This window comes from Cibotium barometz, chromosome 30 (assembly GCF_041138505.1).
Source record: "Cibotium barometz isolate CiBa-2024 chromosome 30, ASM4113850v1, whole genome shotgun sequence".
NCBI classification, from domain to species: Eukaryota; Viridiplantae; Streptophyta; class Polypodiopsida; order Cyatheales; family Cibotiaceae; genus Cibotium; species Cibotium barometz.
Window position 1 is genome coordinate 51,223,681 of NC_141075.1, and position 72,089 is coordinate 51,295,769.

The following is a 72,089-nucleotide window of genomic DNA, read 5'->3' on the forward strand; positions in this document are numbered from 1 at the left end:
ACATGAACTAACACTACAACTATGCCATAACTCTAGTACACCAAAGTGGCAGCTTGTAAGCCACTAACAACAGATCACCCAATAATCTATGCATATACTAATGATTAGTGAGAGACTCTTAGATAGAGATACTAATAGCTTTAGGAGGTTTGTAGTTTTGAGAAAGAAAAAAATATATATTTAAATCCCTTTCCATCAAAACCCCATAGAAACTATAAGACAATGCTAATGTAGCATGGGACGATTCATATAAAAGGGGTTCTAACCTTTACATGTTCTCTTGGCTTACACAAAATGTGGATTCACATGGAACCTTGTTAGCACAAAGTTCATGACTCGAACTATTCTTTGAAGATCTTACAAACCTCAGAGTCTGACCTAGTTAGAAACCATCCTATGACCGTGAACCATTTCTTATGACCAAGATTTCTATATTTAGGTCTTATTTCATCTAAACCTTTTTCGAGCAATACCTTCTGGTCTCAATCCATTTATTTATAGTATTTTAAATTTTGACAGTTCAAAGAATTTAAGTGAAATAGTTAAATTTATATCTTCATTTTACCATTTAATCAAAGCTACAAGATCAATAGTAGTGATCCATTATTGTCTGTTTATATGATGTTCAAATTTTGGTTATATTGAAAGTTATTTAGTCTATTTTCCTTTTACATTGTATAATCAAACATCAAACCAAAACAGATTCTTATTAAGCTCCGAATTGAGCCAAAAATAGATATAAGAGACCAGACCAAAAGTGAAAACCATTATCGATTCTTTATCCTAAAAATCTAAAAGTTCTAATTACCAAAAAACTTTGGTCTATAGCACTATAACTCGGACATCTGGTAATGACCCTTATCCACCCTCAAAACTCTTACTACTTATGTCAAAGTGTACCCGATTAGCTTATTTATCCGAGCGAAATGCTAATTTATTCCAATTACTGCGAATCTTCAACAATAAAGAACACGACGAAGGGTCAAAATTTTAGACACGTGATCACAAGGAATGCTTTGTCATGATACATATCAGCAACACTAGAGTTTTTGCTCCTAACATCCGCTTTTGTCAAATCATGGAGCATCTAAATGTCATTTGGGAGTATAGTGTAGAAGACAATCCAAAAGTATCTTATGAAGAATTTCTTACTCGTTTTTCCTTTACCACGTAAAAAAGTATTTGTATCTAAGCACATTCGTATCCACATGAAAAAGTATTTGTATCTAATCATATTGGTATTGTTAGAGGATTGTAAAATTTACTATTGAATTTTTTATTCTTAGCATTTTTATCAATTTCAAATTAGTTTTTGTAGCAAGCAACTCATCAATTTAAAGTAAGACTCTTCTACCTTGATATCAATAATCAGTTTACATTTTATTTTATGATGTCAAGATTTATTTGAATAGTAACTTTTTAGAAACATTGCAATTACAACTTTAAAATCAAATCTAGATATTTTTCTCTTTTTCATTAAGCATACATCGTACTCATAGAAAGTATATAGACTCATGCTTAACAAATATGTTTTTGGAGTATCAAGGTTTTTTTGCCAGAATTTTTTGACAACACAACACAAATGAGATGTATTTTTTGACACTCCTCATCAAAAATATTTATTCTTTCTCAAGTTTCAACCATGAAAGATTTATCACAATGTCCCACAATCCAATAACAAATCAATTCTCTTCACAAATTTTTATATAAAGAATGGGAACTTCGAGAGGATTTTCAAAAAAAACTTTTAAAACGGTTGAGCATGAGCAATACAAACCAAATAAGAAAAGTTGGCAAATTCAAGAAAACAAACACCTATGATCCGACTAATAACAAAATGTCCAAGAAATGTGTTATTACATGCTACAAATGTCATCAAGAAGGACATTATGCTAAAGGCTGTTCAACGAAAAAGAAAAACAAGTTCTTTCCTACATGCACAGCTGATGGCAAACATCTCAAGCAAGAGGGTATCAACACCAATACACTATCAAATGGTGGAGGTACGTATTCACTTCTTTTTACCAAAAAAATCATAATTGTTTTTGCATTTGTTTTATCATTTCTAGATCGTAAAGACCTAGATAGTAAACTCTAGCAAACCATAGTTCCAAGATCAAAACTTAGAAAAATTCAATGAGTCAAGAAATATTTAGTGTCTTCAAACACTAATTGTTCAAAAAATGCTTGCACACCTGTTGACACTGATAAAGCATCATGGGTGAATCCATTTTAATACTTTCCATCATGGATGGCCTTGTGTTCATGTGTTTGTGCTTATATTGAGTGAGTCCAATTGATTCTAAGATTGATCGTTCAGTGAGCCCAATTAATCCTGTAACAAATGCAATTGTGAGCGAGTCCAATTAATTCTGGCACATGTAATTGTGAGTGAGTCCAATTGTTAGTACATGTTAGAATTAATTGTTAAGTGAATCCAATTGATTGATATCTAACATTTTGGATTTTATGAGTATAGACTATGAAATGGAAGATGATGGCGACAAGTATTGAGCGACCACCAACTTACGTGTTTACCATATTATTACTTCTAGCTACGTGTATGCGAAGTACATTTTGGTTTTACATGGCTAGACCCATTCATATATAAGTTTGGAAAAAGCATTTACTTACACTTTTAAACATTGGTCTATGGATAACTTTTGTAGAAGCCCAATTTTAGAAGCAACAACTACTTATGACTCCAAGGACTAATTTTGATGAATACAATTTTAAATACCCACATGAGAAGGCACATCCACTCGTGTGGGGAAGGGAAGGGAGACTGCACCCAATGCTTTCTCATGTGTGGCGAAGTATTTCCATTCATTCATATATTTTCCGTTCAAGTGCTTACATTCAACTCTTCTATGCTTTGTCATATTTCTCTATTCAATTCAATCAAGTAATTCAAAGTCTATTGTTTAAGTTTGTACTTGGAGAAAGGTCCTCTTTCATTTTGCCTTTGTATGCACCTAAGCTTAACCAAGCCTTCTTGCATAGTTGAATGCAAGAATATGCCTTGCATCATATCTAATAGCTTCCAAACATGTTCCCATCATCAAGAGAAAAAAACATGATCTAAACAACTACTCATCCCTAGTTTTGAGAGAAACAACACATGCTAACCTTGGGCAAGCATAAACAATATACTTTCTTTTTTATATTACAGGATTTGAAGTTTACTTTCAATATACAACTAATTTTTATTTAAAGAACAATCACGTGCTCATACACAAATCTTTGCACCCAAATAAAACTACATGCTTAACACAAAAGCACATCAACATCGTCCCTCACAAACATGGGCCATACGCAAGTGCTCAAATCTCAATCGATTACCAATATGCAAACCTCAAAACAAAATATACATCGACCAAGTTCTCTTGCTGCATCACAAAGAATAGACCGTCCTTGACTATAATTTTCTTGTTGTATACCATTAACTTCTTACAAACATATCAAATTGTTGCCACTATTTGCCACCTAATATATATGCATCACTATAAACCAATGATGTATACCACCTATAAATATAAGCAATTTCATGTGCAATTTTTGGTGGTGGTGTAGCTCTTCTTTATCTCCTTTGAAATGTAGTAACTCCTCTTTGTCATTGTAGTAGCACGATTACATCACACAGAAGTGTAACCCTCATGTATATAAATTAGCATATGCTTCTCGTGCCAAGACTTTGTTTATAAGACTTAAAACAAGAATGTGCCAAACTTCAAAGGAGCTTTGATTAACCAACCAAACGACACTTGACAAACAAACGTGTGCTTCGAGCCTCATATCCCACCCAAAGTTGACAGTGGGAGAATATATAACAATAATGGTGTGGACAACCATACTCTAGCACTGTTTTGTGTCTCTTTGCTTTCTATATGCATTTTTTTGGCGGTGGTCATGAAGGCGAACAAAAACCTTTCAGACCAAATATTAAGATGACTCTCAATTCAAGTCAGATCACCAGTTCACAAACTGTAATAACTGCATGTAACACTCACGGGTGGGTGCATATACCTTCAGGCACAGCTCTTGCCACTCCCGCCATTTGCCTCAAGAATTCTCTGATAACCGATCTCAACTCGTTCACTTGTCTTGATTAGCTTTTAACCTCTTTATATGACAGGAGACCAGGTTCAAACTCACCTCAACAAGTCATAATTTACAAGCCAAGCAACATACAGCTTTACCCAATGCATCGAGAGCCTCACTCCAACTCAATTTTACTAGAATCAGCCGGAGAACTACTCAATGCTTGAAAGGCCTAGGTAACATTCTACTCAACAAAACAAAAAGCTAAATCAATCACCACAGCATCAGCACACTTGTTTGAACACCTTTTTAACTCTAAAGATAAATGTAATCACCACCTCTATGAAGCCACATATCACCCAGAGAGCATTGATAGAATCGATGAGTTATAAACTCTCCATAAGTTTCCTCAAGTGACAAAGACGTTACAAATATGCATGCAAAACTGAGGTATTAATCTGGGCCATACAATAACGAAGGGCTGTCTCTAACATTGCCAAAACCCTCTACATTCCAGCCAAAGCCTGCTCCTACGATCATAGGGGCAGGCAGCATGTATAACATATTCCTAATGGTCTGACAAAAAGGCACCGTTCAGTCAAACAAACAGACAGGAAGCAAGATCTTGAAGGAGGCGAGCCCTTTCCAAAAGGGCTCAAAACTTTACTTCTTGCCTCCTGAGGAGACATTAAACTTGAAAAGGATGATGTCCCCATCCTGGACAACATAGGTTTTTCCTTCTTGTTTGTACTTTCCAGCAGCCTGTCCATAAAAACCTGAACCGTTACAAACAGCATTCAACAATAAATGTTACTAAGACGACTGCTGCAAGTCTGATGTTGTTATACCTTCACAGCAGCCTCGGTCCCCAATTCTTTGAGGTCCTCGAACTTCATGACCTGAGGGAAAACACCATATGTTATTTGATAACCATCCCATGTACTTCATGAAATGCATTTGCTTAAGTTTGTTCTGATCAGGTTCTTCAAAATGCAATCCCATACCTCAGCACAAATAAATCCTTTTTCAAAATCAGTATGAATGGTCCCAGCAGCCTGAGGAGCCTTTGTTTGCTTCCTTATCTGCCAACATTTGACCTGCAAATTTTGATTCGAGTGTTGAGAATACACAAGATGTTGATTAAGACTCTTATTTCGGACAATTAGTCTCTTTGTTTACTAATCGTTGTGAAGTAACTGCAGAGCATAAAAGATAGGTAGGCTAATCACAGTTAATGCAGTGCTTGTTGACAAACGCATGTACCACTGTTTTGAAGGTAGGGGCTATATGCAAGTGTCAATTAAAGAGGGAGATAGTATCATAAAACAAGGGCACGAGGTCAGCCTCCCCACATATTTCTCACGACAACTTGGAATCATAGTTCATAACATACGTTTAGCAAAGGCATACGCATTCGGGTATGTAAGAATGTTTCGAGTATGTTTCAGTCCCAGGCTGAGTAACATACGTGACCAATATAATACCTCATAGAAAGGACGAGATTTAGACAAATAGATACAAATATACATTGTAAACTCAAGCTCTCCAAGTTCCATTATAAAAACTTACAAAGTTATCACCTACAAGTTACATAAATGCTCATTGCGTGGACCGATTTTTTATTAAAAAAACGTAGCAACTTTCAAAAAGCGTAAAACCTTAGAAAAGCTTTTTTTTTTTTTAAAGCAAGTATGAAAGACGAGTTTCAAATGCGTATGTTGCAAACGTTTGCTTCATGAAGCAAATGCAAATGTTATGAACTATGCTTGGAATGATGTTGCTAGTATTGACCGTGAGGCAGAGCACATGTCCATTGAGAGTGGGGGTGATGATGATGATATCCAAGCTTGCCTGAGCAAGAGGTGGTCACCATGATTAGCCAACTAGAGCAGCTTCGACAGTGGTCAGTCACACATGAGACTGTCATACACAAAAATGACACGTATATACTGGTCACAAATTTACGAGTCTGTCATAACACAAATTTTACAGGTATTACTGGCACACCGAAAGAATAAGAAAACATACAAGCAATTGAGTGAACCTAGCAAGCTTGCCCAAAAGTGCTGACAGACCTAACTCCTGGCCATTTACGTTTCATTTCAGGCCATTTCCATTGCCTAGACATTAGCTGTTTCCATTCCGTTCCCGTGTCATGCGACTATGATACCAAGATATGACTAGAGGAGGTTATCAGGCAGCGTTCCATCTGCTCATAATGTTCTATCTAGTATAAAGCACCTCAATCAGTTTCACAGCGAGTCACCCTTGTAAAGCAATCCCGCCACACAAGTAACAAGTTCAAAAAGCTGGGGGAAGGGGGGGGGGGGGGGGGGGGGGGGGCGCAAAATCTATGAGCATGAAATAGTAAGAAAGCTCTCAGCCAAAATTTAAATATTTAAGAGCCATGGGGCAACAAAAATCACAAACATGCAATTTCACAATTACAGGATATTTACCTCGTCTGGACCTGCAGTAAAGAAATAAATCAGGTTGATAGCAGAAAACCCTGTCTTGATGATCTTCGGAAGTGCACTGCCATCCAGTCAGTAGGAGATCAAAAGTTCACATCAACAAGTAAACGTTGATTTCCTCAAACTCATTAGTGAAGAGAAAGGTCAACCATGCATAATTAACATCCTTTGTAAATCCTCATTAAAACTTTTGATGCTTTGCATCTCTAGCAGGTTGTTTGATTCTGGGGCGACGTTCCGTAAAGCCTTATATGTGATGCTAAAAATTACAAAGATGCCTCGACACAAGGCACCTGTCAGTTTTCATTAGTAATAAGATTAATGCCCCATTACTCTCGTGTGTGAAAACGTCCTGTCCTCACTCCTGTAATAGACAACGGCATGCAGCCTCTCATGTCAGTCAAGGGTCATTCCTGTGTGAGACAATGGAGAGTGGTCTCCTGACCCCATCATTCTCTCAAATGTTGTCACCGCCCTTTTAATCTCACTATCTTTAATATCTTATACAGGTTGGTATGCTTGTGTTTTAAATTAATAAAGTGATCGAGCTTGTCTTCCTTGTAATCATGCAATTCTGTTATTTTGCCATCAGAGGTATCAGAGAACCTGTTGCTTCAGCTCATTAGTATAGTCAACCTTGACAGCAGATCATCAAAGGTTGATGCCTTCCATGTGATCTCCAGGAGCGACCTGAGAGCCTATGCAGTGATGCCGTCGAATGTTCCGCTAACCCTACGGTTGCTGCCAGGAACAACCTACTGAGACCCAGCAAACTTTCGTTTCATTTTTAAAAAAATAGAAGGGTAGCGAGACACCACTTCAACTGGCACCATGTAATCTGCACCGCTTGTTCACCCCCCGTCAGAGTGCATAGAAACCAGAAAAAAAAAAAGTTTACGACTCAGAAACCTGCGAACCGTTTTCCAAACCTCTGAAAAAAAATTGCCCTAGTTTTTTAAGATCAAATTTTTTGGTTTTTTTAAGCTGTCAAACTTGAGTGCTTTATGCAGCTCACACAAAGTGAGAAGTTTGCTGAATTTATGAGATCCCGTTGTGAGCCCAAAAAGAAGAAGAAGGTGCGTTCTAAGAACCTTCCTCAGGGTCATAGTGGTGCCTTCCCACAGGATCCATCTTTTGGACAGTTTCCGAACATGCAACATGCTTTTGGTGCTAACCCACAGAGTTCCTTCTTTGGACAGCCACCTATTCCTCAGCAGTCTATGCATCCAGGTTACTTTGGTGGTGGCTCAGTGTTCCAATCCATGACTGGGGGTTATCCTCAGGGAGGCATGGGTATGCCAGGGACTTTTGGAGCAAATTTTCAGCCTGGTATGCAGGGGAATATGTATGGTGGTATGCAGTCCGGTATGCAAGGAAACATGTTTGGGGGCATGCAACCTGGAATGCAAGCAAATATGTATGGGGGCATGCAGCCTGGTATGTTTGGAAACATGGCTGGAATGTATGGTATGCCAGGTGTGGGAATGGGTAATGTTGACCCTATGATGGGCATGAATGCTGGGGGTAGCGATCTTGTGAAGCCACTTCCTTACGATAATCTAACGCCTATGGGTAAGGCGAAGGATTTTAAGGAAGGGGGAGCTGCTGTGAAATTTGACACATTCAGTGGAACCAAAGATAAATTAAAGGCACTTACCTTTTTACAGCAGTTTGATGCTGCTTTTTCTGGTGGTAATTACATGGAGTCCTCTAAGGTGAGAAAAGCTGCGACTTTTCTCAAAGGCAATGCTTTGCAGTGGTGGTCTACTCTTCTTTTGCAGGGCATAGCACCATCTACTTGGGTACAATTTAAACAGGTGTTCTCTTCCGTATGGCTCACATCTACTTTTGAGGTGGATGTAATGACAGCATGGCACAAGTTGGATGCATCAAAGTGTGATAATCTGGAAGATTATAACAAGAAGTTTTGGGAAGCTTTACTCCCAGTTACTTCTTATCGTGCAGTGCCTTTGTCTGAGCAGGTAGAGAAGTATTGTTGTGGGCTGCCCAAGGAAGTGCGTGACTATTGCATCAAGACTCGAGTAACAAATATGTCACAGATGATAGAGAATGCTATGACAGCTAATGCGTTACTCACTGGAGGTTCATCTAGATTTAAAGGTAGTAAGAACTCAAGCAAGAAATCTGAAAAGTCAGGGCATGATTCGCGTGATGCTAAAGGGTCTACAGAGAAGCGGTATAAGAAGATGCCAATGCCCAAGAGAACTCCTGAGGAGAGACGGGCTTTGATGGATGCTGGGAAATGTTTTTACTGTACAGAAGAGGAACATATGTCTTTTAATTGTCCCAAGAGAAAGTCCCAAAAGGACTCTGACACCAAAGGAGAGCCCAAGTCAAAGAAACCAAAACCTTCTGCAGGGTTAGTTCCTAATCTTGTTGGGGAACAGCCAGGTGGTGAAGAGACTGAGTTGTGCAGGGCATGGGACAAAGTGAGAGATCAAAATGCCTTGATATTCTTTGACACAGGTGCTAGAGCCAACTTTATTTCACCGGATTTGGCTAGCCGATTGGGGATTCGTGCAGAGGAGATGGGGCCGTTATATGAGGCTAACATGGCTTGTCCAGGGTATGCAGAACCCGTCACTCCTATCATTGGGAAGCTGAGGCTTCATTTGCAGGACAGCGAAGAGTTTTTCATCATGCCACTTGATGGATGTGATGTTTTGTTGGGAATGCCATGGTGCCACAGAGCACATGCGGTGGTGGATACATACAATAGGAAGATCACTTTGACTCATAGAGGGAAAGAACATGTTTTGGATGTAAAGCTAAAAGGGGAATCTATTCCTATTGTATCAGCTTCGGCAATTTCATCAGTAATGAAAAAGCATCTTTCCGCGTACTTGATTTATATAAAGGATGCAAAAGATGATGAGTCTAAGTCTAATTTGTCTATGTTAGATAAGGACAGGACTGATTTCTTATGCGGGTTCCAAGATTGTTTTTCCGAGTCATTGCCAGGAGAGCTTCCTCCGGAAAGGCCAGAAGATCATGCCATTGATCTAATTCCGGGTAGTACTCCACCAAATAGACCGCCGTACCGTGTTAGTGCAGCCCAACAAGAAGAAATTATGAGTCAGGTACAGGAGCTTTTGAATAAAGGGTTGATACAGCCTAGCTCATCACCCTTTTGCTCACCTGTACTCTTAGTGCAAAAGAAGGATGGTTCTTGGCGCATGTGTATTGATTACAAGGCGCTGAACACGAATACCATCAAGAATCGATTCCCCATTCCGAGGATCGATGACATTTTAGACCGCTTACAGGGCTCTACAGTCTTTAGTCGCATTGACTTGAAAAGCGGGTATCATCAGATACGTATTAGACCCGAGGATGTGCATAAGACAGCATTCCGAACCATGTTTGGGTTGTATGAGTTCTTGGTTATGCCCTTTGGTTTGACAAATGCACCTGCCACATTTAACAGAATGATGGACAGGATTTTCCTGCCTCATAGAGCGTTTGTGGACACATTCTTTGATGATATGATTGTGCATTCACAAACTGAGGAGGAGCATAGAAGGCATTTGGCCATTGTGTTTGCAGAACTCCGGAATCATAGGCTGGTTATTAATGCCAAGAAGAGTGAGTTCTTCTTGCAAGAGATACACTTCTTGGGACATATTGTGTCTAAGCATGGAGTCCGTATGGATCCATCGAAGGTGGAAGCAATTCTTAATTGGCCAGATTTGAGAACCGTGCATGATGTACGCAGCTTTTTGGGATTGTGTTCCTATTACAAGCGGTACATACGGTATTTTGCTGAAATTGCTTCGCCTCTTCATGCCTTAACAAAGAAGGCAACTCCGTTTAGATGGGCTGATCGGGAAATTACAGCCTTTAATAAGCTTAAAGAAAAGCTTACTTCGGATCCAGTATTGGTATTACCGGACCTCCGAAAGGCTTTTGTTGTCCAATGTGATGCATGTGGAAACAGCATTGGAATTCGGGGCAGTTCTCATGCAGGAAGGACATGTGATAGCCTATGAGAGTCGAATATTGCAGCATGCCGAGAAGCATTTACAGGTTTATGAGAAAGAGATGTTGATTGTAATTCATGCTCTTTCTACCTGGAAACACTATTTGCTTGGGGCTGATTTCACTGTGCAGACAGATCATCAGACTTTGCGTTATTTCCTCACGCAAACTAAGCTTTCAAAAAGCATATGCGATGGGCAAACTTTTTGTCTATGTTCCACTTTCAGATTGTGCATGTGGAAGGCAAAAAGAATGTTGTGGCAGATGCTTTGTCCCGCAAGCCACAGGTCTCAGCAGTTTCACTTGCTTATCATCATGAGCTTGATGAAATGAAAGAGCAGTATGCCCATGATGAGGACTTTGAAAGGTTGTATGATCAGATGTCTGAAGGTCAGCGGCATGAGCACTATACTCTCAGAGATGGGTTTTTGATGATGCATGGTAGATTGTGTGTTATCAGGCAATTGCGCCTCAAGGTTATGATTGAAAGTCATGCTCCACCGTATGCAGGTCATAGAGGTATTGACGCCACAGTAAAAGCAGTGGAGACTTTCTTTTATTGGCCAACCTTGAGAAGAGATGTTGATGCTTTTGTTAGGCAATGCATCATATGTCAGAAGGTAAAGTTTGACCGTCAAAAGACACCAGGGTTACTACACCCTTTACCTATTCCAGATAGACCATGGGAGAGCATTGCCATGGATTTTATATTTGATCTGCCACGGACACAAACGGGTAATGATGGCATTTGGACTATCATATGCAGGTTCAGCAAGCAAGCTCATTTCATTCCCGTGCGTAAGGCGATCAAAGTTGATCATATGATGAAGTTGTTCATGGCGAACATCTTCAAGTATCATGGCTTGCCTACGTCTATCATTAGTGACCGTGATCCACGGATGACGAGTTTGTTCTGGAGAGGGTTGTTTGACAACATGGGTACAACTCTCAAGTTTTCATCGTCATTTCATCCACAAACAGATGGTCAATCGGAAGAAGCTAACTCTATAGTGTTAGATCTTCTTAAATGTTATGTGTCAGAGCACAAGCAACAATGGGAAAAGTATCTTACTTTGGTGGAGTTTGCATATAATAACACCGTTCATACCTCGACAGGCAAGGCGTCTTTTGAGATTGTGGAAGGAGGGAAGAAGGTACCACCCAGTTTGCACACAAAGGATAAGATTTTTGAGGCTTATCAGTATGTGGAGAGTATGGATGAAGCTTATCGGAGAGTTAAGTTGGCCCTCCAGAAAACTCAGCAGAAGCAAAAGAAAGCAGCAGACCGTCACAGACGTGCATTAGAGTTTGCATTGGGTGATTGGGTTCTTTTGCGCTTTGAAAAGGCTAGACTCAAGAAGATGAAAGGTAAAGAGCGCTTATTCCCTAAGTTGAGCATGCGTTATTATGGGCCTTTTCAGGTATTGGAAAAGATTGGTGAGGTGGCCTATCGTTTGAAGCTACCAAATCACTGGAGGATTCACAATGCATTTCACGTGAGTCTCCTTAGACCTTTCCGTGGGAATGTGCCTGAGGATGTATCAGATGAGGCTCAGCCGGAAGTTGAGGAACTTGATGAGGTTCTTATTCCATGTAGATACTGGCACATAAGGAAAGAAAGGTACGAGGTAAAGTTTCCCGTCGCTATCTTGTGAAGTTCAAGAACTATTCACCGATGGATGCGAAGTGGATGGAGGAAGGTGACTTAACAAATTCACCTCAGGTTTTGCAGCTTTATCTCGATGCCTTTGAGTTGGAGCCGACTCTTGTTACGGCTCATTCTGGTTCAGCAGAGCATGGGTCTGGAGCATTGCCTGATGCTCAAGAGGGGGGTAGCACCTCCACTCCCTTGATACAGACAGGCTCAGATGACATCTAGAGGTCGCTTGGTGCAGTTTTTGTCTCACCCGAAGGTACTGATGGCTGACACTACATCTGTTTATGGGACTTCTATGATATATGTGTACTAGTCACATTGGATGTTGTGGTTGTGTATCGTTCACAGTGGTATACAACTTGGACTATTACTACGCCATTGGTTTGCAGTGAATGTTCATACATGTGAATGGCTTAGAGAGATTGGGACGCTGATCTTGCCTTATTGTATATTTCCCTTTGGATATTTTGCTGTATCACCAGAATGCAATCGAGGACGCTTGCCATTTTTCAAGAGGGGGGTATGTCATGACCCTGTGATAATGGAACAGCACAAGTGTGGGCATGGTGGTTGCTGAGCAAAAATATTAAATGATTCACATTTGGGGTGCCCGAACAAAGATAATGATGTGTGGACATCTCCACGTGTGAAGGGGGACCAAAACATTAATGTTTTTAATGTTTTATTCATGGGTGGCCCCTACTGGATTTTCTGTACAGAACAGAAGTGCCCGTACAGCTGTAGGTACAGTCCACGTGGCTGCCCGTACAGGGTACAGTTGCTGAAGGTACAGGCGACGCTGGTTCAAGAGACTGTTGCTCTGTTGCTGGCTGGTGCAGGTGAAGCAATCAAAAAACCATACAGCAGGTACAGGCGGCTGTACGACTGCTAACACGGGCGGCTAGTTGCAGGTACAAAACTGTACCAGCTGGTACAGTCGGATTCAGCAAGCGAACAGGCAAACTCAAGCGACGGCAACACAGTCCGTACAGTTCTGTACGGACAGGTGCTGCAAAAACTGTACGGACAGGTGCAGTAGGGTTCTACTGACCTGTACGGACAGGTACAGCTGTTCTCAGTTCTGTTCAGACTTGGACAGTTGCAGGCAGAGCTTTTCCAGAGCTTGGTTGGTGAAACAGTCAAGTGGTTGCAGGGAGGAAAAGTACAGTCAGTCTCTGGCATGTACGGACTGGTACAATTGGCCTCACGAGTGCAGAACCACGTGCTGATTTGGTAAGCTCTGAACTTGTCCATCTATCTTTCTTTCCATTGGCTTATGTCTGCTGCAGAGTTGTGCTATCTGGCCCCTTGTGAGAGGAGGGGTATGGCAGATTGAAAGGGTGGAAACAGAGATTGGACAGTGGATGTATGTGTGAACTGAGTTGTGGAACCATGTACATGAGATATGCCAGATGTGTGCTCAAGGCTGCCCTGCTGAATGGTCTTGGCTGATCAGAGGGAAACACAGTGTTGCTTTTGTGGGACACAGATCTGTGTGTGAATCCTCTGTGCTAAGAGGTATTGAGGGCTCCCAGATTGGACATACAGGTGTATTCGCCTGGCTGGTTTTGTTGTACTCAGGTTTACATCCTTTTGAATTTGAATAAAGAAATACCGGAAGGGGCGCCAAGCTTTGGGGCCAACAGGTGTCGTTCTCATTTCATATTTGGGGCACTCTAGCTCCAATTTAATTTGTTTTTATATTTGGACTACAAGTGGAAGGGTGACTGCTAGTCTACCGCACTTTGGTTTCTACCACAAGCCGGTTTCAACTGCACATGGATTGGCCATCCTGAATGGCCTACAGAGATTCCCGACATCGGGCGGTTTCACTAGCTTTCCACATCGGCATGGTGCTAGTACAGTGGACTATGTTATGGCTCAGCCCACTCTCATTCCCTCTTTTCAGGATTTTATGGTAGGCACTAGGCCCGTTGGAATAGCAATGGATCATGCTATCTTGTCCTTCACTCTCACATTTCAGTTCAGCACCGCTCCATTGGGACACGTCTCCACACACACTCGTTATACCTTTATGAGGGAGACTGACACCGTGTACACGGATGAGATATACAAACGCTTATGTGCCGAGAAGCCGGGACGACCATTAGATGAGCTCACTCAGATATTGATTGAGACGCTCCATGCTGCAGCATCAGAGGCATATCCCCATAGTCAGCCTACACGGAGACGATCTGGGAACATGCCCCAGAACAGTTGATATGATGAGGAGTGCAAAGAGATGAGGATCAGATTACAGAGAGAGGTGCTCATGGGTGTTACCACTCACCGACAGTCATGGATTACCTTCCGACACCTAGTGCGACGGAAGAAGAGGGCTTATCTTGCTCAGTTAGAAAGGGATCTGTATCAGTTATTTATGAGTCAGGACTCAGGCGAGGCATGGAGACTATTCCATGAGCATTCATCATCACCAGCCATTACCTCCACAGAGATTTGGGGTGAGTATGCAGCATCCCTGTACACAGCACCAGGACAGCCGCCCCTGCCAGACCCATCGGAGCCATGCCCAGAGACATGTGCTTTCTTTACTACTGAGATGGTAAGGAAAGCTATTGACAGGATGAGGACTGGGAGAGCATATGATCGTGATGGTTTGGTAGTAGAGCACTTTATTCATGCTAGAGATATGCTTGCAGAGCTTATTGCTATGATGTTTAACCGAGCCATGTGTGAGGGTTTTCCTGAGACTTGGAATATGTCCACGATTGTGCCTATCTTCAAGTCAGGGGATCCCATGCTTCCTGGGAATTATCGTACCATCATGATTGGTCACGCATTGGCTAGATTATATGCATCTATTCTTGAGCAGGAGTTGAGTAGATGGGCAGAGAGAGAGGGCATACGTGCATCAGGGCAGGCAGGGTTCAGGAGAGGTTTCTCCACTCTTGACCATATCTTGACACTCAGAGCTATTATTGAGGGGGGCAGATTATATGGCAGGAGGATTTATTGTTGCTTTGTGGATTTCCACAAAGCTTTTGACACAGTACCGAGAGCCAGACTAATGCGCAGACTACAGGAGATGGGAGTGCCCACAGAGCTGATTTGGGGAATCATGGCTTTATACAGGACAGTTGTGGGGCAGGTATGTACTACTCAGGGTATATTTGAGATGGTTCACTCCACTATTGGGGTGAAACAGGGCTGCCCCCTTTCTCCCACCTTATTTGGGATGTATGTGGATGAGGTTGCGGACTATGTAGAGCGGAGGGTGACAGAGGAGCACAGCTAGCAGGGACATGGATTCCGCTGTTATTGTATGCTGATGATATTGTGCTGATCTCATATTCTCCAGAGGGGATGCAGCGTCATTTGGATGCATTGCACACGTTTGCACAGGACAGTGGATTGTGTGTTAACCTTGGTAAAACCAAGGTGATGGTGTTTAACACCACAGCATAGTGGGTTAGGAGGTCAGTACCCACCTTTACATATGGTCAGGAGACGGTGGAGTATACAGATGCATATACTTACCTTGGTGTGGTTTTTAGTGGCCCACTATTTTCCTTGAGGAGAGCAGCGGAGACCTGATTGACCAGAGCTTATGCAGCATTGGGGAGACTAGAGAGGATGTGTTTCGCAGGTTCAGTTTCAGGAACCTCGAACAAAGCTCTGGCTCTTTGACACTTTGGTCACTTCAGCCATGCTGTATGGAGTGGAGATATGGGGACCCTCAGTGGATCACCACAGCCGAGCTGGTAGCACTGATGGATGGAGACATATGGAGAGGCCCTTCGTTTCTATGATTTCCGGGATGATTAGGGCCAAGGCCTCCGTACCACATGATATTATCCGTGCCGAGATGGCTGCCCCCCCATTGGTAGTAGAGGCACTCACTCGATCAGTCTCCTTTATACATAGCACCTGGGCTCTCCCTAGAGACAGATATGCTCGCTTAGCCCTAGAGTCTTCACAACAATTGGCATCACAGGGAGACGGATCATGTTGGTATGCACAGATGACAGCCAGGTTCCAACTGCATGGCTTTAGTATGGATAGGCTACCTCCATTTCAGTACTCCGTGGATGCACCCTCCCTCTCTCTCACACGGGCAGAGATTACCAGACTTATCAGGCAGGACTTGACTCAGCTGGACACTAGGAGGACATGGATACAGCCGACACACGAGCTTGGTACGAAGATGGCTTTCTATAGAGATCATCTTCTCCAGCTCACGGAGGATGGGTTTGTGATTAGACCCAGCTACATGGATACTCATCTTTCTCATGGGGTACGGTGTGCTATTGGTCAGATGCGCACATCCTCACACCAGCTAGAGATTGAGACTGGAAGATTCATAGGAGTACCAGCTGAGGCCAGGATTTGTTAGCTGTGCCAGATGGAGCCAGAGACAAAGTTACATTGCATATGTCACTGTCCAGTATATTATGAGATACGAGACCGTTTTCACTGCCTGTTTAGAGAGGGTTTCGGACCACTTTCTAGAGTCATGAGATACCAAGATCAGAGATGCCTCGGATTATACTTGCTGGAGCTACGTAGACATAGAGAGGGTCTCTTGAGAGGGAGGGGATCAGAGAGGGAGAGACACCTACAGAGGCAGATTACAGACTTCTTTCGACCAGAGATTGAAGCAGTCAGGCCAGCAGGCATTGCAGCTAGCCCCAGAGTATAGCCGCACCAGAGATACACTGATTGATCGGGCTATAGAGCTGGGGCGGTCCACGCGCCCCAAGATGAGAGGCCCATCTCAACACCGGCGGAGACTACAACAGAGGATCAGGACCATACGAGCACGGCATGGGAGACGTCCAATCAGAGTACTCACCATGGAGGACATTGAGGATATCCGCCATAGACCGATGAGAGACATCTTTGGATAGTGATGTGTATGATGCTTACCTTTGTTGCTGGAGTTTTCCTTCCAGATGTTATCCATTAGGAGCTCCTAGTACTGTACTTTTCCTCATAGTTGTTTCAATTTCAGTTAGTTGTTTAGTTGTTTTTAGCTTTTCTTACACAAACATTGTATCAGATCCACCAATTGTTGTAACCTTTTTGGTCTCATAGGTCATTTTGGCCTTCTGAAGACGTTAATATATCATTTCATTTCATTTCATTTTCTCTCTCTCTCTCTCTCTCTCTCTCTCTCTCTCATGGCCTAGAGCTGTTAAATACGAGAGATCTACCATGGGAAAGGCCTCTAACTCACGGAGGTGATGCTCCCATGTGATGCTTATCACTTCTTGCAGAGGCTCTGGATCATGGATCTCCTTAGTCTCTTGGGGTGTAAGTGGCTCATATTCAGTCACTTGTTCAAGTAAGGGTTCAATTTCTTCAAACAATCGTTAGAACAACTTCACTCAAGTAAGGTTTCCATAAATTACAGTTCGGGTTTCCATATTCCACAAAACCAAAGAAAAAGGGAACAACTAGATTACAGACAATTCTGAAAAAATGACCTCACCTCTGCAACTGGTTGTCCTTGCAATAAACAGCAGCCTCATCGGCAGGCATGTCTACCAACTTCTGCTCAAATACTCCACTAAATGGAATAATGGGCTCACCACCATGTTCCTGCACCCTAAAATTTGAACAGAAGTTCAGAGAGTGCACACAAGCCAAGATCATAAGAGGAGTTTTTATCCCCACTGACATCAAAGCTAAATCTTCAAACCTAAATTGCCTCAAATGTATTTGGCACAACATTAAAGCTCGCATTACTTCAAAAATTCAAAATTCTTCAGAGTACAAGTGATTACCAGCTATGGATCTTCGGTAGCCATTTGTTCTTCTTTCTTTGATAGTCTTTTTCTGTCATATTCACCTGTTCAAAAAGAAGCTTATACCGAGCAGATGAAATGATAGTCCATCCGCAATAACTTTTCACCAAACCCCCTACAATGAATTCAAGAAGAGACGCTGCAGGCTTAAAGCCAACCCCCTTCTGCTAAACCATGTGGCGCGCACACATTGGTCTGCCGTTGGAAGGGTGCAATCACATATTTGCAGTGTCAAGGTGGTTAAAAACTCACCAGGTACACAACCGGTTTGGATGATAGCAACTGAAAGGTATTAAGGAACTCTATATCAGCTGATTTCCAGTCTCCGAGTCTCACATCATGTCCATCTTTCAAGGTTTCTTCGACCTGAAAGTTGCAATACAGAAAAACAACCCCCCCCCCCCCCCCCCCCCCCCCCCCCCCCCCGAAAAAATAAAAACAGCTCTAAATGAATTGTAAGGTCCACAATGTGGGGGAACAAGAATCTTATTCATAATCGAATAGAAAGCAAATAGAGGAAAGACATCCATTCAAAAGAAACACCTTTTTGCAACACTCAAGTTCAAGCTTTAGGTGTTTGTCGTTGCTCCGTTTCAAAGCCTTTTCTATGTCCTCCACTTTTCTTGCAATGAACTCTATGTCCTGATAAAGGTTCAAGACTTAGCAAAAGCCATACATCTCTACAAACTTATTGCACAACACACAACAGTCATAGCTTTCTGGCAGATAGATAAAAGAATTAACGTAGGAGCTCCGAGCACCCAACAATGACTTAAGAAATAGTGTTTTCGGATGCACAGGGGTAGAATGAAATCAAAGAGATGCATTATGAATACAAAACCAATGCTGAAAACATTTCTTTCAGGATTTCCACATCATTATATAAAAGCACGGCATAAGAGAGAATAAATGTCAAGCGTAGCATTCACAATGCTAGTAAGATTATATCATTTGAAAAAGTGTGAAGCAGGATATGACCAAAAACTAGTGAAACACAAGATCAAAGTGAAGTCCCTAAGAAATCCTAGAAAACATGAATTCCCCCTTCAATGATCCTAGCCTCCTAAACATGTATAAACCATACCATGACCCCATGACTTTTGGCTTAACCTTTTTTAACAATAAACAGACACCATATCATAATTACACTTGCATGATGCAGCCAAGCTACCCAATTATTCACTATGCTAAACATTCAGTGATTGTGCAACCATGCAATTGAAAAAGGTTACCTTCAAACGCAATTCCTCTGTAATAACCTCCAAGTCTCTAACTGGATCGATAGAATCCTCCACATGAATAACCTCGGGATCATCAAAAGCTCCTACACATGAAACATGGCACACAACTTAGATGCTAAAGAAGCCCACATGTTCTCACTATTTCTCTCAAAAAGAAGAAAAAAAATGTTGAGCATAACTTTGAAAACTTACGTCAGGTCCTGCACGCCTCTAGAACTCTCTTGTCCGCCACGTGGATACCTCTAATAACTCATAAGTGCCCCAAGGTCACTTATATAGCAATAACCCAACTATTATCGGCCCTTGCTTTATTTATACGCTTTCTTGCTTTATTCAAAAGATTTTAGCTATAGCTAGCCCCTTGCTATTATTTATTGACCCATGGCCAATCCAAACCTCATCCTACTAGCACCCTTACCCTACGTGTGAACCCTCCAAGTCCCCACGCCTTGCTAAAACTTAACCCTAATCTTGGGTTAACCCTAACTCAATCTTGGTTTAGCACACATCCCTAACCTCAGGTTACCCTAACGCTAGGCTGGTTGGGACATAAGATTATCTTCCCCTTCTATTGGATTTAGATCCTCGTGAATTCATAAGGAGACATGTCAGCATTCACGATGCCAGGATGGAGCATGTGCTTGCAGAGGGATTATAAGGTTTGTTGAATGGCTATGATGGATGGAAGATAGCCATAGAGAGTGTAGCTCATTGCTCTAGTATTTGTTTTCTTTTGTACCATGATGAGATTACATGGACACTATTGTACCACTTAGGTCTCATAGGCCCATTGGGTCTTTAGTAGACGCTTAATATATCTTTCTTTCTTTCTTTCTCCCCCTCCCCCTCCCTCTGACTTGAGAAGATCTTGGAGAGGCAGAGAGCCACCTTCCCACGCACAGTGGATCTACAAAGCCTTCCACAGGCTACCCCCCTTCTTGATATCCTTGATGGCCCCCTTCTCCTACCGGGGGGTTAGCTTCATAGGCTGTATGATGATGATGATCCCATTTTGTATCATATGGCTTGGATTTGACATTCTCGGGGCTGATGTCTGTGTTGCTAGCGAGGTCCGGGGAGTCTAGGACGTCGGGCTCGCTGTAGTGGGATGGCCCAATCTAGAGTCACACGGTGGTCGAGCATTGGAGAATAAGTAGCTCGATGAGGCTGTGTGCATGTCATCAATGGCTGGTGTGGCGTCCTCTCGTGGTCGGAAGAACTGAACAATGGTTGCCTAGGGTTGGGGTGGATGTCTCCCACAACAGTGAGTCTCTCGGGAAGAGGCCTAGACACCGCTGGTCTGGATAATCCCTGATCCTGGATAAGGGTCCAAACCCCTCTCTCAAGAGATAGTGGAACCTTCCTCGAATCTCATAACATCCAGTGCATCTGCATATGAAGTGCTCCTCTAACTTAACCTCTCTCTGGCATATAGTGCATGGCTCTCCTCACCAGGTATCTGCATGGCTCTCCCCGTCTCTATCCTCAAGGAGTGCCAATGACACCCGCAACTGGCCCACTGCAATCCGCATGGCATGTGACATGTATTATGTCAAGATATCTGGCCCTCAGTATGAAACCATCCTCAATATCCATGTAGTATTGTCATTTGTGTGAGTGGCTCATGTGTTGTGATTTAGGTATCCTGTATGTATAGTCCCACTAAATCATATCTAATCACCTAGTTCATGTCGTCCCGAGAAAGCCTCATCAATGGGGAGTCCAGGTCATATTGGAGTGGCGGGAGGAGATCCATCTTGAGTCCTTATCTCGTAAACCAGTTGCATACTTGGCGGCTATACCATGACTCTTGCCCATCTCCTACTAGTTGTTGGGAGGACTATAGGGGGAGCCTTGGGAGTCTCAAGGGGCCATGGCACTAATCCTGCCAATGTATGTGACTCTCTGGAAGAGTGCCTGTACTACCATGGGTGCTACACCAAACTCTACCAGGATAAAAACATGTGAGACCAATGGCTTGCTGTGTATCATACGGGAGAGAATCATGACATGAGGCCTCTCTATCTTCGGTCATTTGGACGCTATGAGATCGGGTGCCCAAAAGGGTGCTCCATACATCAGTGCCCGAGTGACCAAGGTGTCAAATAGCCACATCTTGGTCTTTGGCTCTTGGAAATGGGCTTGGAAGCACTATCTCTCCATCAGAGCAAGAGAAGTATATCTGCAACATGGCTCATCAAGAAGACCGGTCCGGTAAAAGTGACTCCCAAGCACACACGAGTGTGCCATGTCCCTCGGCTGCCCATGTAGGTGAACCTCACTCGAGATGTGAAAAGAAGGGATGTGTTGAAGACCATAACCTTGATTTTCCCAAGGTATACTGTACGATCCTCCCCCTGTACACAAAAGTCCTGTAATGTGTCAAGATGCCTCTGGAGAATCTGCAATAAGCACAATTTCATCATCATAAAGTAGTATGGAAACAAGGATGCCTACTAGTGGTAACCCCCCACCACCCCCCCCTTCCACCCTTCTATCAATGAAGGCCATAACCTCGTCGATGTAGAGGCCAAAGAGAGTGGAAGACGATGGGCATCCTTGCTTCACTCCGATGGTACTAGAGATCTCCTCTAATAATCCTCGTAAACATCTCACCTGCCCTATGACCCACTCATTTAATACAAGGATCCCCCATATCATGTCTGATTGCGGAAATCCACAAAGCAGCAGCAGTTAACCCATCAATGTTGTGCTCTGGCCTCCTCTACGATGGCTCGAAGGGTGAAAATGTGATCCAAAGTGGAGAATGACCTACGGAAGCCTGCCTGCCCTGATGCTCTCCCCTATCTCTCTCAAATATTGACCCATAAAGTTTGACCAGTGTGTGGCCAATCATAATAGTCCTGTAATTTTTGGGGCATGGTTGGCTCCAAGGGGGCGGGTGGGAATGGTGAAGGCATGCATAGAGCCACAGACCCCATCTGATAATCCACTGTACTCCGCCATGTGGGTAGCATGTGAGCGTCGAAAGAAGGCCAACGGGACATCCCGTTGAAGACGGCTAAGCCATGTCTGGTCCCAAGCTCGATGAACTCTCTCCCTGATGTTGTAATGTCCCCTCTGTCCTCTCATGCCCACTAAATGCCAATCTCCTCCAAGTCTATCTTCTGCATGGTCAGTTCCTCCTGGTCATAGATAGGTGTCTGCTCGCTCCAAGTCCTAGCATTGAAGTCCCCTAAAAGGAGAACTTCACAAAAGCATGAGAACTCGACGATGTCTGCATGGAGGGGATAAAACTGCTCTCCCTCCTCCAAAATCGCATATGAGGACTTCCTAGGTTAATAGACTGTAATGTGTATATAACTCTCCACTGTGACTTGTAACCTCACCCACATTAAGTGTGCCTATGTGGACTATGGTGAACATGGGTTGTAGGTGTGTCCTAAATAGTACCACCAAACCTGCATACCCCACCGCATGTGTGTCTCCTCTCGAGATGCCCACTCATAGCCGAAAATGTGTGGTAGCCCACGCTCATGGCTCTCACTATGAAGAAGATAATGTCCCTCTCTATAAGAACTTCCCTAAGTCCCCCAATGTCCCACTATAGTGTCCCATTGCACTTCCAAACTGCCAACTCTAAGTGTGTGGTCCGAAAGAGAGAGAGAGAAAGAAAGAAAGATTTTATTAACATCTTCCAAAAGACCGAACTCGGCCTATGAGACAATTTAGTGTACCTGAGAGAGAGACAGAGAGAGAGAGAGAGAGAGAGAGAGAGAGAGAGAGAGAGAGAGTTGTATTAACATCTACAAAAGGCCAAAATGACCTATGAGACCAAAAGGTTACATCATTGTCCATGAAACACATCATCATGGGTACTAAAAATAAAAATAAAAGAAAGTAATAAGAGCTGAAATGTCAGATCTGATACCAAAACAAAAAGTGTGTAGCTCTCATATCACCCTAAAATATCCTGCATAGGACGCTGCAACATAGCACCCAATGTAGTGAAGCTGGGCCGTCAAGAAGAAGTCATGTGGTGGTGGGAGATGATGGCTCTGATCCTCCTGTAGTGACGTGGGCATGGGCGGGGACCACGAGGTCGAGGGCACCGGGCTCTGCATAGCTCAATAGCTCTATCTAGTTTCACTCCTCTCGGCCAAGCTCCTGCATCAGCCTGAAGGTCGAGTGTAGTGGGTGAATCAGCCCTCATCACTCTGGTCTGGAAGAAGTCAATGAGAGCTCTCTGTACTGGTCCTCTGATGGGTACCGACTCCCAGTGTCTATGAAGCTCCAGGAGGAAAAGTCCCAAGCATCTCTGGTGTGGGAAATCCATGATCTTGGAAAGTGGTCCAAATCCATCTCAGAAGAGGCAGTGGAACCTCCCCCTAATCTCACAGTATACTGGGCATCTCCATACATAGTGGGCCTCGGTCTCGGCCTCTATGTGACAAAGCTGACATATATGTCCTCTAGTACAGCTGCCCTCGGCCCATATATGGTTGTCTCCACTCTCAACTAACGGGACGGAGTGCAGATCTGTCCAATCACATCGCACCCAAATGACATATGTGTGTCCATGTAGTGCGGGCGTGTGATGAAGCCATCCTCTCTCAAGCGAAGAAAATGGTCCCTATAAGAAGGCTATCTTCATCCCAAGGGGCTGGACGGGTGGGTGCCAGGTTCTCTAGGTATCCAATCTCACGATGTCCTTCCTGATGACCCTGTTCAACTCTGTGCGGCTAAGACCAAAGGAGGGCGCCTCTATGCTATACTGGAGTGGAGGGAGTGCCTCCATCTGCATGCCATGCATACCAAACCAAGTGCTCACCTGGGCATACCAACACTGCATGTCTCCATCTAGTGCCAGTTGTCTTGAGGACTCTAGGGCAAGCCTAGGGTATCTATCTCGTGGGAGCTTCCATAATCTGTGTCATTATGTCACTGTCTGGAAAATAGCCTCCGTCACAATCGATGCAAAACCTATCTCTGCCCGCACAATCTCATGTGGCTTACTTCTAATCATGCGTGAGATCATCATCACTAGCGACCTCTCCATCGACTTCCACCCATCATATACATCCTCCGTGTCTGTCTTAGTTGGCTCCTCCCTCCGTCTCCTCCTGTGGTATAAACTAGGACCCCAGACGGGAGCTCCATATAGTAGTGCGGGTGTGACTAGCGTGTCAAATAGCCAGAGCTTCGTCCTCGGCTCTTGAAACTGTTTCTGTGGGCACTGCCTCTCAAGTGATCCCAAGGCTACATAGCCACGCATCAATCTGGTTTCGGTTGCCATCCGCATAGAGAAACACGGTCCGGTAAAAGTGATCCCAAGGTATACATAAGAGGTCACATGCTCCACTGACTCCCCACTATATGTAAACTGTCGTGCAAATCTGCGTATCCACTCCAAGGAGGAGTTAAAGATCATAACCTTGGTCTTCCCAAGGTTTACAGTGAGGTCCCGATCCTTGCAAAAGGCCTGTAACGTATCCAAGTCTCTCTGCAACCCCTCTAGTGAGTCAGAAATGAGGACAATGTCATCTACATACAATAGAATGGCCATAAAAAACCTGCCAAAAATGCTCCTGGACTTCCATATCTGTCTATGTAGTCAGACATCTCATCAATGTAGAGCCCATATAGAGTGGGAGATAAGGGACAGCCTTGTTTCACCCCGGTAGTGCTATGTATGTCCTCTGATTCCCCTCCTGGGACCCGCACTCTGCCAATGACAGACACACAGAGTGTGGATCCCCCAAAGTGGAAATCCACAAAGCAACAGTATATCCGATGCCCATGTGCTCTCTGTCACCATTTGACCACCCAATTGGTCCACCCGTGCTTTCTTATCATGTATGTACATTGGACTGGTGTCCATGGCAGTTGTATATGCCAAGGATTGATGCCACTCATGTGATACTGTGGACTTGGCTTTCCGTTGGGACTTGTGCCTCCGTGTACATGCCCGGAAATGCTTGGTGGATTGGTGTCCCATTGGGTCTGGTACCTCATGTACTTGCCTGGAACACGTCTATTTTGGTATAGTCTCATGAACGGGGATTGCCCACAACAATGCTGCATTGTATAGCATCTTTATGTGCTTGCTTGCAATTGAAATTGCATGCTGTTTTCATGCTTGCTTGACCAATGTGTAGTTCCGGGTAAGGGGACGCCCGCCCGCGAACCGTGCGTGTGAAACTGTCTGCAGACATGGTTATGTGCGTGTGAAACTGTCTGCTGACATGGTTATGCGGCATGTGACAGGTGGTAAGTATTTGTCATAAACCTAGCCTTGGAAGTTAGCACTAATTTATAAGTGAGTGTGTACACACTTCATTAAGTTTTGGGCGACCAAAACTCACTTATAAATTATGCCCAACCCGGTGTTCACACACACTGATGTCCCGAGGTGGACATAACCCGATGTCCACCGCCCATACCTTATCCCCTTTGTACAAAGGGAATAACCAGCCATGTGTCCACTCTAGCTTGCTCCACAAAGCACCTGCCTGCCACCTACACTGGACAACTCACCACCTCTCTCCTCCTCCTCTCTCTAGAGATTTACGCCTCCTTCATGAGGGCTGTTGGGCTGCATTTTCTGCACATTCTCCTTCCCAACTCCATTTCCAAGCTTGCTAAGGTGATTTTCAAGCTTCCAAGAGTGATTCTGGATGCTAATCACTCTCCTACACACTCCCAATGACTGAAATTCAGCAAAACAGCTCTCTTTATTGCTGAAATTTCTGGTCTTTTTGCTGAAAACCCTAATTTCATCCCTCCTTTCTCAAGCTGAACTATAGGGAAAGCTTTCCCAAGGTTCCCTTCATCCTCTTGAAGACTTTTGTCGCGAAGAATTGCGACAAATCGAAGATCTCTTCACTCCAAGGACTTCCATCATCGCGAAGACTTCCGCTGTCATCGACTCTACTTGCAATTGGTAAGCTTTAATGCTTAAATATGGAAGCAAGTAGCAGGAGGGAGGAACCGGATTACAAGATCACATACCCTATGTAGTGTTCTCTTGTCGTACGTGCTCTCTTGCAGATTGTTGCTACCATGTGTTGGTGGAACAATAGAGAGCAGATGGTAGGGAACATGGGCACTTGAGAGGGTAGTGTGGATTGCAAGTCTACAATATACAGTGTTGTACAGTTCTTGCAGCATTTCTGAGTGGGTATCTCAGCATAGCACCCATTCTTTCATGGTATCAGAGCGGGTAACATCTACAGGGACCTGCGTTTCTTTTCCCATGCTGCAGTTGACTGTTTACAGCATATAGGAGCTGTTCACTTGCTGCGTTTTTTCATCAGTACCCTGCGTTTTTTCCTGTGGAGCTGCGTTTTCACTCGGGACTGCCTCAAGTGCTGTAATTTCTTTCTACAGAGCTGCTTTACAGCCTTTACCACTAAAGAGTCATTCTATTCTCTTCTCTTTCTGGTTCCCTCTCACCCACCCTCTCTTCTAGTCTTTCTAAAGGAGGTTTGGGCTCTTGGAGGTGATGGCTTCTGGAGATCACCATTCTCCCCTCTCGGGGATTCTCTTCTCTTCCCCTACTCGCAATACACAGGTGTCCTCTTCACAGGTACCTATTCCCTCTACCCAAATTCTGACAGGAGTGAAAACGCAGCTCCATAGGAAAAAACGCACATTACTAATGAAAAAACGCAGCAAGTGAACAGCTCCTATATGCTGTAAACAGTCAACAGCAGCATGGGAAAAGAAACGCAGGTCCCTGTAGATGTTACCCGCTCTGATACCATGAAAGAATGGGTACTATGCTGAGATACCCACTCAGAAATGCTTAAAGAACTGTACAACATTGTATATGGACAGCAAGCATAAAGGAGAAAAGAAGATCACTGCTGAATATCACCAGAAAAGGTAGTACATCATGTGAAGCAGCATGAGGGAGGTCCCATAGATGCTGCCTATCACTACAGAAGCTGAAAAGAGAGATGATGATCGGAGGGAAAAAGGGAGCCAGCCCTTTTATACAGATATGCTTGTATCTGGCTCCATATGAAGCCCTACATTGACATATCTTAGCAGAGATTATTCAGCGTTTTTTCTACCATTTTTTGGTATTTTTTAGGCATTTAATAGCATTTATTTGCTACAGCCATGCTGTCGGCCTGCTACAGCTGGCCGACCAGCATACTAAGGTAGTATAAAAGGGCTGGCTCCCTTTTTCCCTTAGATCATCTCTCTTTTCAGCTTTTGTAGTGATAGGCAACATCTACGGGACCTCCCTCATGCTGCTCCACATGATGTACTACCTTTTCTGGTGATATTCAGCAGTGATCTTCTTTTCTCCTTTATGCTTGCTGTCCATATACAATATTGTACATTTCTTGTAGCATTTCTGAGTGGGTATCTCAGCATAGTACCCATTCTTTCACTCTCCAGGAGATCAATGAGCATGAGAGTCCAGAGGAGGCTCTTTCACAGCCGCAATGGCAGCAAGCCATGAAAGCACAAATGTCCTCTATTGAGAGGAATCACACTTGGTCTTTGGTGCCCCAGCCTTTCATCATCGTGTGATTGGTGTGAAATGGATTTTCAAAGTCGAGTTTCATGAAGATGGTGTTGGGTGTTGGTGCCCCAGCCTTTCATCATTCGTGTGATTGGTGTGAAATGGATTTTCAAAGTCGAGTTTCATGAAGATGATGTTGGGTGTTGGACTCACACACTCACACACACAAACCTACACATTAGGGTTAGGTGCAGGATGGAGAAGCTCACACACAGAATGAGAGAGAGAGAGAGAGAGAGAGCCAAAAGTGTGGTATCCACAAAATGCAAGTCAACCCTTGCATGTGTGCCACATCCATATAATATAGAAGTACAAAATATATTATGTTAGAGTGTCCTTTCACACTTGAGTGCCCTTGGTTAAGCCCTGAGAGAGAGAGCCAAAAGTGTGGTATCCACAAAATGAAAGTCAACCCTTGCACGTGTGCCACATCCATATAATATAGAAGTACAAAATATTATATGTTAAGAGTGTCCTTTCACACTTGATGTCCAAGGGGAAAAACCACATGGGAAAAAGTTTCCTTGGTTAAGCCCTGTTCACACATAGCACTACCATAAGTGAGCATATGCCTACAGATGGTACTTTGGACAAGTACAAAGCCCGCCTTGTTGATCGAGGATATGCTCAAAAGGCAAGTGAAGACTTTGATGAGACATTTGCTCCTACAACCAGGTATACCACCATCGAGATTGTTTTGGCTCTGGTAGCACACTTTAGATGGCCCCTGTTCCAGATCGATGTTAAATCTGCTTTTCTGAATGGAGATCTAGAGGAGGAAGTTTATGTTGAGAAGCCTCCTAGTTTTGTGATTAAAGGACAGGACACCAAGGTGTATCTTCTGAAGAAGGCTCTTTATGGTCTCAAACAGGCACCCCATGCCTAGTACTAGAAGATTGATGCCTTCTTGTTATCTCTTGGCTTTGGGAGGGCATATGCAGATGGCAATCTCAATGTGCTTATATTTGTGTCATTGTTTTGTATGTTGATGACCTCATCCTTTCTGGCTCAAATACTAAGTTGGTCACACAGGTTCAATCCTAGCTTTCAGAGACATTTGAGATGACTGATCTTGGCCTTCTTCATTATTTTCTTGGGCTGGAGGTTTGGCAAAAAGATGTCTGTATCTTCATTTCTCAACAGAAGTATGTGAAGAAACTGCTCTCACTTTATGGGTTGTCAGACCATACACCTCTCTCTTGTCCCATGGATCCCAATGCCAAGTTATCCAAGGAGGACGATACACCCTTGGTTGATTCCATAGAATACCGGCATATTGTTGGCTCATACCAACATCCATCCAAATATCTCCTATGCTATGAGTGTTCTCAACCAGTTCTCATAAGCTTCTCGAAGGTCTCATTGGCAGGCAACCTTGAAAGTTCTTCATTATCTTCGAGGTACTTCAGATTATGGCATCACCTATTCCAGTGGTGCTGATTTGGTTGGTTTCACAGATTCTGATTGGGCAAGCTGCATTGATACTCGGAGGTCTACATCTGGATATTGCTTCATGCTTGGTACTGGATTGGTTTCTTGGAAGTCTCAAAAGCAAAGGACTGTTTCTGTTTCTTCCACCGAGACTGAGTACAAATCCTACCTTCTCTCCTCCACTGAGGCACTTTGGATTCATCAGATTTTGGAGCATTTGTGTTGTGCCGACACTTCCCAAGTTACCATCTTCTCGGATTCTCAGAGTGCTATTGCTCTAGCTCAGAATCCTGTGATACGGGGACAATCCAAGCATATTGAGGTGCATTATCATTTTGTACGCGACTGGATCGAGTTGGGACTTCTTCGGCTAGCCTACTGTTCTACCAAGAACAATGTGGCTGATCTCTTCACCAAACCACTTCCGAGAGCTACTTTGGAGGTGTTACTTCAACGTGCTAGTATTGGAACACGTCCGACCGCCCCTCTGGCACTAAAGTGGTGTTGGAATATACATATCATCTTTGGAGGGTCCACATACACCTTTTCATGTGCTTATACTGGTCATTTTATGAGACCCTGCATTAGCATATTTTAGCAGATATTATTTGGGATTTTTCTACCATTTTTAGGCTTTTTATAACATTTTTAGGCTACATGATAGTTGTCGGCCTGCTACAGCTGGTCGACCAACTCATAGGAGGGATATAAAAGGATACACACCCTTCCCCTCATTTCCATCTCATTCTTGCATATCTGTTGGAGGTCATTGTTTGTGGTTTGGGCCTACAACCTGTGTTTGCTCTTACTTTCAAACTTCAACCTAAGCTTATGCAAACAATGTATATGGTTGGTCCGAAATCTTTGGAGGAAGCCCAAGTCAAAGCTTTGCAAGCCGAGGCTTTACACATGCCTTGGATGGTGGACAAGACGAAGAATGACAACCGGGATCCACCTCAAAAGAAGAAGTTTAAAGTCGGATGCCAATTGAGAACCGAGCCACAAGAGGAGGATAGGAGTGGGGACAAACCTCCACTCTTTCGAAGGAAACTGTCCCCCGAGCAACTTGAGGAATATGTCAAGGAAGGAAAGTGTTTTGAATGTGGAAAGAAGGGACATGTGGCTGCAAAATGTCCTGACAAGCCAAAGCGAGAAGTCGAGCCACCTCAAACCAACGCATTACCAAAAGAACTTCAACATCAAGATGATACACCACCAGAAAGAAGGCAAATTTTCAAGGCTTGGGGCAAAGTGGCCAACCAACAAGTACTTAATTCATTTTGATAGCGGTGCTACTCATCACTATATCCATCCCCGAGTGGTGGAGCTTTGAACCTCCCTCCAGAGAGGTTTGGAGCTCCCATTCCTGCAGGTGCCGCTTTCGAGGGTGTCAATGGAAGTGACCCCTATCTTGGGAAAGCTTCGTTTACAAATTGGAGATTGTGTGGATCATGAGAATTTTATTGTTGGTAAAGCTGGACATTGTGAAGTAATTTTAGATATGCCTTGTCATAAGAAGATTTATCCAACCATTGATTGGATTGGAAACAAGATTAGATTTCCATTTAAAGGCAAAAATGTAACTTTTGATGTAGGAGTTGAGGCGAATTCCATTCCTCTAATTAGTCATGTACATGTTCCTAAAGCAATAAAGCAATCTATTTTCTCGTACTTGATTTATGTTAGGGATCCTAAGGAATCCGAGAGTGAGGAATCACTCCCAACTCTTGATCATGAAAGGAAAGAGTTCCTAAAGAAGTATGAACTTGTTTTACATATTCTCTACCAGGAGAGTTACCTCCACAGAGATCGGAAGATCATTGGATTGACATCATGCCAAGAAGTTCACCTCCCAACCGACAACCTTATCATGTGAGTGAGGCATAACAGGAGAAGATTATGAAGCAAGTGAATGAGTTATTAGAGAAAGGTTTGATTAGACCTAGTTCATCACCCTTTTGTTCTCCAATTTTATTGGTTTAGAAAAAAGATGGTTCTTAGCGTATGTGCATTGGTTACAGGATCCTTAACAAGATCACTGAGAAGAGCAAGTTTCGTATTCCTAGGATTGATGACATCCTAGACAGATTGGAAGGAGCCACCATCTTTAGCAAGATTGACGTGAAGAGTGGTTACCATCAAGTCAGGATTGTTCCACGGGACATTCACAAGACCACATTTAGGACAACATTTGGACTTTATGAGTATTTGGCGATGCCTTTTGGTCTTACCAATGCCCCGGCTACCTTCAATCAAATGATGGAAAGAATCTTTTGACCACATAGAAAGTTTGCCGCTACTTTCTTTATTGTGCATTCTAAAAATGAGGAAGAGCATCAAAAGCACTTGGATATTGTGTTTCAAGAACTGCAGAAGCACAAGTTATATGTGAATGGCAAGAAGAGAGAGTTCTTTTTGTCAAAACTCACTACTTGGGCCACATAGTGTCCGAGGAAGGGGTCAAGATGGATCCAGACAAGGTCAAGGCTATTATGGAATGGCTAGAGTTGACTAGTGTGTTGGAATATATCATCTCCAGAGGGTCTACATACACCTTTTCATGCTTGTATTTGTCATTTTATGAGACCCTGCATTGGCATATTTAGCAGATATTATTCAAGCATTTTTTCCATTTTTTAGGCATTTTCATAGCATTTTATGCTACTAGACAGCTATCGGCCTGCTAACAGCTGGCCAATAAAACCGGTCTATGGACACATAAAGCGGTAATTCATTCACAAATAACCTGGACTTACTGAGACACACATTCACAGAATCCTCGCTCCCTCGCTCAACAACACATTGGCCCCGAAGTCCGGCGCCCCTTGCGGTATTTCTTTATTGTTAAAAGGTTGGAAATTACAAAGCACAAGTGCAACAAAGCACTCTACTTGCATCAGCTGAATTTTACAAATTCTAGGAGAAATTTGCCAGCATAACTGCAGTAAAACTGTTCCATAACATCTCAGAATGAATCCCAACTGACAGGCACACTTCCATAGGCATCAAGCTACCCAATGGAGTCCAAAACATCACAATTCAGCTTGCTGTAATTTTCTGCACAGGCCTGTTTTCAGCTCTGTTTTCAGCCCAAAATAACCCTTGTACTGTCCTGGAGAACTTTAACAAAGTCCTACTGCATTTTGGCATCAACCGGGCAACATAACAGCCCAAAAACAGCACCTAAACAGTGCTGAAACAGCATTGTTTTGAAGAGGTTATAACCCTCTTCTGTCCCTGCTTTGGTGTAGGAACCAACTACACCTGTTCCTGTTCAAGGAGGCAACTAGCCTTTGCATATAAGCATGAAATTCACACAATTGTACCTGATTTTATCGGATGAGAGCATTTCCATAGTCTGCAAGAAAGAGAAAGAGAGAGAGAGGCTGTGGGGAGCAAGCTCAACCCTCAATTCCTGAGTTGTAGAGCAAGGGAGTGCACCACAATAGCTGGTTTTCCTGCAACAAAACACCACGATGGCTGCAAATTGAGCCTCCTTCCCCAATTTCCCACGCTTCCCTCTTCTCAATGAGGAAAATGTACCAAAATTTGACACTTGGCACATTTTTAAGCCTTTTCCACATGCAATCTTCCAGGCTAAAAATCTCCTGACTGGTTCACATTCTCACAATAGTCCTTTGTCAGCTTTTGGTCCCCTTGACATTCCGCACAAACTGACGCGAACACTTTTCAATTCCGACACTGCCAAAAATAGCAGTTCCCTAGATTTTAGGGATGATGTCATCTGCATTCCTTCTGGTCTCCTGACCATCTTTGACCACTATGGTCACTTCAGAATTTGCTTAGAATTCAAGATACATTCACATTTCGGTGGCGGCCACTTACTAGTGTAAACTGGCCTATACCCTCATTCAGTGGCCATGTCCTGGACACTGACATTCATCTTTCAGTGCCCATGTCCTGGACACTGTCATTCATCTTTCAGTGCAGGTCTCAGGCTTAGCCAACCATTGGTCCAAAGTCCCACTGGCTGACCCATTCTGACATTGCAATGGCCCAAGCCCTTCCAAGAGATCCCGGGGGAAAGCAACAGCAACCAAAGAGAAAGAAAAGAAAAATATATATATTTATAAAGAAATGTAAATAAGGAAAACAACTGCAAAAAGTTTCACCTCCTGGTGACATATGTATCTCCTGCCAACGGATGACACGGGGCGATGATAGGAATTCCCCACTACCATTTGTGCCATCGCAGGTTCAAGCCTTTCAAATACATGTTTCCGGATGCAACACAGGGCGATAGCATATATCTTGTACTATTAGTGTCACAACATGTAAATCATTCATTTGAAGCGTAACAGATACAACTTCAAAGCACTGAAAGTTCATTCATTGATTAAGTCATTGACAACAAATGTCAAAACTGTACATTGCCAAACATATAATACAAATGTACAAGTCATTCAGAATTCAGCTTCAAAAAGCATATTAAGCCACTGCAGGTTCTAACAGGAAGGCTTCCTTGTAAAGTTGCATCAACTGAGGTGAATCAGCTAGTTCAACCTCATCCATCCATTTAGCATCCATTGGTGAATAATTTCTGAATTTCACCAAGTATCTTCTTGCAACTTGTCCTTTCACTTTTCTGTCTTTATGGGCCAGAATCTGCTCAGGAACCAGAATTTCATCCAATTCCTCCACTTCAGGCTGTTCCTCTGGCACCATATCTTCTGGCACATTGCCAATAAAAGGCCTCAAAAGGCTCACATGAAATGCATTATGTATCTTCCAAGTTTCTGGCAATTTCAGCCTGTATGCTACATCACTTATCTTCTCTGAGACTTGGAAAGGACCATAATATCGCATACTCAGCTTAGGAAACAGACGTTCCTTGCCCTTTCTTTTTCTCAGTCGTGCCTTTTCAAAACGCAATAAGACCCAGTCATTCTCTTTAAACAAGAGCTCTCGACGATGCATGTCAGCAGCTCTTTTCTGCTTAGCTTGTGACTTTTCCAAGGCATATTTGACCTTCTTATACGCTTCTTGCCATCCCTCAACATACCGATCTGCTTCAAATATCTTATCCTTTGTCTGCAGAATGGGAGGTACTTTCTGGCCACCTTCAACAATTTCAAAAGGCGCCTTGCCAGTAGAGGAATGCACTGTATTGTTGTAAGCATACTCTACTAATGGCAAATAATGCTCCCAAGCTGCCTTATGTTCTGACACATAACATTTCAGCAGATCCAAGACAGTAGAGTTAGCCTCTTCAGACTGCCCATCAGTTTGAGGATGAAAGGAAGATGAGAATATCAAGGTCGTGCCCATATTCTCAAACAATGCTTTCCAAAACAAGCTAGTCATCCTTGGGTCTCTATCACTGACTATAGACTGTGGCATACCATGGTATTTAAAGATATTCTGCATGAAAATCTTGACCATGTGCTCGGGTTTTATCTTCTTTCTAACAGGAATGAAGTGTGCCTGCTTACTGAATCTACATATTATAGTCCAGATTCCATCATTCCCTGTCGTTGTCCTTGGAAGATCAAAAATGAAGTCCATGGCAATACTTTCCCATGGTCTCTCTGGAATAGGCAGTGGTTGCAATAACCCAGGTGCCTTCTGTCTATCAAACTTGACCTTCTAGCATACTAGGCAAGATCTGACATAAGCATCAAGATCACGTCTCAAAGCTGGCCAATAAAAGAAAGTCTCAACCGCTTTCACTGTAGCATCAATGCCTCGATGTCCAGCATACGGTGGAGCGTGACTTTCTAGCATTACTTTCGGCCTTAACTGCTTAGTCACACATAGCTTTCCATGCATCATGAGAAAGCCGTCTTTCAGAACATAGTGATCATGATGTTGATTATTCATTAGCTGTTCATAGATTCTGGAAAAATCTTCATCACTGGCATACTATTCTTTCATATCATCCAATTCCTGGTGATAAGAAATAGAAACAACTGACACTTGTGGTTTGCGAGACAATGCATCTGCAACCACATTCTTCTTGCCTTCTACATGCACTATCTGAAAATGGAACATTGACAGAAAATTTGCCCAGCGCATGTGTTTCTCTGACAACTTTGCCTGTGTGAGAAAGTATCTGAGCGTCTGATGATCCGTTTGCACAACAAAATCAGCACCAAGCAAATAGTGTTTCCAACTGGTAAGTGCATGGATCACAGCTACCAGCTCTTTCTCATAAATCTGATAGTTCTTCTCAGTGTCAGAGAGTATTCTACTCTCATATGCCACGACTCGGCCATTCTGCATCAAGACAGCACCAATGCTGTTCCCACATGCATCACACTGCACAACAAATGATTTAGACAAATCTGGCAATGTCAACACAGGATCTGTAGTCATTTTCTGTTTCAGGCATCTAAATGCTGATTTCTCTTTATCTGTCCATTGCCATTTAATGGCCTTCTTTTCAAGCGCATGTAACGGTGAAGCAATCTCTGCAAAATGCCTTACAAATCTGCGGTAGTAAGAGCATAGGCCAAGAAAACTGCGAACATCATGCACAGTTTGTAAATCTGGCCATGAAACGATTGCTTCAATCTTAGCAGGATCCATTGTGACACCATCCTTTGATACAATGTGCCCAAGGAAGTGAATTTCTTTCAGAAAGAATTCACTCTTCTTGCCATTAATGAGCAATCTGTTATGTTTCAGCTCATTAAAGACTGCTGTCAGATGGTCTCTGTGCTCCTCTTCACTCTTTGAATAGACTATCATGTCATCAAAGAATGTGCCCACAAAGCTTCTGTAAGGACGGAAAATTCTGTCCATCATTCTGTTAAATGTGGCAGGAGCATTTGTCAATCCAAAAGGCATGACTAAGAATTCATAGAGACCAAATGTAGTGCGAAACGCGGTCTTGTGCACATCCTCGGGTCTGATTCTAATCTGATGGTATCCACTCTTCAAATCTATCCTGCTAAACATTTCTGCTCCTTGCAAACGGTCAAGAATATCATCTATGCGCGGAATTGGAAATCTATTCTTGATCGTGTTCTTGTTCAAGGCTCTGTAGTCAATACACATTCGCCATGAACCGTCTTTCTTTTGTACCAGTAACACAGGTGAACAAAACGGGGAACTACTGGGCTGAATTAGTCCCTTCTCTAACAGCTCATTAACCTGTGTCATAATCTCTTTCTGCTGGGCGGCACTAACCCTGTACGGTGGCCTATTGGGCCGACTAGACCCTGGAATAAGATCTATGGCATGATCCTCTGGCCTCTCAGGGGGTAACTTTCCTGGTAAAGACTCTGAAAAGCAGTCTCTGAACGTATCCAAGAAAGCTTTTCTATCTTCGTCTAGTGTAGACAAATCAGTTTCAACTTCATTCACTTGCTTTGCAAAAACCAAGTACGCAGAAAGATGATTTTTCATTACTGAAGTTATAGCAGAAGCAGAAATGACTGGGACAGACTCTCCTTTCAGCTTCACATCCAAAACATGAGTCTTGTCCCTATGTACAATTGTGATTTTCTTGTTGAAAGCATCCAACACTGCATGTTTCCTATGACACCATGGAATTCCCAACAAGACATCACATCCTTCCAAGGGCATGATAAGAAACTCCTCTGTGTCCACATAACTCTGTATATGCATGCGAAGTTTGCCAAGTATAGGAGTGACAGGAACTGAATGCCCAGGGCATGCCAAATCAGCCTGTCCAATTGGTCCCATGTCTTCAGCACGAATTCCCAACTTGGCTGCCAATGCCGATGAAATAAAGTTGGCTCGAGCACCAGGGTCAAAGAAAATCAGCACTGTAGCATCTCTGATTTTACCCCATGCTCTGCACAATTCTGTAGCATTATCACATGGCTGGTCACCAACCATGTCAGGTACCAATCCTGCACTCGGCATTGTCTTCTTCTTGAGTGTCCCTTCTTTATCCTCGGCATCTTTTGTTGGCTGTTGTGGGCATTTTGCAACCATATGCCCTTTCTGTTCACAGATGAAACATTTCCCAGCTTGCATCAATGCCTTTCTCTCTTCAAATGACTTGCCATAGAGTGGCCTCTTCTGTCCTTTGCCTTGACCAACACTTTTCTGAGGTTGTGACGGCCAAGTCTTCTTCTCAAATGGCTTCTTTCTATAGAATGGTCTAGGTGGGAAATCCCTCTTCACAAGTGGTTCCTGTTTGCCCTGAGGTTCCTTGTTCACTGTGTTCTTAAAGCCACGTGAACCTCCCTGTAACAATGCATTAGCCATATTTGCATTCTCAATGAGCTGAGTCATATTAGAAACATTGGTCTTAATGCAATAATCCCTGATTTCTTTGGGCAAACCACAGCAATACTTTTCTATTTGCTCTGACAATGGCACTGTCCTGTAAGAGGTTACTGGCAAGAGTGCATCCCAAAACTTCTTATTATACTCTTCCAAATTTACACAGTTGGCTGCATCAAGTTTGTGCCATGCTGTTATAACATCCACTTCAAAAGTATTTGTAAGCCAGGCAAAAGAGAACTGCTGTTTAAACTGAACCCATGTAGCAGGTGCTTGTCCTTGCATCAACAGTGAGGTCCACCACTGCAATGCATTACCTTTCAAGAAAGTAGCAGCCTTCCGTACCTTAGAAGACTCTGTAAAGTTACCCCCAGTGTATGCTGCATCAAACTGCTGAATGAAAGTCAGCGCTTTCAATTTGTCCTGCATCCCACTGAAAGTCTCAAACTTTACTGCTTCACCTCCTTCTTTGTAATCCTTTTGCACCTTTTCTGCATCAGTCCTTACTGCTCTTTGTCCACTAGGTTGAGAAAATTCAGCCACACTGACAGGCGCTGCAGGCCCCAAAACTGGACTAAAATAAGTTTGAAATCCGGGCTGCATACCTATATTGGCATAAAGAGGGTTCACAGCTTCCATAGGCATCATTCCTGGTGACCCTCTTGACATCAATCCTGTGGGCGGTCTAGCCATGGCCTGGAAAACAGACCCACCACCAAAATAGCCGGGCTGGAAAGCAACGAATGGAGGAATGGTCGGCATGACCCTTTGCACATTACTTTCCTGGCCATTAAATGCATGTACCTGTGCCTGTGTAACATGCTGCACTGGATCAGCTGCCACTGCTGGTGTCTGCTCTACATGCTGTGGCATCCTTGGCATCTGTTCCTGTGCCCTGTCAACTGCATGCTGAGATGATTCAGCCTGGGAATCCCCTGTCCTTGACTGCAAATACCTCTTCATCCTGGGATTCTTCACCAACTGTTCAAAGGTACCAACCATGCTCAGGAGTTGCGCATGAAATAAATCCTCTTGTTCCTGTTCTTCCTCTAACAAGACTGGCTGTACTACTGGCTCCATCCGAGCAGAGGCTGACACCTGGGCACCTGTCACCTCTATATGCTGTCTGCGAGTAGAAGAGGAACTCTCCTCGGCAGGGAGCTTGCCTTTCCCTTTGTCTGTCATACTGTCAACTGAAAGTTTAAGGGAACCTGTATCCAAAGAAAGAGACCGTACTCTTTCTCACCTGTAATCAGTTGTACCTCACTATGTGTGTCTCCTGTTCACCCAATCCAATCCGTGTCCGGGCTCTTGCAGAAAAGAGGACCCTATCCCGGCAATGGAACCATAAAACCGGTCTATGGACACATAAAGCGGTAATTCATTCACAAATAACCTGGACTTACTGAGACACACATTCACAGAATCCTCGCTCCCTCGCTCAACAACACATTGGCCCCGAAGTCCGGCGCCCCTTGCGGTATTTCTTTATTGTTAAAAGGTTGGAAATTACAAAGCACAAGTGCAACAAAGCACTCTACTTGCATCAGCTGAATTTTACAAATTCTAGGAGAAATTTGCCAGCATAACTGCAGTAAAACCGTTCCATAACATCTCAGAATGAATCCCAACTGACAGGCACACTTCCATAGGCATCAAGCTGCCCAATGGAGTCCAAAACATCACAATTCAGCTTGCTGTAATTTTCTGCACAGGCCTGTTTTCAGCTCTGTTTTCAGCCCAAAATAACCCTTGTACTGTCCTGGAGAGCTTTAACAAAGTCCTACTGCATTTTGGCATCAACCGGGCAACATAACAGCCCAAAAACAGCACCTAAACAGTGTTGAAACAGCATTGTTTTGAAGAGGTTATTACCCTCTTCTGTCCCTGCTTTGGTGTAGGAACCAACTACACCTGTTCCTATTCAAGGAGGCAACTAGCCTTTGCATATAAGCATGAAATTCACACAATTGTACCTGATTTTATCGGATGAGAGCATTTCCATAGTCTGCAAGAGAGAGAAAGAGAGAGAGAGGCTGTGGGGAGCAAGCTCAACCCTCAATTCCTGAGTTGTAGAGCAAGGGAGTGCACCACAATAGCTGGTTTTCCTGCAACAAAACACCACGATGGCTGCAAATTGAGCCTCCTTCCCCAATTTCCCACGCTTCCCTCTTCTCAATGAGGAAAATGTACCAAAATTTGACACTTGGCACATTTTTAAGCCTTTTCCACATGCAATCTTCCAGGCTAAAAATCTCCTGACTGGTTCACATTCTCACAATAGTCCTTTGTCAGCTTTTGGTCCCCTTGACATTCCGCACAAACTGACGCGAACACTTTTCAATTCCGACACTGCCAAAAATAGCAGTTCCCTAGATTTTAGGGATGATGTCATCTGCATTCCTTCTGGTCTCCTGACCATCTTTGACCACTATGGTCACTTCAGAATTTGCTTAGAATTCAAGATACATTCACATTTCGGTGGCGGCCACTTACTAGTGTAAACTGGCCTATACCCTCATTCAGTGGCCATGTCCTGGACACTGTCATTCATCTTTCAATGCCCATGTCCTGGACACTGTCATTCATCTTTCAGTGCAGGTCTCAAGCTTAGCCAACCATTGGTCCAAAGTCCCACTGGCTGACCCATTCTGACATTGCAATGGCCCAAGCCCTTCCAAGAGATCCCGGGGGAAAGCAACAGCAACCAAAGAGAAAGAAAAGAAAAATATATATATTTATAAAGAAATGTAAATAAGGAAAACAACTGCAAAAAGCTTCACCTCCTGGTGACAGCCAACCACTTATCTAGAGGGATATATAAGGGTGCTCACCCTTCCCCTCACTTTTCATCTCATTCTTGCATATCTGCTGGAGGTCATTGGTTGTAGCAACAGTCTCTTATGCTTGTAAGCACCTACGGGCTTCCCTCGTGCTCATTTTCAGCAATAATCAACTATTTCCACCCTTCTACAGTTTGTGCTTTGGGCCTACAACCTGTGATGCTCTTTCTTTCATGGTATCAGAGCCAAACGATGATCTACAGGCAAGAAAGTGCTGCGTTTTCTCTCTAGGAGCAAGGGTTTCTAGGAATCGGTTTTTGCATTTTGGCTGCATTTTTTGCATCTGTAGCCTGGGACTGTTACGTTTTTGAATTAGGAGACTGAAGCTCTCTTCTAGGTGCTCAGGACAGGGTTCCTCATAGATTTGCTTTCTCTATTTCTCTTTTCCCACCCTCCCTCCCCTTCTTCTTTCTCTCCTCTTGATGAGAGGCGGCTATTTTTTTTTTACATCCCTCTTGCTTCATAGGAGATTCATTGTCAAAGGACAGGCTCTCGGACATTTCTTTGCTGCCGTTTCTTCTCCACACTCTTACGCACTGCTGCAGCTGTGGTGCTTAGCAGGTTGTCAACGGACTACCTGAGTCAGAGGAGGATTATCTATCAGCAGACATGGCTTCCAAAGATTTCTCTATAGTTGTTTCTTCTCCAAATTCTACCCCACGGCCTCCTAGGCCTACCAAGGCACTTTGGATTCATCAGATTCTGGAGCATTTGTGTTGTGCCGACACTTCTCCAGTTAGCATCTTCTCGGATTCTCATAGTGCTATTGCTCTAGCTCAGAATCCTATGATACGAGGACGATCCAAGCATATTGAGGTGCATTATCATTTTGTACATGACTCGATTGAGTTGGAACTTCTTCGACTGGCCTATTGTTCTACGAAGGACAATCTGGCTGATCTCTTCACCAAACCACTTCCGAGAGCTACTTTGGAGGTGTTTCTTCAACATGCTGGTATTGGACCGCCCCTCTGGCGCTGAAGAGGAGGTGTTGGAATATATCATCTCCAGAGGGTCTACATACACCTTTTCATGCTTGTTTTGGTCATTTTATGAGACCCTACATTGGCATATTTAGTAAATATTATTCAGGCATTTTTATAGCATTTTATGCTACTGGACAGCTGGCCGACCAATTATCTAGAGGGATATATAAGGGTGCTCACCCTTCCCCTCACTTTTCATCTCATTCTTGCATATCTGTTGGAGGTCATTAGCTATAGCAACAATCTCTTATACTTGTAAGCACCTACGGGCTTCCCTCGTGCTCATTTTCAGCAATAATCAACTGTTTCCAGCCTTCTACAGTTTGTGCTTTGGGCCTACAACCTGTGATGCTCTTTCTTTCATAGTGTGGATGTAGTTCGAAGTTTCCTTGGCTTATGCTCTTATCACAGGAAGTTCATCAAGTGGGTTGCAATGGTGGCTAGTCCATTGCATGATTTGACAAAGAAAGCCGTGGGATTTTCGATGGACCAAAGCTGAAAAAGAATCCTTTGAAGCATTGAAATTTTATGCTAGCAAAGGACCGGTGTTGATTATTCCAAATTTGTCAAAGCCTTTTGCGGTTGAATGTGATGCCTCAAGAGATTGCATTGGAGCAGTCTTGAACCAAGAGGGCCATGCTGTGGCCTATGTAAGTCGAAGACTTCATGTGACATGTGAGAGCTTAAGACCGTAGTAATCACAACCTTAGTCTAACTAAACTGCACTTAATGATGTTTAAGAGATAGACAAATATGTGTCAATGCAATGCAGCTATATTAGATGATGAATGCAGTTACAATGAGATCCAAATGGATCTATACTGCTGAATATGCTGCCTATATGCTGAATATGCTGAATAAGCTGAATGAACTGCTGTCCACTATCTTTCCCTTGTCTCCTGGGAAGGAAACGCTGAAGGGGATGCTTTGGAACAGATGCTATGCTGACCTGATGATGAAACGCAGATGCTCTCCAACACGGGAAGGTGGATGCTCCATGCGTTTGCAGATCTGATGGGCTGAACTGAATGCGTTTGCTGAAGATGATGCTGATGATGATGCGTTGCTGATTATGCTGATGCGTTGGCTGGATATGCTGCTCCCAAAGCTTCCTGGAGGAGATGCGTTGGAGAACACACTGCTGAATGCTGTTATGATGAGCTTGCTATGCTGAATGGAGAGGCTCTTCTATTTATATGAGTGAGGGCTGCTGGTCGGCCAGCTACTGAATGTCCACGACTGGGCATAAATGCCATAAATGCCAGTTGGCTGGTCACTAAATGATGTCATGCTGATTTTGGTGATAAAACACCCTCATATATGCCTGAATAAATCATGACTAAATGCCTGATGATATCTATGATGCTAATATGATGCCATGTCACTGTACACCTGACGGGTGTGCACGTGACACTTCAAGGAGTCGAAAAGACTACACCCATGTATGAGAAAGAGTTGATGGCTATCATTCATGCATTGAAGATTTGAAAGTATTATCTTATGGGTGTTGAGTTGTTATCACGACAGATCATCAAAGTCTTAGATACTTAATGTCAAAATCTCAGAAAAGCATATGAGATGGGCTAATTATTTGGCCCAATTTTATTTCCAAATTATGCACACTCATGGAAAAGACAACAAGGTAGCATATGCATCATCTCAGAGACCCATGAGCCATGCGGTTTCTATGGGTTATCATATGGATTTTATTTTGATGATAGATCTTTATGCTACTAATGAGGCTTTCAAGGATATTTGGAACAGATTGCAGAACGGAGATTTACTGAACTCCTATGTCATCAAGGAGGGTTTCCTTATGATACAAACCCAGTTATGTGTGACAAAGGATTTGAGGCCAAATGTGATGGAAGAATGCCATGCTCCACGCTACATGGGGCATAGAGGAATCTTGACGACAACTCAAGCTTTGGAGAGCTATTTTTATTGGCCTAGCATGAGAAAGGACATTGAGCAATATGTTCGAGAATGTTTGGTTTGTCAAAAGATCAAGTTTGATCGACAAACAGCAGCAGGACTATTGCAACCATTGCCGATTTCGAATGTTCCATGGGAGAGTATTGCTATGGATTTTATCTTTGGATTACCAAAGTCACGAAATGGAAATGATGGTATATGGACTATTATTGATAGATTCAATAAGCAAGCCCACTTCATTCCAGTAAAGAAGACCATTCGCACAGAGCATATGGCGAGATTGCTTATTCAACAAATTTTCAAGCACCATGGATTGCCTAAGTCCATTGTGGGAAATAGATGTCACAAGCCTGGACATTTCCCAGTATGAAAGGGGTCTGGTGGACTCCAGGATGTCTAAATATTTGGAAAGTACAAGCTTTGGGAATGGGGGATTATCCTAGAATACAAAGGACCACACTCCTAAAATTTAGGAGAGTTGCTATTTTTAGCCCAACTCCGATGGAAATTCTGTTCGCGTCGTTACATCTGGAATTGACCTTTAGCAAGAGTTGGCAAAGTGCCTATGACAAAATGTCTACCAGTTGGCATATTTTTAGAGAGAAAGTTTATGGAAGGACCCATCTCTTAGATTGGGACATGTGGCAAGAAAGTGGACCAAAGTGAGACAAGTGGCCTGACACTTGTTAGAAAGTGGATCGAAGTGAGACAAGTGGCCTCACACTTGTCACTTCAGCTATTGTGTGGCTCTCCACTTGTCATTGTAGCCTTCTCTTGCCATTTTAGCTCATGGGAGGCCCAAATCTATAAATTGGAGCCCTCTCTCTTCATTAATGAAGGCTCTCTTGCTACACACTAGCCTCTACCACCGTTACAGGCTGCCCTAATGATGGCTACTCTCTTTCTCTCTCTCTTGAAGGCTGCCCATGAAGAATACCGACTGTTGGGGACTGTTTTGGAGGCTTCCATCGTGAAGAAATACTGAAGGATTAAAGTTGCGGACAACTTTTAAGAAGCTGGGGAGGATGTCACCAGCCTGGACATCTCCCAGTATGAAAGGGGTCTGGTGGACTCCAGGATGTCTAAATATTTGGAAAGTACAAGCTTTGGGAATGGGGGATTATCCTAGAATACAAAGGACCACACTCCTAAAATTTAGGAGAGTTGCTATTTTTGGCCCGACTCCGATGGAAATTCTGTTCGCGTCATTACATCTAGAATTGAGCAGATACCAAGAGTTGGCAAAGTGCCTATGACAGAATGTCTACCAGTTGGGATATTTTTAGAGATAAAGTTTATGGAAGGACCCATCTCTTAGATTGGGACATGTGGCAAGAAAGTGGACCAAAGTGAGACAAGTGGCCTGACACTTGTTAGAAAGTGGATCGAAGTGAGACAAGTGGCCTCACACTTGTCACTTCAGCTATTGTGTGGCTCTCCACTTGTCATTGTAGCCTTCTCTTGCCATTTTAGCTCACGGGAGGCCCAAATCTATAAATTGGAGCCCTCTCTCTTCATTAATGAAGGCTCTCTTGCTGCACACTAGCCTCTACCACCGTTACAGGCTGCCCTAATGATGGCTACTCTCTTTCTCTCTCTCTCTCTCTTGAAGGCTGCCCATGAAGAATACCGGCTGTTGGGGACTGTTTTGGAGGCTTCCATCGCGAAGAAATACTGAAGGCAAGGGTATTTAATCATTTATTATGATTTTTAGCCATTGTACTTGTTGTACCAGCCTTTGTACCTACTGTACCAGCCATTGTACTGGCTATACCAATCCTTGTACTTGTACTTGTTGTACCACCCATTGTACCGACTATACCAACTTTTGTACTTGTTGTACCAACCACTATACCTACTGTACTAGTCACTGTACATGCTGTACCAACATTTGTACTTGTACCTGCTGTACCAACCGCTGTACCCCGTACCAACTGTACCAGCCATTGTACCTACTGTACCAACCACTGTACCGATTGTACCAGCCATTGTACCTGTTGTACTGGCTGAATGGAGAGTTGTACTTGCTGTACCAGCTTTATTGCATGAAGACCCGTGGTTTTTGGGGAAGAATTAACACCCACACGGAGGTATATGGATTATGTTGTTGGCTCGGCATTTCTACAACCTATGTTCCGGCTCAGTTGCCTTGTGTTGGGCTGTGTTATGGCATTTGTATAGGGATAATCCGGCATCTCCCGTGGGGAGAGTAAGGCCCTCAAAGCTTGTACATGATATTATTCTCCTTCGTTAATAAAATACTCCAAGGGGGGGGGGGGGGGGGGTCGCCCCATTCCTGCCTCTATGTGGTGTCACATGTGCAAGCTCCATTTTCAGCATTTGTGGATGTTTTGTCCAACTTTATGTTTTATGCAAAGTGATGATGGATATGTGTTAAGGGTGTGGCCATGTTTAAGTGTTTTAATATGCGTTGATGGTATCAACAAGTGTGTCAAAGGCCCTAGTCCCCCGGGCACCGCCCACCGCCTGCGAGTTTCAATAGAGATCCTTGAACTACCAGTTTCTTTTAAAGAGCTCTTTTCAACAATATGGGGACAAAGCTGAATTCATTTTCGGCTTATCATCCTCAAACTGATGGACAAAGTGAGATTGCAAACCTCACTATCTTGGATATGCTAAAGTGTTATGTTCTCGAAGCAAAGGATCAATAGGAGAAGTATTTGCCTTTGATTGAGTATGCTTACAACAACATCATTCATTCATCTACAGACAAAGCTCCTTTTGAGATTATGTATGGCAAACAATTGTTGTTGCCCCTGCCTAAAACCAAGGAAGAGATCTTCAATGCGGATGAGTTTGTTCAAGAGTCAGACTTGGATACAGCTTTTGCACAGATTCAAAAGGCTATTGAGACATCTCAAGCCAAGCAAAAGAAAGCTGCGGATAAGCATAGAGGGAAGGTCTCGTTTGAAGAAGAAAATTCAGTCTTGGTGACATTCGAGAAAGCAAAACTTAGGAAGTCTAAAGCCAAGAAGCACAAGGACCCAAAGCTTGCTCCTAGGTATTATGGACCTTTTTAGATTACAAAGAAGATCAACGATGCATGTTATCGGTTGGACCTTCTAGATCATTGGAGAATACATAATGCCTTCCATGTGAGTTTATTGAAACCATATACAGGACCACTCCTAGAGGAGCCCGTATTGGAGGATCCACCAGAGGTGGAAGAGCAAGAAGAGATTTTGCAACCAGAACAGATTGTGTTTCATTCCGTGAGAAAAAGAGGAAAGACAGTAGTCAGAAAGTTCCTCTTGAAATTCAAGATTATTTGCCACTGGATGCGAAATGGATGTCAGAGGAGTACTTCAAGGAGTATCCAGAGATACTTCGGGCCTATGACGAAGCGGTTTGTCCAGATATATTTGAAGTATAGACATAGACGTCTTGAGAGCAAGACAGATTCAAGAGAGAGGGATTGTACCTCTAGCTCTTTCATTGTATATATATATATATATATATATATTTGAATGTAATTGATCGTTATTTTGCTTATGTAATGATGAATTGGACATTCTCTGGTTTGGGTCGGTTACATACCAAATGATCCAAGCAGTGAGATTTGTATTTGGGTGGCAATGATGCTAGATGACCCATTGCGCGGCCTTTGTGCCACATGCCTTGGATTTCACAGTCGAGCGATCATAGTGACCAGATGGCCCACACGACTGTTGGATTTGATAGTCGGATGGCCCAGATGAGTAGTTATGATTTGATTAAGTGGTTTCCCTAGGGAGCTAGATAGCTCAGGAGCAGTTTTCGATGAGACTAGATGCTCGACAATGACAAGACAATCTATGAACAGGAAGATCTTTACATGTGCATTGCAAAAAAATGTGTGTTTGAATTTCTTTGACTTTTGTATGCTATTTTTGATGCGTAGACAATGCTTCGATTTATGGCATGTGATAGTCCACTGGGCTCCAGACTACCTGGCCAGTACCAAGAATACCCAGTAGACACAAATGATGCATAACTGTTTGCTGACTACATTGTGGCTAATTTTTGCAAGAGGTAAGTATGGATTTCTTTTATCTAACACATGTGACAGGTCATAAAGAAAAACCATCAAAGACAAACCATTGGTCAAAGATGAGGCATTGAGATGTTGCCCGACGAGAAGATGACATCACAGATATGGGGATGTCCAGATGCACAAGCTCACCAGATGGGGCTAGTACTTGGAACATATGGGTACACTTGTACTCCACAGTTGAGGACAATTGCGATATAAGAGGGAGGGAATGTAACTATTTGGCCTTCCTAGCACTTCATCATATGATGGAACCCTTGCCAGGACACTGGACTAGTGGAAGAAGGCATGGGAACAAGGACCATAAGATTTGCACATGGAAAAGCAGAGAAAAGCAAAAAGTCTAACTAAGTTGACCGCAAGCCAAGAGCATCCCTGGGAAGAGAAAGTTGTTTTTTTCAAAAAGCACTCTAGGGCCAAAAGCAAGGCCCTAAAGCTCGAAAACTTGGGAAAGTTGACCTTATTTGAATAATAGTTTATTGTAAAAAGTGAAAAAGAGAAAAACAAAGCAAAGCTAGCCTTTAGGCAAAAAGCAAGACCCTCACAAGTATAAAACAAGCATGAACCTCACACCTCCCATCATAATTGAAGCGTGGAATTCTTCATCGTCGCCCTGCTGCTGTTCCAAAGCATTGCTGATGTCACCCTGTGCCACGTCATCAGTCAGTGGTACACTGTACGGACCCGTACAGTTCATACGGAACTATACAACACTGCTGTTCTGTTCTGCGCAGACTGGCTGTTGCCGTGCTCAAACTGTACAACACTGTTGTTCTGCGCAGACTGGTTGCTGCTGTGCTGCCACGTGGATCTGTTCTGGTCCGTAGACATCTATACGGCCTAAAACTACAGCTGTACGGCCTTTTGGGCAATTTCTACTCCGGATTGGGCATCTAATCTACTGCTGAACATTAAAAACTTCATCATCTACACTTATCACTTATGTACCTCATTTACAAGCTTGGGGTACGTTGGCTTTCGTGCAGGAAGATCAAACTTGTGGAGAATTTGTGCTTTTGCTCAAGTTTTGGGCAAATTTTCCATGGATTTGAAACTAGCCCGGTGAGGGATCTTGTGGGCCATCCCCGTGGTGTGCTTGGCAATGGGACCTCGTGTCTCGACATCGACTATGGCATTGGTTTCTACATCGGCATATTTGTTTGCTTTTGTATTCATTAATGTATTGATCCTAGCTTCGAGCCCATGGATTGTTTCTGAATAAATTCCTGAAAGGGGGCGGGGCCCATTCCCTACTCAGTGTGTGTCCTCTGCAAAATTCTCTAAACCCTACACTCTCCCTCTCTCTATTTTTTCCATCTCTTGGATACGTGGTGGAATCATTCATAGCACGCCCCATTGGATTTACAACAACTCCCCGCCATCAGCTCGATTGTGCTTGCAATGCCACATCAAAAACCGATTTGGGGCTTTTCTCAACTCAGGTGAATCCTTCTAATTGATGTTCCTACATTCATAAAAATTTGAGGCTTCTGCAAAAATCAGCCCTCTACATTAAATAGGAGCACCTACAGCATCAGGTTTCAAATTGAAGTCTCTACAAGTATAATGGAGACCAACAGAAGCAATCCAGCCATTGAAAAGTTCAATGGAAGCAACATCCCGACATGGCAGATTAAGATGCATCTCCTAATGATGAGAGATGGCGTCTCGAATGCGGTCAACAGCACAACCAGCAAACCAAGCAACGGAATGGGGAAGATTCGCACCTCGAATGATCGAAATGACAAGGCTCTGGCAATCATCGAGCCCAGGTTGTCTTACAAACTGATTCATCATGTGGATTTCACGAAGATCTCAAAAGAGGTATGGGACAAACTCGTTTGGTAATAAAATCATTACCTCTGAAGTTTTTCTTAAGCGAAAAAAATTTCCACTCAAAAAATGAATCAAGAAGAAACTTTGAGTAAGCCCTCCGGCTTCTTCAAGTCCTTAGAATCCTTCTATGGTGGCTGTCCACAAATTTGATGAGGCGGGATAGTCTTATCCTTCCTTTTGGCAGATACTAGAATCAATCTGTCATTGTTGCAACCAATCAATGTGCAAGTTCTCAGCGGTAAGGGCAGAGTTGATCAACCGCTACATAGTGCAATTAGGATAGAAGTCCACACTCCTATGCATGATAGGAGAAAGTCCGGACTCAAACTTCTGCCTCTTCACATCCTCCGAGATGACATGAAAGAAGTAACCTATAGAAGTACTCTCCAAAAGTTTGAGATGTAAGTAGTGACAGATTCGGAGCTTACTCCACTTCTTCCCGATGCTCCGCTCAAACTTGTTTGGCAATAATATCATTAACTCCAAAGTTCTTCTTAAGATAAAATTTTCCGCTTAAAAGATGAATCAAGAAAAAACTTTGGGTGAGCCCCCCCGGCTTCTTGGAGTCCTTAGAATTCCTTCTATGGTGGCTGTCAACAAATTTGGTGAGGCAAGACAGCCTCTGGCGAATGCTAGAATCGATCTATCATTGCAACCAATCAATGTGCAAGTTCTCGACAGCAAGGGCAGAGTTGGTCAACTGCTACATAGTGCAATTAGGATACAAGTCCACACTCCTCTTGATGATAGGAGAAAGTCCAAACTAAAACTTCCGCCTCCGAGGTGACATGAGAGAAGTAACCTGATTACAAGTCCACACTCCTCTTGATGATAGGAGAAAGTCCAAACTAAAACTTCCGCCTCCGAGGTGACATGAGAGAAGTCACCTGTAGAAGTACTATCCAAAAGTTCAAGATGTAAGCAATGACGGTTTTGGTATCCTTTTGAGAAAGCTTACTCCACTCCTTCTTGATGCTCTACTCAGAGTTAGGAGGCAAAAGCTGAGCATTGAACTTTGCCTTGAAATCTTCCCGTGGTTGGAGCATCACCGAAAAACTTCTCCAACCACCAATTGCTTGTGGTCCCCTTCAAGTGCATAGACATATCGCAGCTTTGACTTCTCACAATACTCCTCATCACAAGGATTAAAACAAGATGACAAACTGATAAACCATTCCAAAATCGACATAAAACAAAAGAAATGACATAATGAGGTAGAAGACACCACACTAGACCAAAACGATCGGCCCCCCTTAGATAATCGTATATTACTAAAGCATTCAAGTACAAGCACCGGGGTGTCCCGAAGGACCACCACATCACCACTTTCCCAAGGTTCTCCAACACTTCAAGCAAGTCTTTGGGCAGCAACCAAGTGTGAAAGCAACCTCGAGAGTTCTCCATGAGTTCCCAGTGTCACCAGAGGCCACACAATAGATGCGGGTTGAAGCTCAGCCTCTATACGGCACACTATATGACCGGCCACTGATTTAGGGTTATGATTTGTTATAGATACAATACTTCTAGGTCATGTAGGTGAAGAAGCTGTGTGGTTGTGTCCCATAGATATTGCAAATGAAGGAAAGCCAACACATGAACATGTCAACAAAAAATTTATTCCAAAATCCAAACGTCCCTTGGTTGTATGTTCAAGCAAGCAACAACAATGCATGCACATGCTCAAGCATCTCACACTCATGCAAGAAATCTTTGTTCTCAATGCTTGTACCACCACAAGTTCCTCAAACACTCCAAGTTGTACCACTTCACCACAAGGTCCAAGAATCATACCTTCATCGTGAGGACCAAAGAATCATATCAATTGGTCCTCCACTTTGCATATCTATCTTGCCAAACCAAGCTCCAAGAAGAGTATCACTTGAGCCACTAGATCACCACTAGAGCTAAGACACCTAGACTCTGGAGATAACTAACAAATGACTTTTATTAACCACAATATTTAAAAAGATAATCAAGGAATAATGGTGACACGAATTATGTCCTCCAAGGACTCCATAAGGTCCGGTTAAGAACAAGATTCTGAAGTCCATGCCCCTTTCTTTATGGAACTCAATAGACGCTAAGAATGCAAAAAGTGCCTTGCAAATGACATTAGCGAAAAGTCGGCTTTATTTCAAGGAGTCCTAGTTCTACAAGATCTCAAAAATATTTAAGAAAACAGTCAGTGTTGGGCCTTACTCAGCACATGAAAGATGCCATCCACCGCTCGGATATGCGATAAAAAACTATTTCCTAAACCCTGTCCTTGGTGAGCCCCTCGCACCAAGCCTGCTATATCATGTACTTCCAAATATGCAGAAACCTGCAAAATGCACCAAACATTTTATTTCATTAGGTATCATTCAATAGTATCAAAAAAATCCTGTAAGATATTAGAGAATGATAGAAAAAAAAGCTATAATTAAGATGATAGAGATGTCTACACCAGACAACAAATGGAAGAAAAGAACACCATGTGTCTCCTCTCTACAGATCTAGAAGATCCTTTCAATCTGTTCCTTATGGAAGACAATGTAAAGAATGACTTCATGTGAAAGGTCTAGGTGCCCTCAACAGCACTGGTGCGTGCAAGTCACCTCCAACTCTACCACGCGGACACTTTTCCAAGAATATCTATTAACCAAGATAACAATTTGCAATGCCTTGTTAAGGCGTAAATGGCGTGTCTAGATGCAATTCTCTTGTTGATTGAATGCCAAGGGTCGGTCCTTGTTGCAAGTATGAGGCTTACATGATCTAAAACAGCTTTTCTTTGCCAAATCCTCTCAACCTCCATGCATTCCTATGGGCAATGCTGAATCCACTCTTAGGTATGATGCACCCGAAGCAAGATATGTATGAGAAAAGCACCCAAATGAAGGTATACACAATGTGCTCTCAAGGCCAAGTCTAGTATCACCAAGATCTATCAAAGTAATATTCATTTGCATACTCTCTTTAACTGGTGCAAATTGCTGCACGGCCATCAAGTCCCTGTACACCTAGCACCTGGTGGTGGTGACCCTTGTCAAGTTCCTCATGATCTACACTCCACAATTCAACTGACCCATGCCACTAGAAAGAAATATTCAGGCCAGCCCCAAAAATCTGAAGATTCAGCCTCCAAAAAAGGCTGTTGTATCATCTCCACAACTCATTGTTGAGTGCTTGCAGTGACATGATAGGCAAAAAGAGACCATTAATGCCAAGGTCCACCATTCTCATAAAATAGCTCGTGGCTTCTAGGATAAAAAAAGAGTACAAGTAGGCATCCCTGCCGAACACTCCTCTAAAAAGCCTAACAGACTACTCAATCATAAGGCTTCTGAAATTCTAGTAGTAAATGTTTTTTTTTACACTCCTGCCTGCGAAAATCAATCCAAAAAAGTGAATCTTGCGCCCTCCTCGGTGATAACCATACAGCCTGAGTCCTGCATCTCCCAGAGCACACCAAAACTATTTAATTCATACAGGGTCTTAGAGCAAGAAATAACAAACAGGGTAAACTTTCCTCTCCTCTGCATTTACACCTAGGTAGGGTGTAGATGGCTCTCAATTTTCTTTTAATGTAGAAGGTGCATCCAAAACTGCTGCATCTCTCTCGAGACCAACTGAAAAAACATTACTCCAAACGCTACTTTCTACTCTATCCCAATAAGAAACGGCAAATAAAAAACAAATGCAAACCATCACTATATTGGATCTGTCAAAACACTCTCGTGATGCAAGTATGTGAACATAGTAAATGATGCACTGCGCAAGCACACATTTATTTATTTTTTATGAAAATCCACCCATTTGTCCATAATCATTTGAATTCTTTATCCTGCTTCTTGGGCACCCACGCTAACGTATAGTGAAAAGGTCTATTACTAATGTGCTCCCCCTAGCCCCTCCAGTAGCCACCTTTTTTCATACCACATTCAGTTGTTCCTAAACAATTCATTGTAGCTCACTGCATAACCTTAAAGCCCCTCGTGCTCAGCCCCAAGCTGGGCGTTTAAGAGACATAAATCCACATGCAGCAAGCCCTGGTGTGTTGTCGCTCAGAGTAGTCCTAGTCCAAGACTGGATGATCGATCCCCCTCAGCTGATTCCATTAACTAATTTATAAAGTCTCCAATAAGTAGGACCTCCCCATTGGATACCCCATCCTATGCCCAGGTTACATTGATAAGCCTATGGCTTTGAGACATTAAACCCAGTATTCCAATTCATTATATATTGATAGTACTGCAGGGGTTCTCTAGCTAAATGCACATCATAAAGACTCTCACCTATAAAATGGTAGCAAACGACCAAAGCTTAGAAGTGGAATCCACCAATTGACAATGCAACTCAAGCGATTAGAAATTGGAGCACTCTCACAGACCCTCATTCAACTAAATGCTGAGGAGATCACAAAAATGGATCCGCACATGTATGAAAGAGATTGAAAAGAATATTCAGGCCACAACTGAGATCGAAAAGTACTCAAGGGAAGATAGCATAACTCATGAGGCAACTCAATCTATATTTTAAGCATAAATATTAATGAGATATTTAAAGTAAATGGGTTCAGAGAAACTTGAATATCATCATTTATCTGTCTGATAAGAAGGGATTATGCAATATATTGTGCATGCCTATACATGCCGGCACACATATAAACATTCCATACATGAAGTTTGAAAAGCTGTTGATTGCCAGATGCACCAACCTTTCCAATGGTCCAAGGCTTTTTTCAACTTGCCTCTTAATATAATATCATGGTGTATACCTCATACAAGGCATATGTATTAACAACAAGCAGTTTGCACATGAGAGCGCATTTGCAGCCATGCTCAAGGATAATGGAACAGAAAATAACATCACAATAAGCAGCCTGCACAGGAAGCAGTTTGCACACGAGCGGGCATGTATGCAGCCGATATCAGATGATGTGGAAGTACCTCGCTTTTGGGCTTGTAGAGCTGGGAGAGCCATTCGAAACGCTCGTCGGGGACATTGACTCTGGCCTCGTTGGGCTCGATGGTGCAGAAGGGGAAGTTCTCCGCCGGGATCGAGAGCTTGGTGAGCGTGTTGAAGAGGGTCGATTTGCCCACGTTTGGCAATCCCACCTACAAAAACAGGGAAGACTTGAGGCAGCTTATTTGTGAATATAGCCAAAGAAAGGTGGGGAGGGGGCTAGCTGGCCTTCTTACGATGCCGATTTTGAGATGAGAGGAGAAGCGACCCAGAATGGGCCGCTCAGGAGCAGCCTCCTTGCTTTTGGCAGCCTTGGGCGGCATCCTGCGAGAGGCTTCTCCTCCCTTCTTTTCTCTTGTTTGTGAGCTTGGCAGTGGCTAACCGAGAGACTTCTGGTAGCGCTGCACAGCAAAACCCCTCTCTATGATCCGACGTTTACTTTTTGCCTACCCTTGGAGCATGTATTGACTCGAAGCTATTTTGTGCATTTTGTGCATTATGCATTAGATATATTATTTGAGCATAACGTAATGCACATCACGTTAAACCTTATACCTTAAGGTTTAACCTTCATAGCCTCCAATGAATAAGGAACATTTTACAAGTGGCGGTGTCAGAAGGTGAAAGGAAGGAGAGCGAGTGAATGAGGTGATGTTTAGGGGCGAGAGAAGGCAATCACTATGAGCTGAGAGGAAAAATGGGTTTAGTGGACGGGTGGTCTTTAGGGGATTGGAGGGATAATCCTGGGCATACATATTTTAGTCTACAATACTTGAGTTCTTCCTCTAGGATTGATTTACTATTCTTCAGTCAGCAAGCTACATGGGTACCACACACTTTAAGGGTGTCTATTGACTTCAATTCAGTATTGTCAGATCATATGCCTCTAAAGTGGAGTTGGTATTGTGAAGATTTTGGAAGTGTTGTGTTGGAGAAGTTCCCAACTAGGAAGCTGAGAGTGAATAACCTTTTGTTAAAGGACAAGCTGTTTGTTGAATATACTGATCAAGCCATGAAGAGGCTAAAAGCCAGAGGAACGGCTACAGGGTCATGGAGAAAATTTGCTAATGAGATGCAAGGGGTCATTAGGGCTGTAGGGAAGCTAAGAGCTGAGGAAAAAAGCAGGCTAGAAAAAACTGGACTGGTCAGTTGGAGTATCTGCAAAAGAAAAGACAGGTTAATGGGCTTACTGAAGAGGAAGCTTATGTACTCTTTAGATGTCATAATGCGTTGAAGCATGAGGAGGAGATAGTTGGTAAAAAGGAATTGAATTGGATTAGAAAGAAAACATTTAAGAACAGCAGAAAACCGAAAAAATTTCAATTTAAGATTGCAAGGGGGAAAAGTGGTAATGAAGTAATTGGGGAGATCTTAGATGAAAAAGGGCAAAGGATAAAGGGTATTGGTCTTATTTGCAAAAAAATGGGTAGAGTTTCTTGGTTCTACTCTTAGTCTAGAAGAAGATCACTCTCTTAGGAGGGTTCAAGTTGAGAATAAGCTGATTGGGTTGGTTAATAGCAGTGTGGAGCCTGATAAAGCCAGCTCGCTTGAGAGAGATCTGGACATTGAAGAGTGTTGGGTGGGACTTTTGAAATCGGGAAGGGAGAAGGCCCGTGGTGGCTGGGACGGTCTAACTGTTGAGTTTTTTATAGCTTTCTGGCCCTCTTTGAAGGACATTATGTGGGAAGCTTACAACAAGGCCTTCAAGACCAGGTACTTGGATAAAGATTTCAAAGAAGGATTGGTGAAACTGATACCTAAACAAGTTGCTTGCAATAGGTTTGGACATTGGAGACCAATTACCTTGTTAATAGTGATATATAAAATTTTAGCTAAGGTTATTGCTATCAGAATCACCCCAATGTTACAAAAGGTAATATCTAAAAGGCAATATGGGCTCATCAAAGGGAGATCAATCTATGATAATATATTTGCTACTATGCTAGGCACAAATATTGCTTAAAAAAACCGAACTTGCTTCAGCTAGATTTGGAAAAAGCCTATGATAGAGTGCATTGGTCCTTTGTTGCTAAAGTGATGGAGAAGTTAGGGTTTAGACCCAAAATAGCCTCTTGTATTTATACTCTCACTGGGGGAAGCTCATCTAATGTTTTGCTGAATGGTAGAGTTATTGGAGGGTTTGCCATTAACATATCTGTTAGGCAAGGTTGTCCTCTTGCCCCCCTACTGTTTGCTATTACCTCGCACCCATTAATTGTTGCCTTGGAAGATGCTTGGAAGATGTTTAGAAGATGTTTGGAAGATGTTTGGAAGATGCTTGCTCAAGAGGTACTGTCTCACTGGTTTAAGATTGAGGTTCAGTGATATGAGCAGCTAGTCATCCAATGCTTTGCTAACGATGATTCATTGCTGTTCTTGAAAGCTGACAAATGAAAATATAAGACAGGCCTTAAGCATTAGCCAAGAGTTTGCATATGCCTCTTGATCAAGGTGCAATATACCGAAATCTAAGATCATCAGCTTGACTAAAGATAATGACTTTGATCTGCAAGGGTGGGGATGTGAGGTTGTTAAAAGAGGACAAATTGTAAGACACCCGAGAGTCCCAGTTAGGGTTGATGTCATAAATAAACAACTGGTTGATTGGGCTTTAGACAGATTCTCAGCAAAGATAAAGAAGTGGGAAGGGGTCAGAATTCCTTTCCATGATAGAGTTGTGATTTATAATATAGTGTTGAATGCTTATGTAATGTTTTTATGCCTTGTGTTAGAGTTTGGTAAAAGTAATTGGAAGAGGATCTTGGGTCCTATAAGGGATTTTCTGTGGAGAAATGGCAAAGTCACTGGGAAAGCTTTACCCTGGTTAGCTTGGGATAAATTGGCTATGCCAACAAGGAGTGAAGGGGGGATTGGCATTGTGCATTTACCTACTCATACTCTAGCAAGGGTGGCTCAGTTTCTTCAAAAATGTCTGTCTTAAGATGAAACATAGACTGTTATGATCAGAGAATCGGTAGAGGTCTCTTTGGTCCTATCTAAAGGTGGTTGGTAGGGTTTGGTCTGGAAGGAAAAATTGTTCTCTCATGCTCCTTTAAAGTGACAGCTTAAGAGGCTCAGTAGTAACTGGAAAGATGTTTTAACTTTAATGGTTTGGGATGGGGGTTATAGGGCCTCAGGGAATTCAATGCTTAGCCTAAGCCTATGGTGGTCTCATAAATTTAACCCACCATTGGGCCTTTTGGATACTCATTCTGCAAGGAGGTTGAATAATAGGGGATTAAGAAAGTTAGCTATATGTTGGGATATAATTGAGGTGGGTTGGAGAGAACTAGATCAATTACATCAAGAGTATGATTTCTCTACAAGGGAAAGGGAATTAATGAGACAGGTGTTGATTCAGATTCAAGGGGGATGGCTTTCCGCTGCTTATGATGAGTCTTGTTGGATCAAAGATTGGGCTTGGGTTAATGGGGTTAAACTGATGAAAGGCACAACTAGGGCTCTGTATGCAGAATTAAGGAAAGGGGACTTGAATGTGGAGTATTGCAACAAAATTTGGAAGGTGAGTTGGAGTCTTGGCTGTTGGAAAAAGAAGTGGAAAGAATTGTGGGAGGGTCAGATTCTTGTTAAATTCCAGGTGTCCTTGTGGAGAGTGTGCATGTGGGCTCTACCTATTGGAGTAAAATTGATACAGAAGAACATAACTAGTGGCTGTTGCCCCATTGTAGATCTGCCTTAGAGGATGGTAAGCATGCCTTCTAGAATTGTCCAACTATCAGAGGAGCATAGGGAAAACTAATGAAATGGGTACAACATGGGTTGGGATTTCAAACGTAGTGGGGGGACTGGATTCTGGGCAAATGGTCTGTTAATGCTGAGGGAGCAGAGGTTCTATTCAGTATCATCAGGGCTTGCTGTTTATGGGAAATCTGGACTTTTAGAAACTATGTTGTGTTTCAAAATATAATGGATGTTGGGTTGCATGTGACAGGATTGATGCATAAATGTGTAGATATGTGATTTGTGTGAACAAGATAGAAATTGATGGTCTGGAATTGATGCTACAGAGAATACAGAATGGCAACTGATTGCTCCTTTGGCTGGGAACCCCTCTTGCATACTAGGGAAACCTAATTTTTAGTTATTATGATTGCAGGTTTCTTTGGATATGGGAAGCCTAAACAACTGAGGTTTGGACTGAAGACTAAAAGATGGTATTTGAAAGAGAAGCAGTTAAGACATACTTTGTGGCCTTCATAGAGAACCCAGTGGGGACAAGACCCACTATCAAGATATGGTCAAGTAAGGGAGAGGTGTCGGAAAAGCAGACTAGAGGGTGCACCACAGAGAAGCATTAATTGAGGCTAGTATATTGGTGGACTAGTGAGGGTCTTGGGAGCAATCCTCTTTTGTAAATGAAGATGATAGATGGAATCTGTTATGTAATTTGTTAAACAATAGTAATAGAGATGTGGGATGTAGTGATAAGTAGGTGACACCCACCTGGCTTCATTTTGACGTAATGAACTCTCTACTAATTTATATATATATATATATAATTATTGGTCCCAAAAAAAAACAAGTGGCAGTGTCAACCCTTACGGCTTCTTCCATGCCTTGTGGCTCTGCGTGCTCAACCCCCTTAAGAGAGGAGACCAAAAGAGACAAAGCACTCTTATTGCCTGCAAAGTGTGTGTGTGTGTGTGTGTGTGTGTGTGTGTGTGTGTGTGTGTGTGTGTGTGTGTGTGTGTGTGTGTGTGTGTGTATATATATATATATATATATATATATATATATATATATATATATATATATATATAGAGAGAGAGAGAGAGAGAGAGAGAGAGAGAGAGAGAGAGAGAGAGATTTGTGTAGATCTTTTATTCTTTGTTGAACCCTATTCTATCCTATCAACCCTCTTATGTGCAAGAGGGAGAGGCCGAGGGATATACAAGCGAAAAGACACTAGTAACCTTGAGTGGTGCACTGTGTTATTATACGAGGAGGAGGGAGAAGGTGTGAGAGAGGGAGATAGGGAGAGGCCAAGGGATAGATAGGCAGAAATACACTAATACATGGAGTGGTGCTACATTGTACAAGGAGGAGGGAGAAGAAGAGAGGGAGAAATAGTCACCTCATATGGTGTTGCATTGTACGAGAAGTGGTGAGAGAGGGAGAGGCCAAGGGATAGACAAGCAGAAAGGCACTAGTAACCTCGAGTGGTACTATTGTATGAGGAGGAAGGAGAAGGGGTGAGAGAGGGGGAGAGAAATAGTCACCTTGCATGATGTTGCACTATACGAGAGCAAGAGGGAGAGAAGTTGTTTGCTACTACATGACAGGGGGAAAGACACAGCAGCAGCAACATGCAGTAAAACATCTGACATGCTAAATCCCCAGGATTCGGGCATTCTATTTTAAGCTTTAAGAAAATTTAAGGTACCAAAGCTATATTTTCTCTTGAGGTTTAAGGGCCTTTAATCAATCAAAGCACTATGTTAATGCTAAAGAACAATTTGGATGCTTATTAAATATTCATACAAACTTTATATGGTGCATTAGTAAGGGACAATATATTATTATAAGGTTAAACTTTAGCTTACTGATCTATCTAGAATCTATTTCTCCCACCAATCTAATCTATCTAGAATCTACTACTACCTAGAGTCTATCTAATCTATCTAGAATCTACTACTACCTAGAGTCTATCTAATCTATCTAGGATCTACTTCTCCCATCAATGATCCCATCTCCCTCAAACTGAGCAATGACTCATCTACCCTCTCACTAGTGATGCGGAGTCCTCGCCACCACCTCCGTGCATCCTCCTCAACTACTCTAAAGGTGGTCCTTCTCTTACTCATCAATTAGAGCCTCCATTATCATAGTTTTGGCCATTACAGTCATGATCAGACATTGTGTGTGTGTGTGTGTGTGTGTGTGTGTGTGTGTGTGTGAGAGAGAGAGAGAGAGAGAGAGAGAGAGAGAGAGAGAGAGAGAGAGAGAGAGAGAGAGAGAGGGAGAGGGAGGGAGAGGGAGAGAGAGAGAGAGGGAGGGAGAGGGAGAAAGACATTGTCATGTCTCCTAAAACTAGTGTCATCATGCAGAAGAGCCCTAGTCCATGATTGTGCCCTTGCATTAACCATGCCCTAACTCATGGGAAAAAATCAAAATGTGTGCCCAATGCATTGAGAGAGAGAGAGAGAGAGAAGAACAGTAACCACAACAAGTTTAATCAGTATCAATGAGAACTTTGAAGACCTTAAGAGAGAAGTAGAGATATTGTAGGAGAAGAGAGACAAACGTGTGATTGTTGGGAAAGAAGGGATTCTAACGCATGCAAAAACACATGCACACGCATAGTCGAGCATTTTGGTGTTACAAGAGGAGGGAGGAAGGTGTACAACTATGATAGTGGGTTTGGTATCTCCCCCAATTCTATCAAATCATCAAAGTAAGATCTATAATGTGCACCTTGTGCATGACATCCTTCATCTTGAGTCTACCAAAATCACCATAAAATCTTCCTATTGAAGCACACTCATGTGTAACAGTAATTTGGTATTATCTCTCTTGCTTTTTAAGTTCTTTGTCTTGTGGAATACCCTACTATCTACATGAACGCACAAGTTGTATTTTCTTACACTTTCTACTCTCTTGTAACTCTCTCGTGAGCTTAAGTGGATGTGTGGATGGCCAATTTAGCACCATGATGTACATGGAATCCAAAACAAGTGGAAATCAAGCATTAGAGGTTTGATTTTGGTTTTCTTTTCTCTCTTTTTTACTTAAGTCTCTTGATATTTTTCCTTCTAGGTTATATTAGCATTTTTCCTTTCTTAATTAGGGTACGTTTTAGCTTAAATCATAGATTAAATTTAATAGTTTTAAGTTAGGATCAGGAGTAGGATTAGTTATAGAAAACTATACACGAGTGTGGTCTCAATTCGGGCAAATTTCACAATCGGAGAAATACTTGGCCCTTCGTAAGTTTAGTCACCACCTTTTGGCTTCAATCAAATGATTAGTATGCTAATGAATCATTAATGTTTAGTCACCTAATGATACCTTAAATATAAGCTAAAATTAATGTCTCAATTGAAGAGCAAATTGATGTTTAACTAAGAGTTTAAGTATAGTCTAATTCATTAATTAGCTACTAGAACTCATGCAAATCACTCCATGGTGGTCTTGGCGCTCATTCTGCCAATTACAGAGGATGCAGACCGCTTCTACCAAATACCTAATTTTGAAGGGTCCCAACCATTTTCATAATAAAAGGCAGCCTCGCATGAAGAACTTCTACATTGCCTATACCTTTCATGCCACCTAGACAAGCTGCCTACCACCACGGCTACTCCAAGCTTCTCACACCAATATCACTTAACCTTATTCTCCCACTTCATGGTGTATCATTGACCATCCACACCTTTTCACCCCGGTGCGGTAGCTTCACCGCCGAATTAGACACGATCATTGTTAGGAAGGGTCTATGTTAACCACTCCATAGGTTAACATGGTTTCACCTGCCTAATCTACCATAAGATGCTTTGCCATCTTACCCCACTCCAATAAGCACTTATATTTTGTAAGAAAATGCTAGAACATATAAAGCGACCTTGCTTTGAGCTTAATGTCAAATAGAGAAACTGTAAGGACTATGTGTACATACTTGCTTACAACTAGTAATAGAGGCTGAACCATTTTTAAGTTTGACTAACCTAGTGTGAAAATTAGTCACTTGTATATGAGTCATTTTTGACAATAAGAAATACGCATTCATTTCCTTGTAGAATAATACTTGTAAGCTTTTCTCTTTTATACTCTTGCTTGCTTGTATGCTATTGGATTAATGCATGTTGGATGGAATCTTACTTGTATGATATTGGATTAATGCATGTTAGATGGATGATTGCTTGAATAGGTTTGCTTGTAGGATTCCCTCTTGCATTAGCTTTTTCTTCCTTGGCTTTTGTGAGAGAGAACCATCGTGAAGGACAGTCTATTTTTTCCACCATCTAGATGAATAGAGCTCTCCCTTCACCTCATTTGGCAAAAGAAACATTCCGGGTGTGAACTGAGAGGATGTAACAGACAAGCTGTTGAGAATCATGGATCAAGCTCTCCTAATGATAAGACAACTACCTAATTCGATGCTAATCCTACTTTAATGGCAACACAATTAACATGACTAATCTAAGGTGGGTGATACCTAACTGAACTCGTGATGATGAGTGTGTGCTAATTAAATTCCGCTCAAGTTGATTAGACTCCAAGATAGATTAACTTGGACACGTCCCCCCTTGATGGTGACGACCTATCTTTGAGGCCTAGAGGTCATCTCTAAGAGTGAGGTCCCCCCCTTGATAAAGACTTGACCTATCTTTGAGGTCTAGAGGTCTCTTCTAAGAGTAGGGTTACAAATTTTGGCTATTTCTTCTACCTTGGCTATATCATCGGTGCCAAAGAGTATTTACAAGAACTTTTTGGTAAGAAGTAAGATTTTTTACAACAAATTTTTGTTTAAGAATTTGGTAGTGGTTGTGGTAGCTCCTTTGTTGCTCATGTTGATGTTGATATCGATGTCGTGGTAGCCTCTTGTTTGCTATGACCTTGACTCCACTTCTTGTTCTTCTTGTTGATGATGTCCATTGGCTCTTTGGTCTTTTTGCTTGTGCACACCTCCTTTGCATACTCATTTGGTTGCAACATTTTTACAAGGGATTTACTCTTCATTTTCACACACACTAACATGCTCATTTGGTCGCTTTTACAATCTTTTTCACACGAGAGAATTTTGCATGTTCATATTGGTGGCATGTACAGCATTTGTAATTTTTTGTGATTTTTTATTTATTGAGGATGATTTTGTTGCGAGTTTAAATAAAGGCCTTATTGATGATGATGAAGCTATCGTTAATGCTAGTGAAGCCCAAAAGATAGTAGTGTTTGAAGAGTATTCATAAAAATACCTGCTTTTCATGTGAACTCCCTCTAACAACATTAATCGTTTAGAATTTTTTATATATAAAATAAATGTAATCTTATCGCTTTGCACTCGCGGCGGCGGTGTGCTTGTTTGGTGATGGCGATCTCGCCTCTGCAGTTTGTTGCTACTGTTGATTCGTTTGTTGCTATGCAAGACAATTGTTCTCTCCCCTATGTGTAATCTATTGCTCTGCACTACGCAGTGCTACTATATAGAAGGTCCATGCTATTGATTTTATGGTTTGCATGTAGTTGTGTGCTACTTCTCTCTTGTTGATCGTGGCCGCTTACTGCTTTGGACAACAATCTTCCTCTCACAGTCTGCTTTTCTCTACAGCCCGAGCCCCTTGGCACGATGCTTTGGCAAGATGCAATGGGCTTATGTTAAATATCGGGGTGCCACGTATCGTGGCACCCCGCGGGCCCGGTCACCCGGTGAGACGGGCCTATTTGTAGACATATCGGGGTGCCACGATACGTGGCACCTCGCAGGCCCGGTCACCCGGTCAATGGCCGGTGAGACGGGCCTATTTGTAGACATATGTCCCATGCAGCCTCTCCTTTTTAGCCAACCGTTTAACTTCCTGGTGTATTATTGCTTTATTAGATGGCTTCTTTGTTAATGTTATGGCTCACCCTAACCCTCCTTGAAACACATCTAAAAAGAGATTACCTGGTGAACCGCAACTGTCGCGAGGATCTTTCCAATGGTCGAGCTCGTAACCCTTAAGGTCTCCAAGCTCTACAACTCCTTGAGAAACAATTCCACCGCGTCTCCCACAAGCGTTGTCACACCGCCGCATTGCACTATGGATACTTGTCCCTCCTCTCACCTCACTTCACTCACACACACACTCACTAGGATGCATTAGGATGAGAGATTAGCAAGAGCAAGACTCAATTGCACAATGGGAGAGTATCTTGTATTATGAGAGAAATTCACTTATATACATGGCCATAAGTGTTCACACTCAAACTATGGCCGGCCAGGTACTTTAGGCTCATAAGAGGCCTAATGCTATTACAATGACTACTCTCATAATATATCCATGAAGTACATCACTTAGGACTTCATCCTAGCTTGCTACCACACACTCTTGAAGTAGGAAGTGCTTTGTTTTTGTGAGTGTATGTATGGTTTTTTCAGTGTGGGAGGGTGAGTGAAGATCATTTTTGTTTTGTGGGATAGGTATACTGATTAAGGTTGTCCTTGGCATAAGGGTGTTTGGTAACATCATTGAGATCTCAAAGATTTTGGAGCTAATTGGTGGTCCTTCTTCAACTTGGCTCATGAGGACGCTGCGCAATTTCACTGTGGGAGAAAAGATGATGCCCATCTTTGGCAATATTTTTAGCCTATTTCACATGTATTTTCATGGTTGCATTCAACATTCTAGTATTACTTTGATGGTATTTATATGCCTATGCTATACATAATTGATATATCATTTGGTTGTTGGACATTCTCGGATTGGAGCCATTACCACACGAAGGCAGTCAAGGCTTGGCCTTCGACATTAGCAAAGGCCCAACACTGAAGAAACTATTTGGCTACTACAAGCGCATCTAGTGGATGCCTGCCTGATGCCTTCAAATCTTCAAGGATATGATGGAGAAAACTTTCTGGACGAGTTACATGAGTCTTCCATCGAGCCCCCATATCCTACCTCGCAACGTGACTTCGTACGAACCTACTCGATCTACTACCATTAGATTCTTTGCCAGCATTGAGGACGAACCTGAATTAGGGAGGGGGTATGTTAATCACTCTGGTTAACATCATTTTTCAAGTGTGGTTACGCTTCTTGTATTCTACCATTTTGTAAACACGCTAAGCACTTATTAATAAAAGATATATGGGATGATCGAGCTTACGGCTTTTGTAATGTCGATCGTAGTGAGCTAGATGTACATAGAGTTAGGAAGCCAATTTTGGGCCCCCAATTGTAAATGGGCAGCCGGCCATTGTAAAAAGTGAGCTCATGTATATAAATGATTTTATGGAATATGAAAAGGGACAATCCCATTTGTCTCACTTGAGTCTCTCTCTCTCTCTCTCTCTCATTCTCTCTCTCAATCTTGAGCTTATGGTTGCATGCTTGTGTTGTGAATGCTTGCTTGCTTGATTGTTGGGTATGCATGGAGTGGATGGTGTTAATCTAGCTTCTCTTCTCCTCTCCCTTCTCTTATCTTTCTCTCAAGATCCCTCTTGCATGCACATTGGCATTGAGTGGAGGTAGAGCTCTCCATAGTTCCCTTCTTCTTTTCTCATTACCTAGCTTGTGGATCACCACTTGGGTGCCACAAGTGGTGGTGGTGGAGTGAGCCCCTAGAGGCCTCACATAGGGGAGTTAACCCTCATTAGGGCTGGCTAAATGTAAGTCTCTGAATCGATCCTTGCATGGCTTCATTCTCTTCTTCTCTCCCTCTCTTGTGCAAGGTAGTATGTTTTTGTTAACACCATGATAAAACATCATGGGCCCCGATGTCAACTAAGACTGGCCACACGCTACCAAATAGACTTCTTGGGGAAATTGTAGCTCAAGGCGAGTAGGTTCCATGGGTGTTTCTATTTCACAACCCACACTGGAGATTGACTATATATGTATAAAGATGTGTACCCTAGGTCGGTAGGGACCTTGGCCTCTATACTGAAGTTTTCATTTTGTGTTTTTGACACTATACATTAACACCATGTCTCTTGCTTCCATACACTTATCCTTGAGTTGGTCATCAAACCACTTGCTATGACAGTTTTTTAACCATCAATCTGTAAGAAACTAACCACTCTGTGAGAGGCTTTCCCTTAAGGTTATGTCAGACTGCAATTCGGAGGCTTGGAACTAAGTGTTCCATTGGCATGATTGAATCAAGCTTGAATTTGAGCTAGAAAGGTGTGCTATTGACTCACTATTGACAACCACCTTGTATGCCGAGCAAATAGGCCCATAGAGTAGAGTGCAGCTTGTGGTCCCAATCACTCCTCCATGATTCTATCGTCTAGGTGAAAATAGTGCACAAGGTCTTGTTTGTGCTTTCAGCTTGGCCGTTTCCTTGTGGGTAATAAGGTGTCAAATTTTTGTGCACCACAAGGAATTCCTTGAGCAAGAACTCCACCACTTCATTGATAAAATGTGTGCTATGATCGCTCACTATTTCTAGTGGGTAGCTAAAATGGGTAATCACATTCTCATAGAGAGGAACTTGGTGGTAGCTCTCGTGCCATGTTTTTGTGTTGCTTTGGACTTGGTCCATTTTGTGAAATAGTGGGTGGCGTGACGATGATAATACATGCTTGGGTTCCCTTAGTCGTAGGGTTAATGGGAAGAAGAAAATCTAAACCCCATTTTTCAAAGAATTATTTTGAAACTATTAGGCTTAGGGGCATTTAATCCTTCTTGTGGATGATGGGAAAAACCTTTGGCATTCATTACAACACTTAACAAACTTAGCCGCATCTCTAAAGAGTGTAGACCACCAAAGTCTAGTTTGGAGAACCTTGTAGATAGTCATATCCCTAGTAAAGTGTCCTCCACCTATGCTAGAAATGGGCTTGTTCAAGCACAGTGACAAAGTCATCTTCATGAACACACTTCCTCATGATGACATCTTGACCCTTCTTGTAAAGCATTCTTGCTAATTGATAGGGGTTCGCCTTCCTAATGAGGTGTCTAGCTCTATGCTTTTTGATGGGATGGTGAATGGGAAATTTATTGGCTAACAAGAAGTGGGCGATGTCTTCACTCCATTATGGCATGTGGTCAATGTGAAATAGTGGAGCATTAGGAAGACCCTCTTTCACCCCTAGAGAGGGTTGTCCATTTGGAATTCTGGAAAGGTAGTTAGCATAGACGTGCATAGACCCCTTTCACACCGTGATGGTGAAATCAATCTCTGAAAGAATAAGCAACCATCTGCTGGTGATGCACCCTATGGTGCAAGGCTTATTTTTACCAAATATAGTAATGCTTGATGATTAACAAAGAAAAATTTAGTAGCTAGTAGGTAATACACGTACTTCTTCGTGCATATACCATGGCTAATTCCTCTCTTTCAATGGTGGTGTAGTTGCACTCAGAGCGTTATTAAGTTGATGACTAGAAAAGGTCACACAGAAGTCCATCTTATGCTAGCATGCATGGCATATACCATGGCTAATTCCTCTCTTTTAGTGGTGGTGTAGCTGTGCTCACAGTGTTGTTAAGCTAACAACAAGCAAAGGTCATAGTAGGGAAGTCCATGTGTGCTAGCATGCATCCAATAGCAAAGGCTGAAGTGTCTATATGCACATGGAAGATTAGATCCCAATTGGGGGATCTCATGATGGGTGCACTTATTGTTAATTTCTTCTTCAGTTCCTCATATGCTCATTAGCATTTGTCTATCCATTCGAAGATAATCAATATCTTACATAAAGGTCTAGTATACATGGTATAAAAAAAAAATCTTATGTAATACCATATGTGCCCCATGAATCTTTACACCCCTTTGTTGATAGGTGGTGTTTAAGATCAAGTGAATCTTGCTTTCATCCTTGGAGATGCTAGACTTGGAGGTGATGATGTGTCCAAGAATGACACCATGTTTAACCCAGAATTGATATTTGAATGGGTTTAATAAGATGCAGTAGAGTTTGCACCTTGTGAAGACTCTATAGACGACAATGAGCAAGATGATTGTTCCACTTGGAGTGCATGCATAGATCATTGATGAATATCTCTAGGATCTTCGAAAGGAGATCCTTAAAGGCTGTACACATCAAGTGTTGATAGGTGGCAAGGGCATTGGTTAGGCCGAATGGCATGGCATGATACACGTAGGTTCCCCATTCTATAGTAAACATTATCTTATATTGGTCGACTGGGTCAATCGTCACTTGGTTGTAGCCTGAGAAGCTATCCAAGAAGCTATAAGCTTCTGCTCCAGCACTCTATCTAGCATATGGTCTATGTAGGGCAAGGGGTAGTGATCATCAGTGTAATATGTGGCAGGCCATGTCATTAACCTTTTTGAGGTAAACACACACTCTAAGCTTTGTGTTCTATTTGGGAATGATCACTATTGATGACATCCACTCAATGTCCTCGATCTCGTACACATTCCCGCGTCATCTATTCTTTGACCATACTTGGGATTCATGTGGTAGGCCCTTTATTTGGATGGTTTCATGCCTTGATGTAAAGGGATAGTGTGTTTCACCACTTTCAAAGGAATTTCCTTCATGTCAGTGTCTGTCCAGGTGAACATATCTTAAAATTCCTTGAGAAAGGCAATCAATTCTCCTTCTTACTCAAGGGTGAGGTCCTTGGCAATAAAAATAGGCTTCACCTAGGCTAGCAAGGTTCATTTCCTTAACCTTGGTAGGACCATCCTATGAGGCACGTGGTTCTCCGCTTGGGCTCCTTTGAATCTTTTCATTGTGTACCACTTTATCCCCAATGTTGTAGGACTTGAAATACTTGGGCACTTGCCTTTGATCTTTCTCTTTATGATCAATGAGCTCTTTGAGTTTTGCTTCCTTCTCTGCCTCGGCCTTAACCTTATGAAGCTCGCGTTTTACAACAGCTTGGTAGAGCTTGGCTTGCTCAAAGGTCATGGGCTCCACATCACTTTTATAAACCCCTATCTTGGTCTGAATAGTGACTTGTTTAGGTCAACTTCCCACTGTCACAAGTGTAGGTTTCATGTGAACCCATGGCTTCAAGATAGCAAAGATAGTGAAGATTTGTCTCCTTGGGGAGGAGATACTTCTTAGAATTTCTACGTGGTTTCCTTTTTCTGGGCCAAGTGACTATGTGGTTAATGTTGAATTTGGTCTTTTTACGAAGGAGTCCTCACTCAATGAATCAACGCTAGCTTCTCCAAGCTTATAAGTGTTGTTGGCTTCCAAGAGGAATGTCACACACTAAGCATGAATACAGAGGTGAGTTCCATCCTATCTAGTCATTAAAACCTTGTTCTAAGCTTTTATGGAAGAATGTCCATCGTCGTCGCTAGCTACCCTAGGCTCATAATTGTTGTTGGCTCCCAAGAGGAACATCTCATACAAAGCATGAATGCGGAAGTGATTTCCATCCTATCTAGTCCTGTAAACCTTGTTCCAAGCTTTTATGGAAGAGTGTCCATGGTTTTCCAAGACATGAACCTAATCCTCAGAGTCGTTAGGCTTTGGGAGAGGTTCGTAATCCTAGTTTTCATCCAATAACTTGTTGCAACATTTATAATGTTGACTTAGGCAGCTTGAAAAGTTATGTTAGACTCATGGCGAGAATGCCCATGGGATGAGTCTTCCTTGTTGTTAGGTTTATCTTCAAGGACTAGTTGCCCTCGCATATATAGATGCGATTGGTTTTATAATCATGAACTAACCTTGCTTCTCTCATGTAAGGCCTTCAGAGGATCATTATGTATGACCCTCTTCTTTGAAAATCCATCACTATAGTGTGGTGGAAACATAGTTTGAAGGTCTTGATTTTTGCATTTTGCTCTTACAAGACACTTAAAGGTTGGCTGTGTTTCCTTCGTAAAGCTTCTTCACTACAAGGCTTGTGCCTACGAGTGGTGGGCTAGCTCTCTCTCTCTAGATCAATAAAGTCGATGTTAAGCGACTCTCTCTCCCAGGTGTTTGTATAAAAGAGGACACTCTCACTACCTTTCTGCCACCCATCGTGGGATAGAAATGGCTAGTGGGATTGCCCTTGGGATGACATGGACCCACCTAGGTTCAAGTCTCTTCGTCGATTGGTCTCTCTAGGTCAATAAAGTCGACTTTAAGCGGCTCTCTCTCTCTCTCTCTCTCTCTCTCTCCTTCTACTTGCCCGTGGTTATGCTACATAGAGCTGATATGGTGCCGCAGGTCCCATTAGGGCCTTTACACACCGTCCAATCTCACCCAATGCATGTTCATGGTCTGGGCATGAGTTGGTAGTCTTCAATGGGTAGGGAGTTTACACACTGCCCAAGCTAGAATCTTTCAAAAAGTTAGTATTCAGCATTATTGACAAAAAAACTATAACTGTACTTGAATTTGATTGGTGGGATGAGTGGGTGCCCAAGTTTGGGCAGCGAACGTTCCATGAAATTGCTTATCATGGGCGCCAGTCAGCTGCCATCTCACCTTTTGAAGTCTGCCCAATTCCAATTTTAGCATTCGATTGGCTCCCAAGATTAACAGTGGGCGGGCAGACCTTGGTGTGTAAAGTCCCTTAGGCATCGCTTCTCTGCGCGCAGCTACTTCTGCAGTGCTACTAGTCACCTTTACTCTTTCTTGCAAAGGTTCTTCACAGCCCTTGGAGCTGCTGTGCACGGTGCTGTTGCCCTGCTATAGCAATGCGTTCCTTGTAGCGACCTCCCTTCCTCTACACACAACACAACTGTGTGCAAGGGTAGTGCCGATGTCCTTCACTTGCAGCTGCACTCTTACTCTGATGCAGCGTGGTAAGGTCGCTTCACTTGCTCAGCTGCTGCTGCTGCCCCTCTGTTCCACTATGATGTGCCTGTCTTCTTTACAGGTGATTTTGATGCCTCTGAGTAGATGGGAGATGGTAGACAATAGCCGTTCTTTCTTTCCTCCTAGAGCTACGATCATGTCTCTCGCTACGCAGTGCAATTACGTGCTCTCTTTGTTGCTTCTCTGGGGTGCAGCACTGTTATTGTGAGCGGAGTCACTGTAAGATGCACGGCGGTACTCTTTGCTCCCAATCTGCAAGTCTATGCAGCAAGGCTCTGCTCCCTTCTCGTGTTATTTTTGCTTAAACTGCTACTCACGCTCTACTTGAGCTGATGCTTCTTGCGACCTTGTGTCAGCAACAACTGCACACCCCAGATCTCCTTTGCTATGCAAGCGCCTTCTTCACGCTCCTTGCTCGCACTTCTTGTTGCAAACTAAATCTTGATTATTGTGCAAATAGATGTCAATGCACGAATGGCAGGAACAAGATAAATGCTATTAGCAATAAACCAAAATCAATTAACTAAGTAGTACAACAATGAGGTCTTTAAAGCAGTTGATAGTAGCTAGTAAAATGTTAGATTATATTTCACTAAATTTTACCATAAGAGATTGATCTCTTGCTAAGAGCTAGCCCTAGGGGCAGGGGCTCACATACATACCATGTTGAAATTGGGGACTTTGGGTGGCTAATAGCAAGTATTCAATGCCATGATTAGAATGACTAATTAAACACTAATTAGTTAATGTGGACTCAAGGTAAAGCTTAATAAAAATTACAATAACAACTTAATTACATTGCTTAAACTCTTCAAATTCCATTACAACTTTGGCTTAATATATAGCCATACACACATGCTTCTTGCCTTTCCATGAATGCTCTCTCCCACATGATTTGTGTCTATACATGCCCCATGCTCCCACATGGATTCTACCTCCCACATGTCTCATGCTACATCACATGCTTTATGCTTTTCCCACTTGTACCTTGTGACTTTTAACCTAGAGTTGGTTCCCACATATACACCTTATTGTTCTATTTCTCAACATGGTTTGTCTTCTTTCTTCTCTGGCTTAGCTATATATGGGCTCTTAAATTACCATTCATCTAGTTTGATCAGTCTCTCCAAAGTTGAGAATTTCCTTGTAAAACAGAACCTATCGAAACTGAAACCTCCCATGATAAGAAGGCTATGAGGCTTACTATGTCCCATGGCTGATACTTGTACTCACTCTGAGATGGCTACTAAATGTGTAAGGTATATGCATTGATCCTTCCCTAGGAGGCGGTGCCTCAGAAGTGAACGAGATGTCGTCGTCATCGATCATCTCAGAAAAGATGTTGCATTATCTATGGTGGCCCATGGAAGGCCCAATTTCACCTCCCATTGAGTCCTCCCTCACTACATCTAGCAATGTGGGGATTGCTTGGATTGGTTCGAGAGGCAAAGACTTTGAAACTGGTTCCATTTGTAGCCTCTTAAGAATAGATACAAGTCTGAGGCCTTGGGCAAAGTCTGAAGATCCCTGATTACTTGTACTCGACGACTTGCTCCTAGCATTGGCTCTGGTTCAGCCTGCACCTTTCTCTTATAAGCTCTTGGGCTTGTTTCATCCTCTCTTTCTCCAACACACGGGGTTGGGTACTCCTTGAGTTCCTTTAGAAGGTTTTTATAGTCTATGGGTTTCTTTTCTTTGATAGGAGTAGATTTGAGTGGGAGATCGTTGGTTGTCTCCCCACAAAGGAGGTAGCTTCGGGCC

General features: G+C 42.8%; 1 protein-coding gene across 1 annotated transcript; it reads right to left on the bottom strand.

The window, feature by feature from the left end:
- Positions 1 to 4,396: 4,396 nt before the first annotated feature.
- LOC147621622 (GTP binding protein) lies at positions 4,397 to 54,396 on the bottom strand. Its single transcript, XM_086824413.1, has 12 exons — positions 54,166 to 54,396; positions 53,914 to 54,081; positions 51,182 to 51,305; positions 19,172 to 19,263; positions 18,483 to 18,581; positions 18,192 to 18,305; positions 17,919 to 17,983; positions 17,624 to 17,740; positions 6,501 to 6,576; positions 5,046 to 5,138; positions 4,890 to 4,940; positions 4,397 to 4,803 (listed from the first exon to the last, which is right to left on the bottom strand). Exons 1-12 carry the CDS (start codon positions 54,250 to 54,252, stop codon positions 4,705 to 4,707), a joined length of 1,185 nt encoding a protein of 394 aa, XP_086680539.1. The 5' UTR covers positions 54,253 to 54,396; the 3' UTR covers positions 4,397 to 4,704.
- Between the last annotated feature and the right edge of the window lie 17,693 nt (positions 54,397 to 72,089).

Coding starts and splice junctions, on each gene's coding strand:
- LOC147621622 (XM_086824413.1), bottom strand. CDS start 54,252: ATGCCGCCCAAGGCTGCCAAAAGCAAGGAGGCTGCTCCTGAGCGGCCC. Junction 17,741..17,918: donor CTACCGAAGATCCATAGCTG/GTAATCACTTGT, acceptor TTCAAATTTTAG/GGTGCAGGAACATGGTGGTG. Junction 4,941..5,045: donor AAGGATTTATTTGTGCTGAG/GTATGGGATTGC, acceptor GTTTTCCCTCAG/GTCATGAAGTTCGAGGACCT.